Source organism: Diceros bicornis, chromosome 17, assembly GCF_020826845.1.
Source record: "Diceros bicornis minor isolate mBicDic1 chromosome 17, mDicBic1.mat.cur, whole genome shotgun sequence".
Classification (NCBI taxonomy): domain Eukaryota; kingdom Metazoa; phylum Chordata; class Mammalia; order Perissodactyla; family Rhinocerotidae; genus Diceros; species Diceros bicornis.
The window spans coordinates 3,328,409-3,400,497 of NC_080756.1; the positions used below are offsets into that span (position 1 = coordinate 3,328,409).

The 72,089-nt window shown below is 43.6% G+C and overlaps 1 protein-coding gene across 3 annotated transcripts; it reads right to left on the reverse strand.

The window, feature by feature from the left end:
- Positions 1 to 23,110: 23,110 nt before the first annotated feature.
- DYRK2 (dual specificity tyrosine phosphorylation regulated kinase 2) lies at positions 23,111 to 36,898 on the reverse strand. 3 transcript variants are annotated; one of them, XM_058557685.1, is made up of 3 exons: positions 36,579 to 36,898; positions 35,889 to 36,037; positions 23,111 to 28,664 (listed from the first exon to the last, which is right to left on the reverse strand). In XM_058557685.1, the coding sequence occupies exons 1-3, from the start codon at positions 36,625 to 36,627 to the stop codon at positions 27,057 to 27,059; spliced, it is 1,806 nt and encodes a 601-aa protein (XP_058413668.1). In that variant the 5' UTR covers positions 36,628 to 36,898; the 3' UTR covers positions 23,111 to 27,056. The 3 variants fall into 3 exon arrangements, with proteins under 3 accessions (XP_058413668.1, XP_058413669.1, XP_058413670.1); XM_058557686.1 differs by lacking the exon at positions 35,889 to 36,037 and having other exon boundaries at positions 36,579 to 36,646; XM_058557687.1 differs by lacking the exons at positions 35,889 to 36,037; positions 36,579 to 36,898 and adding an exon at positions 32,279 to 35,203.
- Between the last annotated feature and the right edge of the window lie 35,191 nt (positions 36,899 to 72,089).

Consider the following 72,089-nt stretch of genomic DNA (forward strand, 5'->3'; position numbering starts at 1 on the left):
AACAATCAACAGATTGGAAAGGCAAGCTATGGAATGGAAGACAATATTTGCAAACCATATATCTGATAAGGGGTTAATATCCAAAATGTATAAGGAACTCCTACAATTCAATAGTAAAAAAAATAAATAATCTTATTTTAAAACTGGCAAAGGACTTGAACAGACATTTCTCTGAAGAAGATATACAAACGGCCAACAGGTATGTGAAAAGATGTTCAACATCACTAATCATTAGAGAAATGCAAATCAAAACCACAATGAAATATCATCTCACACATGTCACAATGGTCATTATCAAAAAAATGAAAGACAACAAGTGTTGGTTAAGATGTAGAGAAATTGGGACAATTGTACACTGTTGGTGGGACTGCAACATGGTGCAGCCACTGTGGAAAACAGTATGGAGGTTTCTCAAAATATTAAAAATTGAACTACTATATGACCCAACAATCCCACTCTGGGTATATATCCAAAAGAATCGAAACCAGAATCTCATTCCATGTTCTGCATTTCCATGTTCGCTGCACTATTATTCACAATAGCCAAGTTATGGAAACAACCTAAATGTCCATTTACAGATGAATGGATAAAGAAAATGTGATATATACCTGCAATGGAATATTATTCAGCCTTAAAAAAGAAGGAATCCTGCCATATGCAACAACATGGATGCTAGAGGACATTATGATAAGTGAAATAAGCCAGTTACAGAAGAACAAATGCCGCATGATTCTACTTATATTAGGTATCTAAAGTAGTCAGACTCATCGAAGCAGAAAGTAGGATGGTGGTTGCCAGGGGCTTAGGGGAAGGAAAATGCAGAGTTGTTCAGTGGTATGAAGTTTCAGTTTTGCAACGTAAGTTCTAGACATCTGCTGTACAACATTGTGCCTGTAGTTAATAATATTGTATTGCACACTTAAAAATTGTTAAGAGGGTAGATCTCATCTTAAGTGTTCTTACCACAATAATTAAAAAAAACAAGAAAGATATAACCTGAACAGCCGTATACCTATTAAAGAAATTAGATAGTTGATGAAAATCTTCCTACAAAGAAAACTCCAGACTCTGATAGCTTCAGTGGAGAATTCTGTCAAATCTACAGAAACTCTTCCAAAAAAATTAAAGAGGATGGAATATTTCCCAACTCATTCTATGTGGCCAGCATTACCCTGATACCAAAACTAGACAAGAGACATTAAAAGAAAGCTACAGATTAACATCTCTCATTAACGTAGATGCAAAAATTCAAAACAATGTTTTAAGAAATTAAATCCAACAAAACATAAAAAGGGTAATACATAGTGGCTATGAGGAGTTTATCCCAAGAATGCAAGATCGGCTTAACATTCAAAAATCAATGTAATTCATCATATTAGCAAATTGAAAAGCAAAACCATATTATTATATTAGTAGTTTCAGAAAAAGCATTTGACATAATATAACAGCCATTCCTGATGAAAACACTTACTAAACAAGGAATGGAAGGGAATTTCCTCAACCTGATAAAGGGTGTATACAAAATACCACAGCTAATTCTATGTGTAATGGTGAAAGACTGAAAGCTTTCCTTCTAAGGAACAGAAACAAGACAGGGATGTCCACTGTCACCACTTCTACTCAACACCGTACTTGAGGTTCCACCCAGTGCAATCAGACAAGAAAAAGAAATAAAAGTTACCCAGATTGGATAAGAATAAGTAAAACTGTCTTTATATGCCAACAACATGATTATCTATTTGGAAAAACTGATGCAACCTATAAAAAAGCTAGTAGAACTAATAAATGAATTTAGCATTGTTTCAGAATACGTGATCAACATGCAAAAATCAATTTTATCTCTTCTACACTGGCTACAAATAATTGGAAATGTAAGGGGCCAGCCTGGTGGCGCAAGCGGTTAAGTGCGTGCACTCTGCTGCAGTGACCCGGGGTTTGCCGGTTCGGATCCCAGGCGCACACCGACACACTGCTTGGCAAGCCATGCTGTGGTGGCGTCATATAAAGTGGAGGAAGATGGGCAGGGATGTTAGCCCAGGGCCAGTCTTTCTCAGCAAAAAATGAGGAGGATTGGCAGATGTTAGCTCAGGGCCAATCTTCCTCACAGAAATAAAAAATAAAAAAAAAATAATTGGAAATGTAATACCATTTACATTAGGATCAAAAATATGAAATACTTAAGGATAAATCTAACAAATATATGGAAGACCTACTCACTGAAAATTACAAACTGCTGAGAAAAATTAAAGAAGACCTAAGTAAATGGGAGAGATATACCTTGTTTATGGGTCAGAAGACTCCGTATTATTAATAGGTCAATTCTTTCTGAATTGATCTGCAGACCCAAGGCAATCCCAATTAAAATCCCAGGAGAGTATTTGGTAGAAGTTGACAAGCTGATTCTATAATTTACATGGAAATGCAAAGGACCTGTAATAGCCAAGACAACTTGAAAAAGAAGAACAATGTTAGAGGACTAACACTAATGTTTTCAAGTGCTATGGGCTGAATTGTGTTCCCCCTCAATTCATATATTGATGTCCTAATGCCCACTGTGGTGGTATTTGGAGATGGGGCCTTTGGGAGGTAATTAGGTTTAGATGAGGTGATGAGGTACAAACCAGGAAGAGAACTCTGACCAGAACCCGAACGTGTTGCCACCCTGATCTCAGACTTTCGGCCTCCGGAACTGTGAGAAAATAAGTTTCTGTTGTTTAAGCCACCAGTCTATGGCATTATGTTATGGCAGTCCAAGTAGACTAACACATCACAGCTAATCAAGAATCCAGTTATACAGATCAATGGAATAGAATAGACAGTCCATAAATAGAGCCATACATATTTGGACAACTAATATTTGACAGAAATGCAAAGGTAATTAAGTGAAAAAAGGACAATCTTTTCCACAAATAGTGCTGCAACAATTGAATACACATATGCAAAAAAAAAATTAATCTTGTTCCATACATCTCACTATATACTCACCATAAGGATTAACTCAACATTATCACAGACCTAAATGTAAAGCCTAAAACTATAAAACACAGGAGAAAATCTTAGTAACCATGGGTTATGCAAAGATTTTGTAAACACAACACCAAAAGAATGACCCATGAAAGGAAAAAAGGTAAAGATTGGGTTTCATCGAAATTAAAAATGTCTGTTCTTCAGAAGACACAGTGAAGAGAATAAAAAGACAAGCCACAGACTGGGAGAAAATATTTGTAAATCAAATATTTGATAAAGGCTTTGTATCCAGACTATATAAAGAACTCTCAAACCTCAATACAAAGAAAACAACCCAATTTTTAAAAAATGGCCAAAACATTTGAACAGATGTTTGAACATTTGAACAGGTATAGAGACAACAAATAAAAAGTGAGAAGACGCTCAATATCAATAGTCACCAGGGAAATGCAAATTAAAACCATGATATCATATTGCTACACTTCTATTAGAATGGCTATAAACAGACTGTCTCTGCTAAGACAAGGATGGAGGCACTGGAACCCTCCCACACTGCTGGTGGGAAGGTAGAACACTTTGGAAAACAGTTTGGCAATTTCTTAAAAATTTAACCCATCTTATGTCTATCATATGATCGAGTCATTCCACTTCTGTGTATCTCTCGAAGAGAAATGAAATCTCAGGTCCGGACAAAGACTTGTACATGAATGTTCACAGCAGCTCTATTTGTAATAGTCAAAAACTAGGGGAAAATACAACAAATTTCCATCAACAGGTGAATTTGTTCGTTGTCGTTTTTCCACACAAGGAATGAACTACTGATATACACTATCACGTGGATGAACCTACGCTGAGTGGAAGAAATCAGACAAAAGAGTGTATACTATATGATTTCATTTATACAAAGTTGTAAAAAGTGCAAACTGTGTTATTCTCACAGAAAGCAGAAGGCGGTTGCCTGAGACTGGGGGAGTGGGGAGGGACAGGAAGAAGGGGTGATGAAGGGGCACAAGAACACTTCCGGGCACGATGATATGCTCATCATCTCGACCAGTGATAGTTTCAAGGGTGTGCACATATGTTCAAAACTTATCAAATTGTACTCTTTAAATATGTGCCGTTTATTTTATGTCAATTATACCTCAATAAAGTCAAGAAAAACTAAATAAAATTAATACACGCATATGGTAAAAAAAAAAAAAAAACTCACATAGGACAAAATAGAAAGAGAAGTCCCCCTCCCCTCCCACAGAGCCCCACTTGACAGTAATAACTGCTTTTACCTGTATCTTTTTTATTTCTTCTGAGGATTGCCTCCATAACTCTGGACATGGTTATGCCTCTATTTCTCCATTTGTCAACTTTCAATATCTATTGACCTCTCATGTTAAAAATATGAGAAATTAAACTTTCTCAAACTACTACCTCCCCCTTTCTGATCTCTGCCCATTACAATTTTAATTTTTAGTTGTTTTGTTGTTTTCTTTCTTCTTCTTCATCATCATCATCATCATCGTCAACATCATTGTTGAAAACACTTTGTATGTGCCAGGGATTAATTTAAGCACTTTATATATATATGCATTAACTCCTTTAATTTTCAGAATAACTTTGTGAGATATTCTATTTTTATCCCCATTCTTCTGAAGAAAACCAAGTCATCAACAACCAATTTTCTCAAGTTGAAGTGTGGACGAAGAATTCAGACCCAGGTGTTTTGGCTCCAGGATCTGTGCTCTTAACAACTACACTACACTGCCTCAGTGTAAGGTCACTATAAAGAACAAATTTAAATAATATGCTTAAAACCGTATTTTGACCCCTCAAATGTAGATACACTATCTCTTAACTCTCTTTATGTTCGATAAAGAAATCCAAAATCACTAATTTTCTCCACCTCTCCACCCCTCTCTCCAAACCTCTATTCCAGCATACAATTGTTTTTACATTTGTCCTGTAACTACAGTTAATTTTTGATGCATTGTCTATAAATTGATTTTTCAAATTGAAAACTAAAACGTGGTATTCGCAATAATATTTGTGTGGAAATATCGTTCACTACAGAACCAAATAGTGCCAGTAAGCCTATAGAGGAGACGTAACTCTCGTCAATAGACCTTTGCTGCTGGAAGTAGACAGTAACTTTAAAGTTTGGAGAGGGTTGGGATGGCCCCATGTCATAATGACCTGAAATGCCTTTGCCTTGTTATAAGATCACCCAGCTTCTTAATCATTCTCTTTGCTAGAAGAAACCCATACTGTCCTGAAAGAGATTCTTCACAGAGCTTCTGACTTCTGGTTCTACCTGGGATACATGGCTTTCTAGGCCTGCCTCAAAGTTGTCACCCTGGAATTACTCTTCACTACACTCCTGGGTTAGATCCACTGTTTCTTGGAGCCTATGACTTCCTCTTACTTGGATTCTCTTTTGTTTTGCTTGAGTAATTCTTTCAGAAATAGTCTGTGGGTGGTAAATAGTCTGAGTTCTTGTATGTTTGACAATGCCTCCCTCTTGATTGATCGTTTGGCTAGGCAGAGATTTTAGCTTCAGAAACATTTGTCCCTCAACATTTTGCAGACATGCTTCCTGGTTTTTTCCCTAACATCTGGAGTTGCTGATGACCTGTCTACTGGATTCTCCTTTCTTTTTGAGTGACCTATTCTTTTAGCTTTTAGAATCTTCCTCTATTCTCAGTGTCTAAAACATTACAAGAACACATCTGGGGACAGGTTTGTTCATTCATCCTGTTCCGCATTCTCTAGGCCTTGACTATCTGAAGACCCATTTCTTCACATCTAGAAAATTCTCTCTTGTTCTTCTCTGTTTTGGCTATTTTCTCATTCTGAACATTCTTTTGGATGTCAGAACTTTTGGACTGTTCTCTAATCTCTTAATTTTTCTCCCATATTTTCTATCCCTTTAACTTTTTGTTCTACGATCAAAGAGATTTCTTCCATTTTTTTCTTCCACTGAATTTTTAACTTTGACAATTATTTTTTTTATTTTAAGAGCACTTTTTGGTTTTGATTGCTCTTTTTCTCAGCAACCTATTTTCTCTTTACAGATGCCTGTTCTTGAAATTTTCTTTTATGAGGAAACTAAATAGAATTACTTTAAAGATATTTTCTATTTCCTGAATTATCTATTTTCTCCAGGGTCAGTTTATTAATTTCAACCTATGTTTTTGTCTGTATTCTTCCTCAGATTTTTAGATCCTTGGCTATCGATTCATATCATAACTGAGTCAGACTAGCTTGTTTAATACAGATAGGTCTCCTTGCCTAGGTCCCACCTTCTGTCCACATGGGTGGGCCCTTTGATTGGCAGGTTTTGTTTTAGACCCTGAGGGGAAAGAGGAGGAAGTAGGATGCCCTTGTCCCCATCTCTCCCACTTCCCAGCCAAAATGAGGAGAATTAGGTGGGCGTCACCCCTTCTAGGGCTCCTTCTCATGCAAATTATTCTCAATTATTTTACAGATTGTCCTCTGGTTGCAGCCTGAGCATGTGACGCAGGGGAGGGGAATGTGGCGTGACTCACAGTTATCCCACAGTTGACTTCTTTCCAACTTTCCTCTCATGCTCCACGTTTTGAGCCTCTCTGTGGGTCTGCTGCCAGGAAAAATAGCTCCGGCCCCTCTTGCAGCCTTCTCCTGTGAATGTGACTTAATCTGTTAACACAATTCCAAGTATTTTTCATGCTCAAGAAATTTGTCTATATCTCTAGTTCCCAGATGCCCCTTCTCCTGCCCCCAGGACTGTCTTTAACTTATTATTCTCTGTTCCTCTTTACTGACATTTTTATGGGATTTGGGAGCAGAAAAGAGATGTACGGATGTGCTTTATCTGCCATCTTGGACAAGAATTCCCATTGCGTCTTTGGATATCTTTGTGATTTCTTCCTTATTTTGAGGCAAAAGACTATAGCTTCCACTTAGGGCCATTGAACCATGCAAAGGAGGCTTAATTTCTCTTCTACTTGTCAGCTCTCTAAATATTTGAAACTAGTTTTATATCCTCCTACCCTCTCTAGGTCAAATATTTCTAGTCCTACTAACCATGCCTCATTGCATTTTTAGTCTTCCTGTCATTCTGATCATTTTCTTCTGAACTTCCTCCATCTCACAGTGTAGCGCCTAGGGTACTATGGCAGCTATGTCATACTGCTTGAATCCTCCTGGCCACACCACACATCTACCACACCGAATCCACATTGTCCAGCTGCTTCCCTGCCCTAGACACATACCACCAGCAGCTGCTGGAAAGACTCTATACTATAATGAGGTATTTAAAAGCCATAAAATTATGGGAAAATAGCAAGGCAAATTTCCATTCATGAATTTCCAGGTTCTCTAGCACAGCTTCTAACTTGTACACAATTACTTTAACACTTAACTAAAAGTCATTTAAAAACTCCTATTTTTAGTCATTTTGTAAAGAATGATACTATGTGCTGAGGAAGATATTTGGGATAAATTGTTCCTAAATTGATTGAATCATGCAATTGAACTCACTATATATACATTTTTTTCAAGTATTTGAAATGCAACTTGAAAGCTTCCACACATTTCTCACTAGCAAAAATGAATACTTTTCTTTTTTGTTTTTTTTCAGATTTCTTTTTTTGTGAGGAAGATCAGCCCTGAGCTAACATCCATGCTAATCCTCCTCTTTTTGTTGAGGAAGACTGGCTCTGAGCTAACATCTATTGCCAATCCTCCTCCTTTTTTCCCCCAAAGCCCCAGTAGATAGTTGTATGTCATAGTTGCACATCCTTCTAGTTGCTGTATGTGGGACGCGGTCTCAGCATGGCCGGAGAAGCAGTGCGTCGGTGTGCGCCCGGGATCCGCGCCCGGGATCCAAACCCGGGCCACCAGTAGTGGAGAGCAAGAACTTAACTGCTAAGCAACGGGGCCGGCCCTGAATACTTTTCTATGAGCCTCAGATTGTTGTAAAATCACTACTAATTAAGATATTTATAACACTTAAAAATCAATAAAAAGAAGATAAAGACAAGCATTATCCCAATCTAAAACATCACAGCTAGGCTGACACCCCTTTATAGCAGACAGAGTTTCACAATTTAAATAAAATGTTGTCTGACACAATTACATGGTACTGTTCTCAGCTAAGACAAAGATTTTCCTGATATATGTCCCTTTCTTGGAATATCCCCTGCCCCCAGTCCCTTGAAGATCATATTCAAAAACTGTAAAAAAAAAACAGTTTTCTGAGTATATTATTTAGGGACAGATTTATAAATCAGATATATTAAAAGACCAAAACATTTTACAGGAATTTTATAGAAGTTTTCAAAATCTATCTATTTGTTAAAAAGAATTATTTAACAAACTACTATGTGCTAGGCCCTAGTGGTTCAATAATATACTAGAAAGATTTGCAGTCTCTATTTTCATTTAGCCTTCTTGGGTAAAAGATATTCAAACTTGTTAAAGTACCTTTTTTCTACAACTTTGGTTAAGGAAGATAGATCCAGATGCCCGTGAAATGATGCCGTCAGCCTCTAGAAAGCAAGAAGCCGAGCATCTTTGCCATTCTCTGGGCCATTGGGACTGTGTCAGTAACATTTGTGGAATGTTGACTACGAGGAGCAGAGCTGAAAAGTTGGCAGGAAGTTGAGAAGTCATCTCAGGAAAAATTCGTTTCCTATCCCACCACTACCTCCTCTGATCCATCAACAATTGTTTCCTCTGATCAGAGGGAATTTGGAGAGGAGGCATTCGATTCTACAGGTGTTTGGCAGCACCTGGCATACCTGGTATTGGGGTCCCTTTGGCATCCCTACCTTTACATCTGGATCTGCTACAAGCCTCATGAAATGCCCGCTGTGCTCCTGCCCAGGACAGCTATTTTTAGTTCTCCGTACACAGCACGCTCTTTCACACTTCCTGTTCTTTGCCTGAAATGCCCTTGCTCTCCTCGTTCACCTGGAGTCCTCCTGCTCAGGTTTCAAGGCTCGGCACAATCACTGCTTCCTCTGGGAAGCCCTCCCTGACCCCAGGCCGGCTGTCAGCTCAGTGGAGCTGCAGCAACTACTTCGAGAAAAGACAGACCAGGAAATGGATCTCGGTTCTAGCTTTTACCAGACGTGGAGTTACATAAACTCTCTGAACCCTAGTTTCTCCCGTCTATAAAATACAGATACTTGCCTTCCAGGGCTGTTTTGAGGGTTAAATACAATGGTGAAGGTTAAGTCCCCAGAGAGCTTGGCACACAGACAGCACTCAGTAAATGCTGCCTTCCATCCCCTCCTCTCCAGACACACCTGGGAATGGCATGACTTGAGAGTCCCCTGCTTAGATCAACCATGGCCCTTATTATTATTATGAAACTCACTGGGATTACAATAATATAAAGCTCCAAATTAAAAACAGTATTATTAATTGAAGCTTATTAAAGATTTTCCGATTACTTACAAAGATCCTTTGTGGGAAGAATAACTATAAAGTAATTAGAATGATCTTTTGCTTGAAGTGCATGCCTGCGATACTTTCAAATATCCTGATCAAAAGCCTCAGCACCGCGTGTTACAGGCCCATAAATTTTACATGGAGGTCAAGGCTACCTTCTCAGCAAGCATATCTGCTCTTGTACCTATTTTACAAACTCAGAGCTGGGAACAGTATGTCAATAGCAAAGATTTCCAAAAGACAGTAACAGTGTAAGAGCAATAATTATTGTATTGAATAAGAATTTACATTTATTCAAGTCTGTCACCTGCACTTCAAACGCACATTACCCCTCGCGACACCCCCTGTGGTAGGGCCGTGCTGCCGGATGACACGGTTGTCCCAATTTCCAGGGCCGTGTGCAGAAGTCCTCTTCCATCTGGGTAGCAGAGTGATGTTGGAACGTTTTTTTGAGTAGGAGGCACCAAATGAGGAATATGGACTATTCCTAAATAGGCCAAAAAGTCTCATTTTTTGGTCTAGTTTGCACTCCGTTTTGAGAAATTTGGGGGCCAGCCGCGTGGTGTAGTGCTTAAGTGCGTGGGCTCCGCTGCTGGCGGCCCAGGTTTGGATCCCCAACGCACACCGATGCACCACTTGTCAAGCCATGCTGTGGCGGCGTCCCATATAAAGTACAGGAAGATGGGCACAGATGTTAGCTCAGGGCCAGTCTTCCTCAGCAAAAAGAGGAGGATTGGCATGGATGTTAGCTCAGGGCTGGATCTTCCTCACAAAAAAAAGAAATTTGGGAATCACTGATGCCTCACTCACTCACTCAGCAACTGTTTATGAACATAGAGGTTAAAAGCACAGGATCTGGAGAGAGAAGCCTGGGTTCAAACTCTAACTCTCCTATTTACTCGCTACAAGGCCTTGGATGAATTCCTTCCTCTGTCGATGGTTTAGCTTTCCCATCTGTAAAATGGGGTCACAATAGTACCTACCTCATGGGGCTGTAGGGAGCTGTGCCTGGCACATCACTAACATTCCTAATTGTTGGGAACTCTTAGTGAACTTTTATTCCTGAGCCAGGCACTGAGATTCGAGGTGAACAAAGGCGCTCAGTAAATATTTAGTGGATGAATAATGCAAAACCATCACAGAGTGCAGCCATAAATATAGATTTTGGATACCCAGGTGGTTTCCATGGATGGCTGATGTCAGAGAACAAACATTTCAACATTCACATGACTAAGTCTCAGCAACATGCTCATTTGCAGAAACAGAAAGAAATAATGAAATTATCTGTCGAATGTCACAAAAGACGAACCAAGGGGAGGAAGCCCGGTAGCTCTGTGCTCAAATGCTCCTTTTTTAACTTGGCTGTAGTAAGAATTTTTTTACTAAGCTTATAAACCTTGTTTGATTGTTAGGCAAATACACTGACTCTCCAATGAGGTCATGTTTGGAAATACATGTATCAACATTAAACAACTCAAAACCATAAGAAAATCTTAAATAGTTCAGCCAAATTCTGTCTCAAAATTGAAATAAGTGAGATGTAAAAATTAGGGGAAGGCATAATCTCAATTGGCTCACTGTTTTACGATACCCTTTATAAACAATGAGTACAGAGGAATGGCATTTCAGGATAGCAGCACTAAAACTGCGCAGCATAAACCAGTTCTAACCACTGCTAAAGCTTCCAGCTGCTTAAAAATATTGAGGAGAGCAGAACGACAATATTTATGTCTGCCGACAAGCAGGTAATCATCTTAAGTCTCGATTTTAAATACTGATATTTTCTTTTAAAGTTCTTCAAAATGTATGTTCTGTGAAAGGGGGACTTTAAAAAGCATTAATATATAAGGCTACAGGGAGGGAGCTGGTGCTATTAAGGAAAGTGTTGAAAGAGTGAATGCAAGCAACTGATACAAATCAGAAATGGCACAGAGTCCAAAGGACAAAGGGGAATGGAGGAAGACAGTCACCTCCTTCGAAAGGAGAAAAGGAGCAGGTGCCTGCACATGACTAGGACAGCTCTCTTCTTTTATTTTCCCAGAGACGATGAAATATTGGAAACCATGAGTACTTAGAAAGTTGATTAGTATTAAGAAAGGCCTTTTCAGAGGGCAGCATAGATGTGAGGGTTGGTTTCTTTAACAACTAATGACAACAGACTATATACTCCTCCCTTGATATCTGGGGGATTGGTTCAAGGACCCCTGCAATACCGAAATCCCTGGGTACTCAAGTCTAATTTAAAATGGGGTAGTATTTGCATATAACCTACGCATATCCTCCCATATACTTTAAATCATCTCTAGATGACTTATAATACCCAATACAATGTAAATGCTATGTTAATAGTTGTTATACTGTATTGTTTAGGGAATAATGACAGGAAAAACAGCCTATATATGTTCAGTACAGACCCAACCATCATAGGCCTTTCCATCTGCTGTTGGTTGAATCCGTGGATGGGGAACACTCAGATACAGAGGGCCCTGTGGCTACGGAGGGCCAACTGCACTGAGAGAGAGAACAGAAAAGCCAGAAAGAAGGGTGAAGTCATTCTTCAAAATACAGTAATGAGAAGCTGCCTTCAGTAGCTGGGCATCCTGAAACCACAAATGGTCCCTGAAAATCACACACACAAACATACATGTACACACTCTCTCTCTCTCTCTCTCAAAAGTAATGATTGATGAAAAGGAGAGAATTAACTGTTTTTCAAAAGTTCCTTTGCAGGCAGATATTATGTTACCCTAAATTTTGTTCTATTTAAATAGTGAATTACATTTAAATACAGATTCCTTTAATATTTTTGCTTATTATGAGTGTTAGTTTTGGCACAGAAAGTAACATAAATGGGAAATACAGGTCACATGTGCTTTGACTCCATCTGGCCAGCGTCCTCCTGGCGGCAGCTTAGTCGGGTTCTAGAAGACACACTTTGTCACCTTCTTGTTCTCAACATCAATTTTTCTCTCAGGAGGAAATGAATCCCAAATATGTAGGTATATCCAAAATATTATTTTAAAAGTGTTAATAGACAGATATGATGCCTTAACATCCTTATATTGATCTTCTCTCGGTGGTGTAACAAATTACCACAAACTTCGTGGCTTAAAACCACATGAATTTGTTATCTTACAGTTCTGTCGGTTAAAAGTTCACACAGGTCTCACTGGGCTAACATCAAGTGTCGGCAGGACTACATTGCTTTCTGGAGGCTCTAGGGGAGAAGACATTTCTCTGCCTTTTCCAGCTTTTAGAGGCTCCTGCTTTCCTTGGCTCACAGCCCCCTCCCTCTATCTTCAAACCCAGCCACCTTGCATCTCTGTAAACGCATGAACAATAGGTATGTTTGCCTCTGACTCCCTTCTTCTACCTCCTTCTCCCACTTTGAAGGACCCTTGTGATGACAGCAGGCCTACCTGGATAACCCACGATGCTCTCCCCATCTCAAGACCAGTTGATTAACAACCTTAATTCCTTCTGCAACTCTAATCCCTTTGTCATGTGTATTCACCTGCTCTGGCTGCCAGAACAAAATACCACAGGTTGGATGGCTTAAACAACAGAAATTTATTTTCTCACAGTTCTGGAAGTTCAAGGATGGAAGTCCAAGATCAAGGTGCCGCAGGGCTGGTTTCCAGTGAGGCCTCTCTCCTTGGTTTGCAGACGTCACCTTCTCACTGTGTCCTCTCGAGGCGCTTCCCCTGTGTGTGCACACAGAGAGAGAGATCTCTGGTCTCTCTTCATCTTATAAGGACGCCAGTCCTATGTGCTTGGGGACGTACCCTTATGACCTCATTAATCTTAATTACCTCCTTAAAGGCCCCATCTCCAAACACAGTCACACTGAGGGTTAGAGCTTTCCTTACTAAAGGAAAACTGTTTCTCCACTTACAATACTTCTGACACCGAAAGTATGGGGTTTTTCCTCACTGACAACCAATTCTCCAACTCTCCAGACACTACAATTTAACGTGTTCTACGATTTAATGCAATTGTAACATTAACTACTGGAGGGGGCACAGACCACACAGGTGAAGTGCTCAGTCCCACAAGACTGTTCCCACCTCAGACGCCAGTCACAAGTCCCAGGCTGTCACGTGTGCTTCTGCCCAACCAGTCACAAATCGGGGGTTCCCACAACCTTCTCCTCAGGTTCAATAATTGGCTATAAAGGCTCACAGAACTCAGGGAAACACTTTACTTATGTTTACCACTTTATTGTATAAGATATTATAAAACATACAAATGAAAAGCAGATGAAGAGGTACATAGGGCGAGGTCCAGAAGGGTCTCGAGTACAGAAGCTTCTGTTCCTGTCCAGTCAGGATGCACCAAGCTCCCTGCATGTGGATGCATCCACCACCCAGGAGCTCTCTGCCTCCGTAGTTTAGGGATTTTTATGGACGCTTCATCACATGGGCATAATCGATTACTAACTCACTCTCCAGCCCCTCTCCCTTCCCTGGAGGTTAGGAGGTGCAGCTGAAAGTTCAGAAAGTTGTCTTTCCCGCAACCAGCCCCATCTTGACACTATCTGGGGCCCCAGTCATCAGTCATCTCATTAGCACACAAAGACACTCTCGTCACGATGGGGATTCCAGGGTCTTAGAATTCCAAGGCTCTTGTGTCAGGAACTGGGGACTAAGACCAAATATTATAATGAAAGATGTTCCTTTCACCTCTTATCACTGAGGATATTACACGAGTTTTAGGAGATCCGTGCCAGGAACTGGGGACAAAGACCAAGTATATATTTCTTATTAAATCACAATATCACAAGCTTCAACATATGAATTTTAGAGGGGACACAATTAAGTCCATAACGTCATGTAATCTAACACAGTCACAGCTTCTGGGAATTTGGACACGGATATCTTTGGCGGAGCCATTATTCTGCCCGCCACAGCGCTGTACTTTGACTTAACAGACCCAGGACAGTGATACGCTCCTGAGGTCAAATGGGGACAATGGGGAGCCTGGCCACAGATGGGCCAGGAGGAGGGAGGACTGTGGGGCGGTGGTTCTTTGGCCTCTTTTCCCCATAGTGGTTGTAACGGATGCTCGGACCTCTTCCAAACAGAGAACCTGCCTTCCCTCCTGTCTGGCACTGGTTGGGGGGAAGACCAACGCCAGTACTGCCTCAGAGTGAAAGGTGGACATGGCGGTGGTGTCAGGCCCTCCAAACCCTGGGGCTGTGACCGTCACAGCACCGTGGTGACTCACCAGTGCCCAGAGGTTCATCTGGGCAATGCTGAGCAGATCCTGGTGAAGGGCCCATGGGTCAACCACTCTGTACTGGGTTTTAAAATCCACATTTCAAGACAGCATTTTGCATGAAAGAGACAAGAAATAAGCGCAGTGCACAATTTGTTGTAAAGGAATATGCCTCTGAGAAGTCCAGAGAGAAGCTGATCCCAGAGCAGCCAAAGCTCACATCTTCAGGTTCCCCTTTATCATTCACGAAGCTCCTTGGGCTAATCAGCCCCATTATTCACCCTTTGTTCGTCAGGACACACAGGGATGTGGCCACCCTGATAAAAGGCCTTACTATTCTCAAGAGGAAATAATTAGCCCAGGGAGTAAGAGATTTGCAGATTCCAAGCCTAAAAGGAGACAGCAAGTATCCGAAGAAGGAAAACAACCCAGCTGCAGCTTCCTCCTACCTTGTCAACTCTACTCAACTACCTCGTACTGCTGCCAGAGGGTCGTTTATGAGTTTTTATCCAGAATTAGCTACTATTCTGACATCACCCAAAAGATCAAGCAAGGGAAGCGTAAAAGAAAGGAGATCAAGAGGACAAGGAAACATTTTTTTGTCTTCTCTCATCCCATCAAACATACACATACATACAAAAAAGTCTTAGTAAAGAACAAATTAGTTGGCCGTACTGATATAAAAAGCATTTATCCTTTTCATGTAACGTTGGTGCCTAAAGCAAAACAAAACAACAAAAAGACATCTATACATTAACTAAGATCTGGTCTCAGCCATATCCTGAATACGACATCCATGTATCAAGACAAGAATTGAAGCAATGCATGCTGGCTACAGGAAAGTCTGTTCAGTCACCAACCAGCCCCTTCCTATGCCCGGAGCAGACATTGCTAATCAGTCAAAGGATTATTTCCTACTGAACCCAGAGGAAACTTCACAATCCCAAGACACAGTTCCTCGTAGCCACTGTCAAGCACTCAGGGTTGGCATTAGAAATGACAGCTATTTGTCTTCCTGGCATATAACATTTCTAATTTCTCCCTCTCTACCAGGTTCTTCCTCACTTCTGCCCAACATACATAGCCTTATTCTCAACAGCAAATATTTGTGGAGCATCCACCTATGGTGTGCCAAGCACCATTTAAGGCACCAGGAAATAGAGGTGACAAGATCTGGCACGATCTCTATTCAAACGTAAGTTACACTGACTGACGGAGACAGATGAGAAGCCATCATTAAAAAATAAACACGATAATTTCAAATACCGATGAGTGCTTTAAAGGAAATAAAACAGAGTAATGTGATAGAGAGGGCCTGGGGGTTGGGGGGTGGGCATTGGTAGTGTAGTTGGGGAAGTGCTGCCTGAGCAGCCAGAGTCAGATCTAAGTAATAAAGATAAGATGTCAAGAACCACACAAAGGAAGAGGGGAGAGGGTTCCAGCAGAGAGAGCAGGAAGTACAAATGTCCTGAGGCAGGAATGAGATAGAGACATTCAGGGAACACGCAGAAGGTGGCTGTGGCTGGAGCATACTGAGCTGGGGAGAACGGAATCAAATGAGGTTGGAAAGAGATGGGAGCCAGATGGCGGAGGGCTTTGAAGGAACGTCAAGGAAATTGCCCATTTTATCCTTAGTGGGATGAGAGGCCATTGGGAGTTTCAGTAATCTGATTTACTTTTGCCTACTTAGGGAAAATATTCACTTAACTCCACCTTTGCTAATCATCTCTCTCTCCATCTACCCCCATCACTGCCGACCTTTGTGAGCAGATCTGCACCCACCACACCATTCCTCCACACCAGCCCCCTTCTTAGTCCTTTGATGAGACATTCCATTTCCTTCAGTCTCCAGAAACCTCTCTGAAAGGATACTGATGGCCTCTTTGTGCACATCTCTCCTTGACCCTCTCCAAGCACTCCATTTACTTACTCAAAAATTTGTATGGAGGCCCGTTCTGCCCCAAACTCTATGCTAGTCACTGAGTACACCATAGTAAGCAAGACAGTCCCTTGCCCTCATGGCACACAAACACTAATGATCAAACCGGTCCCAACAGTGAAGTTTAAGGTCCACGACATGGGAGCCCACCAAAGGAGCCTTCAGCCAGCCCGAGGAAGGCTGAGAGAGGTGGGGGCGGGGAGGGCAGGCCGAGACCTAAAGACAGCGGGAATGAGCCAGGCCAGGAGGAGGAGGAGATCCCTATGCCAGGGGGTGGAAACTGGAGGTAAAAAAGCCAAGCAAGTGGTTGGAGGGGAAATGGCTCATCGATGGGTCAGTGAGACTGAAAGTGATCTCCTCCCCATTATTGAAGTGCTCTGCTCACTTGGTCCACAGCAGTCTTCTTTTCGTTTATTTCCTTCCCTTCCAAATATTTTTCTTCTTAATAACATATTGGGTTTTAAAAAATGTTATTGAAATGTGAATGCCCATTGTGAAAACTGACGAAAAACATCTAAAGAAAATTCAAATTAAAATCGGCTCCCATCGAATCATGTTGTACGCCTGAAACTAACATGTTATATGTCAATTATATCTCAATGTCAATATGTCAATTATTAAAAAGAAAATCAGCTCCCTGTTAACACACGGTTCTATTTCCTTCTAATGGTTCTTCCTGTGCCATCTCTCTGCCTCTACCCCTTTTGAAAGAGAGAGCATTCAGTTTTGCGTCCTATTTGTTTTGTGGGGGGCAGTTTTTTGCTTACTGTTACACTGAGAACATTTTGTCTATGAAAACGTAAATTTATCAGAATTTATTAAGCAATCCTCTGTTGGTGGATACAAGTGTTTTTCTACAGTTGTGCTACTAGATATAATTATGATTATCCTTGTACATACATCATTGTTTACGTCATGGGTTATTCTGAGATGGATTCTTGGAAGTAGAATTGTCAGGTAACAGCAAATGAGCATTTCCAAAGCTCTCGGTGCAGACTGCCAGATTGCCCTCCAGAAAGATTTTGCTAATTGTACCCCAGCATCAGCGAATGAGTGTTTTGCGCCACCCCACACGCTTGCTAGCATGAAGCATCATAGTTTTATTCCCTGTTGATACTTCACAGGTTAAAATAAACTCATTGCTTTAATTTACATTACGTGGATTCACAATTTTAAATGGGGTTTTTGGGTTGATTTATGTTTCTCATATACATTTTTTAAACATGCCATTTGTCCATTTATTTATTAGTATTTTTCTTACTGATTTAAAAAGTCCTTAATGGATCAATTAAATTGAATCTGTGAACCTTGAGATTTTATAGGCAAACAGTCCTCAAATTTGTTAGCTAAAAACCTTTAAGGCTTGTTTGTAATTTTTATATAGTCACATAAAAACACATTTTTTTCAGCCTATGCTAGTCTAGTTATAAAAATAACACAAACGGTGTCTTCCGAGTCCTGCCGGGCGTGAACCCCACCCCCTCACTTCCTGAGCAGAAGCCGCGGTGTGGACCCTCACTGACCAGCTCAGACCGTCTCTCCCTGGCCCCGCTCAGGGCTCCTCCGTCTCACCATGTCTCACCAGTTCCACTTGGCTCCCCTCCAGTTTCTCTCCACAGGAAACCAGAATGACTGTTTAAAAATCAGCTTTAAACACTTCAATGGCTTCCTGGTGTAATCAGAAGGAACTCCCCCCCTGCACGAGGTCCGTGCGCAGGAGGCCTTCCCCGCGGCTGGCCTGGCCTCCCTGACCCTCTGCCTTGCAGTGTCCTTCCCTTGCTCATGCAATTCCAGGCCTGCAGGGTCTCTCCCGTCCTGGAACTCCTGCTCTGATGGCTCTCCCTGCGCTTCTGAGCCGCCCCCGTCCTTCAGAGCGCCACACCAACGCCACTGTACCGCAGGGGCCTCTGCTAGCCTCCCGGTCTAGTGTTCTGTCTCACAAACTCTGGCTACTTTTCCTTCATGGCACTTCTCACAATTTATAACCGACATTTTTGTGATTATCTGTTTAGGATCTACCTCCCCTACTAAAATGTGATCTCCAGACACCACATCTGTTCTGTTTGCAGTGCACACCCAGGGGAAAGGATTCCACTGCTTTCCTCAAGTCAGTTCCACAGCTTCTAATTAGCAAAAATTCCTCCCAGACACTGAGATTGTCAATGTTAGCTTTTGGTAAAAGCCACCTTGCTCAACCTCAGGTAAAGGAGGGCTTGGGAGAAGTGACATCTGGTCTGAGTTGAGCCCCACAGCATGAGGCAGAAATTGGGAACGGCGTGCACGTGCGCAGTGGCTGTGAGCTGAGAAGAGGGCACCTTTGAGGAGTCCACAAGACGACAAGGCTTCAGTTTCCAAAGGAATTTTCCTCCACTTCCTGAAGCTGCACCTACGCCCAGGTGCTCAGTGACATCAGCTGGCCAGGTGAATGAACGATACATGACGTGCCTCAGTTAGAGCTCTTCTCTTCTCCTAGAATGCTCTTTTTCTCTCTACCACTCTGAATTCCATCACGAGCTGGCTGGAGGCTCACCTCCCTGAAGCTTTTCTTACCCAACAGCAGCACAAATGACTTTACTTACTCTGAACTTTGTCTTATATTGTTCTCAAATTGCTTAATGTTTTCTGTCTAATCTTGTCTTTCCAATTACATAAACAAGTCCTCAAGGGCAGGGATCTCCTTCTCCTTCTTTTATTTTTTTCTTTTGGTATATCAAACGCCCTGAAGGGCAGATGCTGCATTTCTGTGGAAGGAGGGAGGATAGCTGTCTCTGAGGGAGAATTTGGCTTAGCCAACCTCTACAATCCCCCTTCTCCATCCTGTTTTAAATCTAAAATTTCCTGAAAAGGTTTAATTGAATTAATGAGATTTTACTCAAAGGCTTCAAATTTCAGTAAAAGATAAATAGCTTACACATACTTCATACTCTGTAACCAAGGCAATAATTTTCACCCCTTTTTCTGGAACAAATCAGATACTATAATTCCCTTTGATTCAATGTAGCAAACCAGACACTAAAATAGCAACTGCTACTTTTTATCCACAAAGAAACACCACTGTTATTTCTACCTTAATATTTCTGCACCCTCAAGAGTCTTCCAATCCCTCCTCCTCTTTAAATCCCCACCGCCGCTCTCTGGTCTAATCTGCCGTCTCTTGCCAACACTTCCAATTGGTCCTCCTTCATCAATCTCCTCTCACCCTTCTCAGTCCGTTCTACTAAAGACAGCCAGGGAGAGCCAAGCTGCTCATGGCACTTTTCTTCTTAAAATCCTAGGTTACTGCCCTTGCACACAGGATAAAGACCACAATCTTTAACAGCACGTCCAGGCTTGGCATGGTCTGGGGCCCGACTAGCTTCAGGTTATACCAAGTTCCCTTGTTCTTGTGGGCTGCAGCCCCAAAGCTCTTCCTTTAATTGCTCACACACACCTTGCTTCCTCTCGCTCCAGGGTTTCTGTCCACGCTCTCCTTCCTCTGCTTACAAGCTATTTACTTCCTATGGAGCCATTCTTAATCCTTACAGGACAACACAACCTCCCCCCTCCGTTATATAGACACACACTCAGCACTGCCAGCTTTGCCTTCCCAGCACTTAGTCCATTTGCAATTATGTATCTGCTCGTCTGATTACTTGTATAACACCTGGGCTTCCCAATCAGTCTAAAAACCCGGCAAAGACAAGAACTATGCCTGTTTTGTCCACCATTACATATCCTTCGTGCCAAAATAGTACCTGGCATGCAGGCATTTAATAAATATCTGACAAATGAATGCCACCTGCAATAGACATTAATAAGATGGGCGTCTTTTTTTCTTTTTTTTTAATTTAAGCCTACCCAAGCCAAAATACCAATAGACTGAATTCTAAGGAAAGGGGAAAATAAGTTGGGTATTCCTCTTCAGATAAAAGGATAACGAATTAGCCCAAACTTACTCATACACTTATTTCCTGTAAGCCTACAGAAACTGCTTGTACACTAATCACATTCCCCCAAACAACCGAAAGCAATTCAGTAAACTCTCACTTAAATGACCTGGGCCTGCTCATGGGTTTTTGTTTTGCAAATAACACACTTCATTTTTACAAGTGAAGAAATAGTCTAGATATTTTAAACTCCTCACATTTAAGAAGGGAAATTGGGATAAAAAGCAAGGAAAGACACAATATTTTAGTTTGTAAAATTGGTTTATTTACAATTTGGTAGTTTAAAATTGTATTTGGAATTTTAATTTTTGTATATTTCCCTGGCAGGCATTCTATCTTTTCTTAAATACGGAGGCAAAGGATAGGACACCTGAGTAAATTTGAATTTAAGAGATTTACCTGCTGCTACAGTCAGTAAAATTTAACTTTTAATCCCTGAGAATTAAAGAGTCAAAAATATTTTCATACATTCAAATGTAAAAAGCATATTAAGAACAGAAAATAAAGGATAAAATAAAGCTACTATAATCAAACCTCCCCACATGGCAATATAAGTCCCTCCTTCACAATTAACTGAGGGGTGTGCGCACAATGCATTTAGTTATTAGTTATTTACTAAGATGCTCTATCCTCAGTTTTTTTGTAGTTTCTCCCCTTTTAAAAAGTATTCCTAGAAACTGATACGCAATTTATTCAAATAATAGAAATGCCCACTGCTAGCCCAAACCTTCCCCCCTAAATTTTTGTGTATGATATAGAGTTAGGGATTTTCTTTATCTATTGCAACCTGAGGCCCAAACTGTTTTTGCAAAGTCACTTTCGAGCAAGTCGCTTCAGTTTCCTCAAATATCAAGTGAGGATAATTATAGCTCCCAGGGATGTATAAGGCTGAACTGATGTTCCTACAACCACAAGGTCTGTGATGCTCTCTTCGGAAGGAGCGATGCTCTGGAACACACGTTATAATACATCCTGCTGCTCCTGATTTTAAATGACTAGTTAACACTCCTAAAATGTCAGCTTTCTATGGAGGAGTAAACATTACTTCATTGGTTCACTCATTAAACTTCCTTGAGATGCAAAGGAATGGCAATTATGCCCCTCCTCCAAATATATGAAATGCAGCCAGATATTAAGGATGTCACCACAGCAAAACAGTAAGGCAAAGTCAAACCAAACAAACCAAAGCCTTTGCAGTCAGCTGCAATTTTCTTATGTGTGCGCAACATGCTGGCAGTCATCTTTCACGTTGGACAGTGTTAAGATCACTAATGACAAGTATTTATTTGCCTGATGGCCCAAAAGAAATGCACTGTAATTCAAATTTTTAAATCAACAATGAAACAAAGACACCAATACCCTTTCTTCAACTCTCTTAACGCTCTCTCCAAAACAGAAAATAATCCAACTGGTCTCCCTTCCTCTAAGAGACCAATACTAACGCCAGCTAGAAACATCCTCTAGTCCTAGTTGCAGGCAACCTCGAAGTTCCAAGAATATTTATTTGTATAGTTGTTGATTCCAAGAGGGAGAATTTTACAGAAATTCAAACAATATAGCATTAATCAATTTAAGAAAGAGCTTAAAAGGTTTGATAAAAGAGAATGAGAGGAAACTATAATCTGCTCTGAGGAAGTCAGATCTGGACAACCTATTTGAAATTTAAATTGCTGCTGTAGCATCAACTTTCAATTTTATACATAGTGCACATCTCTTAAAAATTTATTTCTAAATATATTGGCTTTCTTGGTTGGTCGGCTGGCTGGTCTCTTTCCACTGGCTAGCGAGAGCAGCAGTAATGGAGGTCTGTGGCACAGTCTATGATAAGACCGGGCTGTGTCTGGGAACTCCCACACCGCTCCCTTGCTTCAGCAAATCCCACTTCTGCCGCAGGAAGCCACACAAGTAATTCTGCTGCTGCTGGCGGCAGGAGGGGTGTAAATAAAAATGTGAGGTAGTTCTTTCCACAAGAGGGAAATATTTGTCTACATAATACCCCAGCAATGTCTGACAAATTACTAGAGTATCTGCTTGCCGTCATCTGTAAGTGAACTCTTTGCTCACATTAACTGAACTTGATGAATCACGAGCTAGTTGCTGTTCACAGGCCTTATTTCCTGATCCAGCCATGACAGGAGGGGACGCTAAAACCCCCCAAAACGTGACCCATCGAGACCACCCAGTCCAAGAACTGCAGAAGTATAAGCATTAAAGAGCATGTGGGGAAGCCAGTGAGAGCACCCAAGAATAATTCACCAGAACCTGTGTGCAGACTGGTGGGGAATAATTCATAGACTCTGCTCCCACAGCTTAACTGTCACCTTGAAGGTAAAGAAAAAAAAAAAAGATTTGAAGTTCTAGCATGATAGAGAGAGAACATGGCAGATGCTTATAAAAGAAAATTAACGTAGAAATACTAAAGGTAAAGGAACAGAATATCCTGAGAAGAGCAAGAGCTGCCTACCCAAACTTTCGTCTTTCTTACCTGAAAATTGCACGTTTATATTGAATGAACAAAAAATCAATTATTGCTGAAAATATTTGCATTCTCTACTCTCTCCAGGCTCCCAGACCAAGAATAATATTAGAAATAGATCAGGAGTAAAATTACAGTTAGAAAAGGGGAGAAAAGTACGGTAGGACATTAAAATTTTATTCTGAAATTATCTCTGGCCACAATAAAATTTAACAAAAATTCACTGAACAGTCTTACTCCTGTCATCAGCTGTACAATACATACAGTATCATAGAACTGGCCACTGGGATCAAAATCCCCTAGAACATGGTTCATGTAAAGTGGCGACAGCAGCATCTCACAGAAGGTTTTACATACATATATACACAGTCCACATTCAACCATTTTCACAGATTTTCAGTACACACAGTTGCAGCATATTACAGTCACGTGTCTAAGTTGTTGCTCGATAAAAACCCAAGCCACTGCCTAGACATAACTGTAGCAGTTGAGCTGAGTATAGTTACAATTAATTCTATATGTCCATAGCAGAGAGATGTACAGGCCCCTAAGAAATAAAGAGTTCACAAATACTTTTTTTTTAAATGCTACCACAGCATTGTGTTGGGCAATATTAAAACCTTTACCAACCAAATCAGTTTTTTTAAAAAGTCTTCTGCTTACCAGAAATATTCTTGATGAAAAAAATTACAAAAATGAATGCTCTCTTTAAAATAATTCACACTTTTAAGATTCCAATATGGCCCAATACTACTGATGCCTAAAGTGTTTCCTCACATTCTGATGGAGTCCCTTCACACGACTCCAAACCACCCAGTAAGTTTAAAAGTGGCTTAAGTGCCTTGCACCCAAATTGTAAAAATCCCTGGCCATCCTTGCTAGAGCCAGGCACATATAAAAGGAATGCACTTTGGTTCATACCAAATGCCCTGGGATTAATCACACTATAAAATTAAATGGTTTGAGGTAAATTTTTACAAATACAGTTGATTTTTGTCTAGTGTAAGCATAACAAAAAAAATATCATTTAAAAAATCAGTCTGATGTTAAGATACAACAAAGACCATCTTTAACCCCTTAAACCGGAGTTCCCTGTGTCACTAACCAACAAATGGTACCTTCTTCAGTGCCTGATGACGATTCACGCCTTACGGTTTCTATTAAGGCCTGTAAGTAACTGGATATTTAAGACAGGTGTATCTTTGCAGAGGTGGGATCCATCCTTACTGTCTAGTATTCGAAGAGTTAAAGAGGCCAAAAAATGCATGTCCTACAACATGGCATTCAGAACAAAAGGCACATTGTTAACACTAAGGGCACAGTTTCTCCTCTACTGTTAACCTACGCTGTCTCGAATCACTGTTGTTGTTCCACTGTTGTAGCAATACACCTAAGTGGCAATGCACACTCTGGTGGTGCAAGAAACAGAGCCAGGTGAGACTGCAACCAAAGACAACACGGCACTGTGCTACTCCTAAGTCTGAAGACAGCCCAGACATCCCTAGACAGCGGTAACCTGTGAGACCAAGGACTGTTGCCAAGCCAACTCCTGGCAGCCTATCAGAGCCCTTCATTCATGTATGTTTGGAAATCAACAAAGATGCGACGTTTTTCTCTTTTTGACATTATAATGAAGCCAGAATTTTCAAAAAGCAGCTCTATCACTAAACACTGAACATGGTGGCTCTTGTGAATAAAGGAAATTTCACTGCACTGGGGAGAGTGGGGGGGACCCCCACAGCACTGCACATTATAGTTTGGCTTCAAAGTTTCCGGTTACATTTGTGAACAAAGATGGTCACAAATGCACTGTTGGCATCTCCCAGTTTTGTGTGGTGGGGGAAAGACATGCAGTATTAGCCAATTTATAAATTTTCACATGTATAACCAATTTATAGGGAAATTCATAGTAATGGCAGGCTCAGGTTTGTATATTTAAACCAAAATGTGCAAATGAGAGTGGACATGGAAGACAAGCATTGCAGGGGTAATACAGCCTTTATGCTTTGTTTATTTTCATGACCTAAAGAAGCTAACCATCAAGAGGCTTGTGGTTTTATACAGCCACCACACCAAGTCTTACAGTTCTTATGCCTTTAAGCCAAGATTTCAATAATAAATACACAATCTTTAAGTTCTATAAGCCACTGATTGGGGGTATCATCACATGAGCATCATTTAAAATCCAACTTACTAACATATTATTGCACTCCACAGATTACACAGAAATGTGTACAATATGCTAAAGAATTTGACTAGGGGAAAGAAGCTATAATTTCTAAATACAGAAGTACAAATTAACTTATCTGTGACACCCTTAAATAGTAAAGCAAATATCAACATCACTATCTTATTAATAAGCTAATCTTATTACTGTTTTTTTGGCAAATATCTGTAATATTTCCTGAGCATTTTTCTCCACCATCAACTGACAAAGCCTCAAGATAAGTAAAGTGTTTTTTGTTCAAAACTAATTTTTTTTTTTTTTTAAGTAAGAGAAACTGTAGGATTAATATTAAAAGAACTTAACCGGAAACTTTCTTGGCCTCACAGGGGACCATGCTTTAAGTATTTGTAAATCAATTTACAGGCAATACAATAATATCTGTGCATATAAAAGAGTATTTATCCTAATTTATACTACCCAAAACCTATTGTCCAAACAGGCAGAAATCTTTCTATATTAAATTGCACATACTAAAAAATTTTTTCCACGTGCCTTGAAATTGATATATATCACTGCTCATACCTTAGCGATAAAATACTGAAATTTTCACTGTGAAAATAATTATTATTCAAAGAAGAAAATATTCTTTTACCTAACTCTCAGTTACTTTTCCAGGTAAAGTGTCATTCCCACAAAGCAATCAGTGCAATCCAAAAGAAAGTAAAGTAAAATAGAGGAATGCAATTTCTGCGGTTCTTCTAATGATGCAAAGAATAAGTCAAACCATTTAACTTGAGGTTGAACTTTTCCTCTTTTAAATGTGTTGCTAAAATCGGCCTTACTGAACAGCCACAAAGACTTCTGTTCATCAAGAGGAATTTCAACCCTCTTCCTCGTTAAAGAAGGAATTGATGCTCTCCCAGGCTAGAGAACCTTCCAAGGGCACCTAAAACGTGTGAACTCACTGTCACCTGCTGAACCTTCTCTGGAACTATGGGAATGCCCACCTTAAGTAGCTAGGCTGCTGTTCTTTTTTTAATTGGAATATGAAACGATGATCATAATCACAGCCGAAATGTCTCTCTTCTGTATTAAGAGTCTGGGATATATATTTGAAGGAAAAAAAAAACGAAATGCAAGCAACAGGTGGTAAAAGAGGAACAGAGAGGAGAAAAGCAGAGAGAAGGGAGGATTCATGGAACACATTTCTAAACTCAGGTGCAAAACCAATTCTGTAATATGAGGCTTCTTTACACAACAGCTCACCAATCATGTTAGAAAATTTAGAGGAGCCCACACATTTCCAATTATCCAGCAGGTCTGCTTGGCTGCCTTTGAGGATGTCAGAATGCGAACTGGTCATTGAAACCTGGGGGGTTTCACTTTGTGTGAGCACGACTTTAAGAAAAAAATCTCCAAGGTGCAGTTTCTCTTAGAGTATCATTTCCATCCTGACCATTCTCCGCCCACCATCACTACGACCCAGATAACTGATGGAAACGCACAGGACACGCTGCACCTTTGCAAGAACCTGGAGCACAGAGAGCAGGGGGCCATCGGGGGCAATCACCTTGGGGAGAATACGAACCAGGAAAACATAGTGAACGTCTCTGACAGCAATCTGTAAGAGTGCGGCAGTCATGAAGCCATCAATGGCCTGCCACTGATGTTTATTACTCTGCCGCACTAAATACGGTGAGGCGGATCGTACTTTTAGAACACAAAAAATTTCAGAAAGTATAAAAACTTAAAGCATTGTCCCCATGTATTTTATAAAAACAAAATGAACAACTTTCTTACATTAAAATAAGTGCTGAAAAGATACAAATGAGTCGAGTTATTGAGCAAATAAAAACAGGTCTGAGCTACTCCTTTTCAACCCAGTAAGGCTCAGCAACGTCGTATCTTTCAGATTACCAGCCTCAGGGACTCAGCTCAGCTCACAAGTTTTGGCAACACTGTCCTCTGCTGAATATTCCCATTGGCATCTGTCATCTGTACCAAGTTCGTCCTCAGTTTGGAGGCTGAGCTGGAAGGTGGAGGTAACTTGGAAATGGAAGTGATAGCACCAGTGCCCTCGGTTACCCTTTTCACAGACGTCTTCTCCCCGGTCGGAGGCTTCGGCAGCCGCCTCCTCAACCAGGGGTGCCGTAAAGCCTGGCCGGGGGTCATGCGAACCCCAGGATCCCACTCTAAACACTGTTTTAAGAAGTCGAGGAAAAGGGGGTCATCACACCCCTTCAGTGCATTCCCCCACTCTCTGCTCTCGGGCGGGCCCCTCAGCTTCCCCCTCCGGGAACGGCCCCCATTGAGGACGATGGAGCCGTCGGAGAGAGTGGTGACAGTGCAGTAGCGAGGGTAACCCTTGGAGCTCACGAAATTTTTGGCTCGTTTGGAGGCATCCAGCAGTTTCTGGGAGGGCATGCCCAACAGTTCAATCATGCAGGCCAGCTGGTCCCCTTCGTCCTCCCCAGGCAAGAGCGGGTAGCCAGTCAGGAGCTCTGCTAAAATGCAGCCCAGGCTCCACATGTCGATGGGCAGGCCGTACCTGGCGCCAAGGATCACCTCCGGAGCCCGGTAAAAGCGGGACTGAATGTACGTGTAGACACGTTGATGCTCGTAACAGCTGGAGCCGAAGTCGATCACCTTAATACCGCTTCTACCCTGCTGCTTTAACAGAATGTTCTCGGGCTTAAGGTCACAGTGGATTATTCTGTTTTTGTGCAAAGCATCCAAGCACTGCAGAATCGAGTGGGCGAACTTGCGGACCAAAGGCAGGCTGAAGCCCTGGAATTTATTCTTCTTGATGAGCTCATAGAGGTTCATGCTCAGCAGCTCGAACGTCATGCAGATGTGGTTGCGGAAGGTGAAATTCTCCAGCATGTGGATGACGTTCATGCTGTTGTCTTTGTCCTGCTTGCGCAGGTGTTCCAGGATGCGGATCTCCTCTGCGGCCTGCCGGTGGAAGCGCTTCTCGTTCCGCACCATCTTCAGGGCCACGTGCTGGTGGACTTTGTGGTCATAGGCCTTGACCACCTGCCCAAAGCTGCCCTTCCCGATGACCTTGAGGACCTCGTACCTGTAAGCCACGTGGTCGTGGGGCACCTGCACGTACGATCCCTGGTCATCATCGTAGCCACCGTTGTTGGGCCCGCCTGTCATGCCCTGGCGCTTCTTTGCGTTTGGACCCAAGAAATAGATTTCAGGGTAGCTGAAAATCTCATGGTGTTCGAAGGCGGTGAGTTTTTGCATGTATTGCTTCATTGCCTGCTCGGGGGTCATGGGGGCGGCTTTCCCCTTCCCCACGCCCTCCATAGACTTCAGAGAGGTGGAGCTCCCCTGCCGTCTGTGGATGCTCTCCAGCTGCCGCTCCGGCACCACCGGCAAGCCCGTTTTGCCCACTGTTGTAAGCCCATTTGGTTGTGTTGTGAGCACTGTCCGCTTGTTACTATTATCCTCAAACAGCTGCTGAACCTGGATCTGCCCGTGGCTGTGGCTGCCAACATGTAGGTGATCATTCATTGTGTGCTTACTGCCGCCGATCTGGAATTCAGAAAGGAAACGTGAAAAGATGGAAGAGGTCTGTCTGCCCAAAGGGGGATGTTACAAGTCAGCCGCCACCCTACCTGTACAACATCCAACTTGGTTTGAATTTACAGTCAGAATCAGGCTCACTAAATGGAGAGAGCTGTGTGCCCAGGAGGGACCTCATGAACACTCTGACGAGGACAGTGGACATGAGGCTGACAGCCTCTGACAAATAGAAGGAAAACGTTAGCAGGCTGGGTAAGGCTATGAAACTTGGAATGCCGGAAAAAGGACCCTGCCACTGCTACACCTAACAGACAAGCACATTGCTGTACATCCTCAGGGTCCTGAGAATAAGTTGCCGGAGCGGGCAGAGAACGTCTTTCCTGTTCATCACTCTACACCTGACACTTAGCACAGGGCCTAGCACATCACCAGTGTTCCACTCAACCCATACTTGATACAAAAGCGAAACAGAAGACAGAAAAAGCATGAATACAGACTCTATACTGGCTCCTCCTCCGCCAGATCATAACACCTTTCACACTTCATTCAGAAGCTTCATTTTCACCATGGGAGCAGGCACCTCGTCTGTCTTGTTCACTTCTCCTTCTCCAAGGTTCAGCTAGCTCTGTCCTGAGAACACTAGGATCTTCGTTTTCAGTCTTCTCCACTACTTGGAAATCTAACTGATTACACCTAGGAAAACGCATGATCTAGTGGTAAAGAAAACTGCACTTTTAGGCCTGTAAGATTCCCACGTAGATATGCACTGTAGCATCTTGGAAACCCCTAACCTATTTTTAAGTTTCTGGGCTTCACTGACTGTGATGACCATTTAAGGCCATTCAGCCCAACAAACCAACCGCCACATGCTCTGGGCCTTCCTTTGGTCAGTGGCTCAGCTCTCCTAAGACATGTATTTCTCTGGGCTGCTGGGAGACGCAGCTTTCCAACAAGGACTACAAAGTAGTGATTTCTATTTCGGGCACACATGCCACCCCTGAACATTCCTGTCTCGACATAACTGACGGTGTAAGCCAAGGGCCCAGCCCTCCTGAGAATCTACTTGGGGTTTCTTTCAAGCTTTATCACTGCACAGAGGGGAGGGTGGGAGAGGGCTAGCAGCCAGGGTCCCCTTCCTGTTAGGAATTCTCGTCAGCCTTAGACACCCACCCACAAGTCTTAAAGCTTCCTGCTAGGTGATTTTCATAAGAAATCTTAGAGATCAATTTGTCATTCACAATCCATCTCATTCACTCAACCAATACTAGCCGAGGTCTAGCCGCGTAAGTGGCAGCGTCCCTGCCCTCTAGGAGCTAACACTCAACTAGCTGAAGTCCTTCGTCGCCAGTATTTTTTCCATTATCTCCTTCTAAATCCTACCTCTTGGGCTTTACACACTAGCAAGAGCAGACGTGCTCTGTGTATGTAACACAGAGACACAGGAAATGGCGTGGGACCATCTGGATCATCAAATGAAATGCCAAGTCCTTCTCACTAACAGACCAAGACCTTCAAGTTTCCCTTAAGTGACACATAGCATGCACAGTGACCATCTGAGGGATGAGCATTCTCTCTGCTTGCGTCTAAAAGTAGAACTGAGTATAGTACTCGGGCTTGTCTGAAGTGTGATTTCACAGACTGAGGGAACTGATTTCTCAGACAGTGTTGGAAGCCTTTTGGTTGAACTCCTTTATTAGACTCACAGATGATACTGCATGCTAAGTGAACATATCTTCTGCCAGGGTAGCTGGACAGGTTATTTTATCCTCATTCTGTGCCCCAAGCTGAGCAGTCCATAAAAACGCATTAGGAAGGTCCTGGGCATATATGAAAGTCGTACAGGCTCGTCATTGCTTTTGTTCCCAAGCCTCAGTCTGCACTCTTCTCCCCACTGTGGTCTTTCAAGCACCAGGGAATAAAAGGATGTGCAATTCAAAATATCCCTCTTCTAGAGCACCATTCTCTTCAGGGCAGGGTGGAGAGGTTTCAGAGGAAAAACCGACATGACCCGCATTCATGCTACAAAAAGCATATGAGGCTTCATTAGGGACAAGGTTAACCTTGGGGCCCTAGGAACGTCTAAAAGACAGCAAAGTAAAACTTCTTGAGCATCAGAAACTCACTTCAATTTTTGCAATTGTAATTTTAATGTTTTGCATAATTTAAAATACAGTCACAGAAGTTTAGTGACTAGAATTAAAGAGAGCTTGCCAATTTACTGGATCGCCTCCTGCCTCTCCAACTGTCTTTCCCTGGTCTCCTCTGCCGAATCAATTACTAGTTCATCTACCTGTGGGTGGGTTCAAGGTTCCCAGGGTTCAAGGCTCAACTCCCCTGGCTTCTCACTCCATAACTCTCCCTGGTTGGTCCCGACCACAGCCCGGGCTTCCACAACCACCATGGCTGACGTCTCTGCGTCTACACCTCTAGCCAGCCCTGCCTAATCCCTGGGCCTGAACTCAAGACCCTCATGTCCAACCACTGTCAGCTGCCTTTCCCACAGGCAACTCACACACAACTCATGATTTTTCTACTAGAACTGTTTCCTCCTCCCATAACCCTCAATTTCTGATAAACAAAAGGCTTCACTTGCACATAGCTGCTCGAGCTGCACACCTGGAAATCCTTCCACGTGCCCTCCCCTTCCCGAGTCATCACTAAGCCTTGTTGTTTCTCTCCATCCCCCTCCCTCTCCACCAACCCTGCCTCACCTCACCCTCCTGCTGTCCTTCACTGGACAACCCAAGCAGCCTCCTCACGTGCTTCTAAGTCTAGAATCCCTCAAACCCCTTCCCCACATAGTACTTCTACAACTACCACTGACAAGCGTCACTGACAGGGCCTTTGCTTGTGCTCAAGGCCCACAACTGCACCCCATTTACAGATAATACAAGGGCGCACAGGCAAGAGCACGAGGTTCTGACGCGGAGAGGATGAATGACTCGATTCCCTCCAATGTCGCCCACGCTCTGACTGTTCTCCCCGAGAGTAACAACGCTGGTTCCCCAAGACCCGGGGAGACCCAGGCTCTTCCACGCTCCTCTGCTTTTGATGAGCTCATGTTCCATAACGGCTAGGAGGCCAGGGATTGTCAGTGAGACACACGGGAAATGAGTCCCAGCTCCACCACTTACTAACTGTGTGAACTTGGGCAATTTATGTAATGTCTCTGTAGCTCTGTGTCCTTATCTGTAAAAAGAAGGTAAGAAAGCTACCTCACTGGCGCTACTAGGAGGATTAAATAAGTGGTTAGACTGTTCTGAGTAAAGGAGAGCTACTATTATTGTCCTTTCCAAATGCTGCTTGGACTTTCCTTCCTAACCACGTCTCCATGGCAAACTCCTACTCACCCTTCAATGTCCAGCTCAACTCTCACCTCCTCTGTGAAGCTTTTCCTTTCCCTTCCACTGTGCTTATAGAGCACTGATACATTGTAACACTTATTTCATTTTACTGTAATTGTTTTAACACCTGATGTACCCACCTGGCTGTGAGCAACTCCAGGGCGGGGTCACCTCTTATCTTTGTGACTCCCTATTAACAAACTCAAACATACAGTAAGCACTCAATAAATATCTGTTGGATGGAAGAACATGTGTCAAGACCCGCTTGTTAACTCTCACCTCTGAGTTATTCTTGAAAACTTTGTATCTTCATAAGAAAACGTGAAGTTAACGCCCAGGGAATTGGGAATCATCCCTGATGACCTAAGTCACAAGATCTTGCCACCAGCAGAGACTTGGAGACAAATGACAGCCGGTTAAGAAGTACCTATAGCAAATACATCAACACAACACCTAAAATCGACAAGTCTAAAACTTCCCAGATGTTAAGGAGATTCATCTGAGAGGCTCTAGGAAAGGACTTAGTCTCAAACACTGCAGAACTCTAAAATCACAACCAAACTCACAACCAAGTGCAATTACCTGATCTATAAAAGTGGGGGGGGGGACCCCTAGAAAAGCCAGAACAGTTCCAGGATACATATGCCAGGACTACATCATCAACTTAAGGATATTAAAAACTCCCACGCAGCCTCTTGAAGTCTGAGATGGGGGCTTCTCCCCATTTGCCACTGTCTACCTAGCACACATGTGCTGTCACATGTGAAAACACACACTGAACGAATGCAATCTGTAGACACCTACAATGCAGGGGTTAAAACAGACAGAACTACAAAAGCCTTCTCTGACCATGAAATATTTTGGTATTAAAAATTATGTAAGAATCGGGGCCGGCCTGGTGGCACAAGCGGTTAAGTGCGTGCGCTCCGCTGCAGCAGCCAGGGGTTCGCTGGTTCGGATCCCGGGCGCACACCAACACACCGCTTGGCAGGCCATGCTGTGGCGGCGTCCCACATAAAGTGGAGGAAGATTGGCACAGATGCTAGCCCAGGGCCAGTCTTCCTCAGCAAAAAAAGAGGAGGATTGGCAGATGTTAGCACAGGGCTGAGCTTCCTCACAAAAAAAGAAAAAAAAAAATATTTAAGAAAAACAGTCTAACCAGTTTGGTAGTTTTAATCTCTTCCAATAAGAAAATGGAAAATAGCAGATATTTCACTGTGCTAACATTTCTGGGCATTTCAAAACTTCTCTGAAGTCATCTTACAAATGCTGTAGTGTTATGGGAATAGAATTGAGTCCAAAAAAACTGGAATTTTAGCTCCTCCTCAAACACATTGATGGTCTGTGTGGCCCTGTGTCAAATGTCTACTTTCTTCCTCAAAACGTTACTAGTTTTTAAATGGGAATATTCCATCTTCTTTAATTCCAATTATTTTATAAAGGTAAAACTGGTAACTGGAGAGTGCTTTAAACATAAAAACAGTTATGAAAGTGATACAATACCAATATTTGGGAATTTTATAAAAAATAAGTATATTAATATCTCCCACACAACATTAAAAGAAAAAAACTAACAGGAATCAAGATAGTTGTTGGGGACACTCTTAGGACAAACAGCGATAAACAAAACGACTAAGTGTACAAAATACCTCCATGGAGACAGAGAACTAAAGGGCAATGGACTAGACAGGGTCCAAAGTTCCTTGTCTTCATAACCATATATGTACCCACCTACTACATCATTTACAAGGGCATGTGGGCAAGCTCCTATGACAAGATCCTTTTCCTCTCCTTAATGCCCCTTTACCCGACTCATTCTAAAAATATTCCTTCACAGGTGTAACTGCTGTGGAATTAAAAACTAAAACCTCATAAAAACCTGAAAGGCAATTGGGAATATGGAACTGTAAAGGTTTTTGCATTTATAACGAAAATAATACATTTTCCTAGAATTAGTAGTGTGGAGCACTAGGTTAAAGCCAGACTCAGGAGGGCCTGGGCTTCAGCTCCAGCCTGGGTCTGAACTGGTCAGAGAACCCTGAGCAAACCAGCTAACCTGTCCAACTGTGTCCTCCTCTGTAAAACGAAGTAGAACCAGGTAAAGCTGTGGTCCTTTTCAACAATCCTGTTCTACGAAATACGCAATGTCGTACAAATAAAATCAAAACTAAACAACAATCAAAACCCAAACTCACACTTTCAAAACCAAGCCTTTAATGATTAACAGCATACTGAAGTTTACAGGTAAGTTAAAACAGGTAAATCAGGCAGACACTACAGCAAAATACACGCATCCATCCTTAGGAATCCTGAGAACCCTCACGTCTTCTCATTTCCACTCCGGGCTATTCCCCCAGCGGACACCTTTCGTCCTCTCTAATCTCATTACATACTTCAATTGTAAAGAGGCTCTGATAAAGCAAAGCCCACTCTTATAAAACTGGAATCCAGATGCAAACCAAGCATTTCTTTCCCAGGTCACACCAAGTCATGTGATTACATCCACACATGGAAAAAAATTAGATGTTATATTTTCCAAATTGTCAGATGAGTCCAAACCAAATAAATCAACCCAAATCCCGAGAACCAATGGCAATCCCTCAACTAAAACATCTCCATGACAGGAACATTCAACCATAACATACGGAGTCAACCACCCTACTGACAGATTCTCTTCTGCCATCAACAGTCCAACACAGACTGGTTAGCTTCTGGGTAGTGCATTCTTAGCCCCTGGGTCTAGATGTCTCAGAAAAAAGAAACAGAGGGAAGGAGAGACAGACAGAGGGAACAGAATAAGGACAAAACGTTTTCCTATGCAACTCATACACATCTGTCCAGATCCAAGAGGAGGTGATCCCCTCTAGCACCCTTTCACAAATTCTCTCTAATAAACAAGTTTCCCCAAACACAGGACCCTCAGAGCTGCCCATCTGTAGGCTACAAATGGCCTTGTCAACAAGCACTCAACTTTCACTTAGCAAACAAAGCCACATCCTAGCAAGCATCCCTCACACAGAACCATCTTAGGCCGTTCCTCTGGAAGATCCAGGTGGAACTAAGACCCCGGCAACCTCCTCCGAGTGCACACCTCCTCTAGGTTGGCAGGCACCATCCAAGGGCGGTCTCTGGGAGCTGAGAAAAGGTACATGCTGAAGTCAAAGCCAGCCTGTCAATCTCTGCAGCGTCCTGTCTCACGCCGGGCTCTCCCTCCCTCTCGGCCCACGGAGGGACCACAGCACCTGTCAGGTGCTCTTCCCTTCCCACTCCCAAAGCAAAGCTGGCCTTTTCCTTCTGAATAATATCCAAGTGCTGAATCCTACAGGGGCAGCTTGTTGTTTTGACTGCTGCTGTGGCTCTTATTTTTGTTAATGTTAATTACAATTTCTGCCATGCTCAAACCTGTGGCACTCATAAAACATGCTTCCACACGCGGGGACAATTGGCGGTGCTCCCTACCGGCTGGAGCCAGGCCTGGGAGGCTCTTTGGGGGATCGATTTTCCGGGCAGGCCGGCCTGGCTGTCCCCTCACACACATCTGTTTCTATAAATACCCACTGCCCGCCGCGGTGGGGGGCGGGGAGGGATGTTTACCCGGCCGGGAAAGGAGCTCTGGGAAGCAAGGACGAAGAGAGAGGGAAGAGCGAAGGAGAGCGGCAGGAGGAAGTCCGGGGAAGAGCAGCGCAGGGTGGGCGGGCTCCGGAGGGGAAGTGAGGGGCCCACGCCACGAGTCCTCCTTTGTGGCTGCAGCTTGGGGCTCGCCCAAGTTCGAGGGCGGCGTCCCGGAGAGGCCACTGGCCGGGGGCGTGGAGACGCTCGCCCCGCGACCTCGCGGCCCCGCGCCCGAGGCCCCCCGCCCGGGCCCCGGCCGCCCCGGGCTGGCTCTCACCGTGTGCGCTGCGGCGGCAGCGTTGCTGGCCCGGAGAGGCGGCAGGGCGATGGGGGAAGGCGGGCCGGTCCCCACTCCGCTGCGGGGGGCCCCCGCGCCGAGCCCCGGGGAAGCCTGGAGCTGACGCACGGCGCTGTCCCCTCCTCGGCCTGGGAACCACGCGGGGAGGAGACAAAAGAGGGTCAGCGGGGAGAAAGTCACCCAGACCGCGCCGCCCCGCCCCACCCCTGCGGGCCGCGAACCCCGCTCTCCCCGGGGAGACGGGGACCCCGAGAGCCGGCGTCCGGGGAGGGAAGGGGCGCGGGCGCGGGTCCCCAGCGCGCAGCGCGCGCCCGGCTCCGGCGGCTGCAAAGTTAAGTCGGGCCGGGCGCGAGCTCACGGCCAGCGGGGGCGCCGGGCGGCGGGGGCGGCCCACGTTGGCGGCGGCCGCAGGCCCGGAGCGGGCTGGCCTGCCGAGCGGGCGCCCCCGCCTCGCCGGCCCCGTGGGGGGAGGCCCAGGCCGGCCCCGCCCGGCGGCTCGGGGGCTCCCCTCGGAGGAGCCTCGGGGCCCGCGCGCAACAATGCGCGGAGCGGGCGAGGGCGCGCCGCCCCCGGCTCCCGCCGCCCGCAGACTTTGTCCCAGGCCCCGGGGCGGCGGGCGCCGCGCCCCCAGGGCTGCCGGGCGGGGGCCGGGCGGGCGGCCCTCCTTACCGGTCGGGTAGGCGGCGGGAGCGGCGGCCGAGGGTTTCCTGGTTAACATGGCCGCTGGGGAGGACGATGCATCTCAGGGCTGCCGTCGCCGCCGCCCGTCCTGCCGCTACTTCTCGCCGCCGCCGCCTGGTCGCCTGGTCGCCGGCCCGCGTCAGCTACGGCCAGACACACACGGCCCGCTGCATCCCCTCGGCCCGGGCCCGCCGCAGCGAGCCCCCCGCTCTCCTCCTCGCCGCCGCCGCCGTCCTCCTCGTCCCCGGGCGGCTGCAGCAGCCCCCGGCCCGTGCACATGCCTCGCCCTCCCCCGCGCCGCTGGCCTCCCCGGTCCTCACTCAGGGCGCGGGGAGCGGGCTGCGCCGCCGGCACCGACGCACTCCGGAGCCTCCGCGCGCGCCCCCGCGCACCCCCGCCCCGACGCCCGCGCCGCGCGCTCCCGGAGGGCGGCCCCGCCCCCGCGCCCCGCCGCCGCGCGCGCACACCCCACCCCCGCCCCCGAGGCCCTGCCCCCCAGTCGTCGGCACAGCCCGCCCTCCGCTCCCCGGAACGCCCCGCAGCCGCCCTCGGCTCCCGCCCAACGCCGGTCTCCCCTCCCCTCCCCCCCGGCCCCTGCGGCCCCCCTCCCGCTCCCACAGCGCAGCCTGGCCCTGCCCCCCCCTCCGAAATCGCTGCGGAGACCCCTCCCCTCCATGCGCGCCCCCAAACGCAAATGCCTTTCCAGCTTTCCGAACCTAATGGCCGCTCGCAAACAATACTGCCCATCTCCGCGGGCCAAGTGGCTTCACCACCCCCCTCCCCAATTTCTCAGGTAAAGAACTTCGTGGTGCGAGGGTCACCTCGGTCGGTCAAGCCCGGGGGAGGGCTGCAGCTTAGCTGGTGACCCCGAACGTGGGCGAAGGAGGGGCTGCCCTCCCGCCTCCACCGCCACCGCACTCGCCCGCCCCGGTCTACTGACACCAAGTGACCGCTCTCCAGGCGCTAGGACAAGGGGAGGCACAGGCGCGTGCGGGCGGCTGCTGGGGAAGCAGTTGGCTGCGGGTTGCTAGGCAAAAATAAACATCGGAGACACCTCCCATTTCCTACAACTCGGAGCTTTCCCCCGCGCGGCCGCTGGGAGAGACACACCTTCCTTCCAGCTCGCTGCCGAGAGGGAGCGGCACCTTTCACTCCTCTCCTTCCCACACTCGTCTCTCTCCCTTTCCCTCCCAGGACACGTGGAGAATCTCTCTGCCCTTTTAATTTGCCAGCGACGGCCTCTCTTTCCCTCGCAGACTGAAAAACTGCCTGCCCATCTCACACCCGCGCCCCATCGTGTGTGGCACACGCCTTTGTCCAAAGGTCACAGGTTTTGTCACTTCAACAGTTAGGAGGGGGGAAAAAGCCCGGCAGTCCCGGATGACCGGCCGAAAGCTCTGCCCTGCACTTGCGTCCCGAGAGTGCCCGGTTTGTGAAGTTCTCCTGGGGACTTGGGTGCCTTATGTCTGCCTCGTGTGTCTGCGGAGCCCTGGCTGGACCAAGTGTGCAGGCCTGAACTAGCGCAGACTGGGATCAGGAGGTCACCTCCTGCGGAGTCCCACCGCCCCTACTGTTTGCAAATTGCCATAGCAACCCCAGTTCTCCCTCAGCTTTGCACGAACGAACGCCAAAAGCGAAGTGTTTCAAAGTTGTAGTGTGACCCTCTCAGAGTCTCCAGGGCTCCTACAGGGGCATTAAGGATGGGGGGCCCCGGCGGAGGAAACAGGTGGCAAAGAGTAGAATTTTGTCTAGTAATATGTCCCTCTACAAAAGTCCTGTTGGTGCCTTCTAATAAAGTAGAACCAGCGTGAAATAATGCAATAATATGCCTTTAGGGGAAGGATGCCCTGATCTGGTCCCAGCAAGAGATATTCCCTTTGCTTGTCGGCAGACTGTCACACACAAATTCACTTGGGGAAACGTATTTTGTGTTCAGAATTAACTAAAAGAAAGGAGACTACTTCCTAGCAGAGATGAAGCTAGACCCCTTCCCTGACTCCCAGTCTAATTTCATTACGCTGTTACACCACCTTGGCTTCTTAAGAAATCTCTACCTCTTTTCCTTCCTTCCCTTTCAAAACAATTATTTTCATACTGTTTTCCTTTTTTTAATGACTGTTTCTTAAAACTGATGGTCAAGTGAAAAATGTGAAGCAAAAAATTCAATTTTAATATAACTTGACTTTTCACTTAAATTATTCTTACAATACTTCAATAGAAGCCAAATATGCTATTGCTTTTTCATGAATAAGAAAAATGCTAACTACTGGAAGTCATAGTTTGTGAAATCCAAATTAGTCATATTAATTTCCACATTAAACCTGACAAAAAGAAGAACTAGCATTTTTTTTAGAAGAGGACACAAAGAATCATTGACTTTAAGAAAGGAAAATACATGTTTAGAAAATTTTCCTATATTGTTTTATGACATAAGTATAATTTCAATTTTATATTTTTTTGTTTCTTACCTTAAGGAAAATTTGCAATTAGCTTAATCTTTAGCTACTTTAATTATAAATGGTACACCTTTCAAAACTGTGTTCTTACTGACCTTTAAATTAGTATTTACAATTGCTTGGGTTTCTCTCATTCTGTGATATACTGATGACCTCAACCTGAACTAGTGTCAGATAGAGAGATGTACAAATGCCCTCCCTGAGCTTTTGAGGAGAAAGAATCAGGTAAATTCTAGGAGTTATTACCCTCAAACTTTATTGCTTTAATGCATCATTATTAATTATACTGTACATGTATCTCTTTATAAAACCCTTTCACAAATATTGCCGTGTTTAATCTTCACAACTCCTAACCAGACCAGAGTTGTTTTGATGGTAAATAGGAGTCTCCTCAGGGGCTCTGTTCAGTTAGGAAGAGTCTGCTCTTTGCTCTTGCCCATTGTATAAGCTCCATCTGTTCTACGTGTTTATAAAATCCAGATCCAAATAACAAGCAGATAGGCAGGATGTAACAGGGTTACAGAGAAAGAAACTTTGGGGAACTCAGCATGGAGCCTTGTGGAAGGAAGGTGATTTTTCACTGGAAAAGTACTGATGACAGAGAATATTGGAAATGAATGAGAAAATACCTGGTTTCAAAACACATTCATTTATTTAAACCCTTTATCCCAGAAATATTTATAAAGAGTTTAGTATGCATAAGGCCTAGGGGATATGATGAATCATCAGATGAGGTGGGCTAGGTTTCAATCTGTCAATCTACTAGAACCTCATTCTTTTATTTGATTAAGTGATAAACAGTGAGCACCTAACATATTTTTGACACTGTTAGTACTGGAGCTACGTGGTTTAATAAACAATCCCCAGCTCTGGTCCTTGTTATTAAGAAGTTCACAGTCCAGTTGGGGAGACAAGACGTTGACTGATGTGATGGGGTGGAAACTGAGGCATCTAGGAGGCACGATGGTGGCACACAGGAAGGAAAGCTAAGCTCCATTTACGTGGTGACTGGCGTCAAAGGGTCTGTGGTTTTAAAGATGCTTGGGAGTTTGCCAGGCGGACAAGCCAGGCGAGGACATTCCAGGAAGGAGAAGTAGGATGTGCAGGGGCGCCAAACTATAAGAAAGCACAGTGCCTTCTGGGAGAAGTGTGAGCAATTTACAATAGAGGAATCTTGAAGTGGCAGGGAGAGGGGTGGTAAGGTTGCTAGATTAAGATGGATGATAGATTAACAATTATCCAAAACTTTACCAGCTGTGGAAATGTGAAAACAAGGTACTGGTCTTTTAAAGCGACTTGGTAAATTATGAAGGAATTGATTCATTTGGGGTAATGTAGACCTATGGGTAATGTGGGCCTGGCTGCCTTCAGGAGAACACCATTAACTGACGGCACCTTCCATATGTCCATCGCCAAGGTCCAGAACCACTCTAACCAAAACAATGCCCTCTGGTAGCTAGGAAGGGACGAGTGGGAAAGAGGAGCCTGTTCCATGGGTTTTGTGGGGACTGCACTTGGTGCTGTTGCTGGTTTGCTTTAGCACAGACTCCGTAAACACTTACTGAGGGGACGGAGTTTATTTCAGCCAAGGATGGGGTAAGGGCAAACATCCACATTCAAACTGTCAGGACTTCCCATAAACAATGAAAAGGGACCCAGCCTCACTAATTGATTGACTGTTTTATGGATACATAATCAATTAACAAGCTGCTACTATGTGTCAGGCACTGATCTCATTATTTGAAACAAAGCAGATCAGGTCCTCGCTCCGTGGATCTTGTACTCCAGTGCAAGGAGAATGACAAGTAACGAACAATATCTGTATCACACGCCAGGTGGTGATGAGTACTATAGGAAATGAAGTGAGGTAAGAGGGCAGGGAGAGATGGGAGGTGGCACTATTTTACGTAGGGTCATCGGTGAAGGCCTCCCTAAGGAGGTGACATTTTAGCAGACTTGAAAGAAATGAAAAGCCTATGGAAGTCTCCCTGCAGAAGGCCCGGCAGAGGCAAGCGGAAAGATCTTTGGGGCACAGCAAGAGGGCAGGTGGCTGGAGCAGTGAAGTGGGCAAGAGGGAAAGTCAGGGAGATGAGGTCGGAGAGACAGCCGGGATCGGGCCACAGTATGGAATTTGGATTTTGCTTTGAGCAAGATGGGAAACCAAGGGTTAGGTTAGATGCTTGAAAAGATACCAAACCAAGGGTTGGAGGTTACAACTGACTCTCTTTTTTACAGTCTCAGTGTATATGCGTTTTTACACCTTTTCTAATTCCCACTGAACTAAGCACCATGGAAAGTAAGAACCAAACACCAGCCATGGTCTATCCTCAGGGGCTTCAGTCTGGCTTAGAGAAAACCCACACTCCGGAAAACGTTTCAACCTCGCAGAAAGAGCATGTGCTGCCTATTTTCCTGGTGCCCTGAGAACCACTCTTTTCCACCCTGGTGTGTGCCACAGGAGGCTTTACCGACGGCATCAATGGGCTCCCTTGCCCAGTAGCTTCCAACTGGATTTCGCCAATGGAAGGTCCTGGCAAGAGAGCCAAGAACTCGAGGACAGTGAGGTCCAGCTATTTATCTCCCTGGCTCCCTTCATGCCAGCTTGCCACAGATCAGCCATGTCCCTTGACTGAAGACCTCAGCTCCCATCAGGCAGCCCTTTTCTACAGCCACAGCTGCTCCCTTGGAGTTCTGGACGCCGTCCAGTCCCCTGCCTCTTCAAGCCTGCAGGCTGACCCCCCTTCAGCTCCCCACACTCTTGTATGTGGTCCTTCAATTAAACTCTGATTGTGCCGTGTTTTTCTGCCAGATCCTGACTGATAGAGAAGACAGATTCTACAGAAGTCCTACCTAGTGTAGGTTATGGACTCTAACCGCCATGTAACTCTGGAGGGCGAGGAGAAGCTGTGTTTGTTGGAGGAGTCAGAGTGAGATTCCTGGAGAAGGGAGAACTTGGTCTGGGCCTCAGAAAACGGGCAGACTTCTCTGAAGCAGAAGAGAAATCACCAGGCCCTTGAGGGGTGTGAGTGAAGGCAGAGAGTGGATAAACGCCGCAGAAGCAGCGGCAGCCCCAGGACAGAGACAGGGACCGAGGAGGACAGGGAACAAGACGGCGGGAGCCGAGTGGGGTGCATCGGTCAGGGAGAGGAGCAGCGAAAGCCGGAGAGAGAAGCTTCCCCTTGGTGTGGGGGGAAATGAGGGACCCCCCCGGAGACTTCTGAGCAGTGAGCTGACCCCAGGAAAGTGCTAAGCAGGGAATGTAGATCAATCTGGCTGCAGTGTGTTAGAGAGACCAGGGCGGGGAGGGGGAGAGACGGAAAAGACCGTTTGGAGGTGGTCTCCAGAAGCAGCTGGGGGCGGTGCCGCAGGGGGGCGCGGGCAGATACTGTTCATTTTGATGCTCTCCAGAGAGAGGCCTTTGAAACGAGGAGAGGCCGGAAGTCCTGGAGGCCAGATGTGTTCTTAGCTATTCTTGGGTTTCAGAAGCGTACACAACTCTTAAAGCTGCTTGTCTAGTCATTTTGCAATAAAGCTCATTAAAACGATCAGCTACGGTGAGACAGAATTAAGAGAGAACAGGTCAGGGAAACTTGGACTCCAGAAAGATTCCCCCATCGTGTCCTTTCCCCGTGGTCTATAGACAGGATTTATCAGCCACTCAGGGAGAAAATGAGGAACAGTGCTCTGTCCGGGAGCCCAGTTTTATTAACTGATGTTTCCTCTACCATGAGGATTGCAGCACTGGCTTCTGGCTGATGTTGTGTACAGGATATTTAAATTCACACTAAGGGGTTCATGTCATTAATAGAAAATGGCATAGTGGTTAAGTTCGTGCGCTCCACTTCAGCTGCCCAGGTTCTTGGGTTTGGATCCTGGGTTCAGATCCTGGGCGTGGACATACACACCACTCTGTGGTGGCGTCCCGCATACAAAATAGAGGAAGATGGGCACAGATGTTAGCTCAAGGCCAATCTTCCTCACCACAAAAAAAAAAAAAAAGCAAAATTCTGAAGACGCCCCCCTCCTTTCCTGTCATTATCTTGCTTTTAAAGAGGTATTATATGGAGATGAAGGAGAGGGACACTCAGGCACACCACAGGATCTAGAATGATCCATGCCACAGTTCACTAGGTGGCCCTGGGCACTGAGGTCCCATACACGTTGGAGGTATGAGCCGTCCCTGCATCTTTGGACACTCTTGCTCCAGGCCTCCATAGACCAAGTCTGGGGATGCAACTTTCCGTCTCCCTCGGATGTAGGTCTGATATAGGGAGAGCTCAAAAGAGTGTGGCTCAGTAAGGCTCAGAAAAACCCAAAGATGCTAAACTGACTCTGGTTCTGAGGGCTTCCGAGACCTGAACTAGACGAAAAGAATGAAGCAGGTGGTCTAAGGCTAAGGGACCCTCCCAAAGAGTAATGGTGCCGTTGGTAACTCCTTGGCTTCCTGAGTACCCTCAAAATATAGCTAATAATTATATAAGGCACTTGTATGTCCAGGCAGTACTCTAAGAACTTTAACCATGTGAACTAAGGTAATTCTCACAACCATCTGCAAGGTAGGTACTATTATTACTTCCATTTTAGAGTGAGGAAACTAAGGCACAGAGAGGTTAACTAGCTTGCCCAAGGTCACACAGCTAAGAAATGAGAAGGCAAGCAGTCTGGCTGAGGAGTCTGTGTGGTTGCTGATTCCAGCACTGTAGAGGTTTGACCAGGTCACCACCATGATCGCCTCAGTCCCATTAGTACCGTGAATAACGTTTCAGGTCACAAAATGAACTTTTCAGAGAAGCCGCTCATGTTTATTTGGTCATTCAGCTCTCTGCTTATTCCCAGGAACCTATTACCCAGAGCCTGGGTAATTTTGTCTTCAATTAGCTTGGCAAAAGCAAGAGAAATCATTTCTGGGGATAGAATAATTTGGGAAATATTGTTAAATAGTCCTAGACAATTTTTAACACTTTTATATTCCCAAATATCTTTGATTGAAGAGAAGCTCCTTTATCATTATAGACAACACATTCTGCTTGTTAGTCATCTCTCATGAGATGATTTTGGACAGAACCGTTGTTCACAGAGCAGCGTTCTCTAATGAAGAAAATCTAAACGCCCGTAAGCAAACACTTGCATGAGCACATGTGCGGGTGAATGGCCCTTGATCGGCATCTCCAGCGATAAAAATTAGTCAAGAAATAATGAACTTCTGGTAGGCAGATAATAACTAACATAAAGAAGAGATTAAGAGGGAGTTTGTTAAGTTTGGAGAAAGAAAAAATAGTTTTCTCCTGACCAGGAAGGGACAAAAAATATTAGTTGGCAGGCTAGAGAGAACAGTGCTTTAAAAGAACAGCACAAGAGAAATAAATCGTAGTGGAGGCGCTGGTAAGAAAGGGGAAGAAAATGGGTGTGGGGAGAGAGCAAGAGTCAGACCGGAGGAGGGGGAGAAAGTACATAGAAATTTCTATGAGAAAGAAGAGGAATGTGTTGAAACATGTGAGGTGAGGCTAGGCAGATCAAGGTGAGTAACAGAACATGGAAGTGAGACGAGGAAAATAGAATCAGATGCCTTCCTTACAACACACAGAGTTATGCCTGGAGCTCACTGGGGGCTCACCTGGGGGTCATCTGGGCCTCACCTAGAGCTCACCAGGGGCTCACCTGGAGCTCACCGGGGGCTCACCTGGGGCTCACTGGGCCTCACCTGGAGCTCACGGGGGGTTTGCCTGATCTAAGTGTTCTTCCTACTTCTTTGTCCGCCCCTTTCCATTCAGAACTCATTGTATCCTCCCTCTCACTGGGTGTGTTCCATTCTGGTCACCCGTTTTCCCTTCTCTCTCTTCTCACACCATGTTCTATTGTCCTTTCCTCTTGCCTAGTCCACAGCAAGTGAGGAACCTGCCAAACGTTTCATACGACGCATGCCTTAGAGAAGAGGATTCCTCAATTGCCTTATCCTTGAGCTGTGTGTCAAGCTCCATGCTGAGTGCTGTGCCTGAACCGTCTCCTGGAATCTCACACAACCCAATGCGGCAGGTATGTTGTTATCCTGATTTTAGAGACGAGGACACGGAGGCTCCGAATGGTTAATGACTTGTTAGTAGTGGGCAGAGAATGGATTTGGATTTGGGGAAATCCGATGCCAAAGCTCACTCTTACCCATCCAGAATGGACTGCATATTGCTGTGGGGCGCGGACGATGTCCACACAGTGCCATCTGACCTAACAATGACACTTGCAGCTCCTGTGGTGGTACTTCTACACGTCTCCCACTGTCCGGGGAGTGGGAAGGAAGAGGAATCTCCTCCACAAAAGTCCTGCCATCAGCATGCTCCACCCAAGGGGCATCCAGGGCCTCTTCCTCATTTGCTGTCTGTCTGTTTCCATGGTGCTGTGTCCCAGCTCGGCCTTTAGTTCGCCTTCCCTTATGTGCCTATCTCTGTTGAACAGAATTGCTTCCTCTAACTACTGAGCTATTAAGATAGCATCTGGGAAAAAATGAAGCAAGACCTGGGAATTTATGCAAAGAAACGTTCTATCAAGTATGTGAACTGGTATAGAATTACTCATTTTTGATGTGATTCAGTCAAGTACCATCGTATTTGTGAATGGGAATGTCCACTAAGGATCTAAATTGGTAGAAAAAGATTATCCAACACCAAGAAGTTACTGTCTATTTCAGATCTTTGAAACAAACAAAAAAGTGTCTACAACAAGATATTCAGTGAATTTTTCCTCCTTGAGAAATGGAAAATCAACATAATCTTTTGATGAGAGCACCCCTTTGTCTAAAGCTGTTGCAGCTTGAGGACACAGTTAGATCCCATGAGATGAGTAAGTATCCATAACCCACAGGTATTTAACAAGAATGAAATAACACGATGACCCTCTAGGAGGAAATCCTATTCTCTAACCTGATAAAGCAACGGGAAAGAGAAAGACACCTCTCCCCCCGTTTTTAGTAAAGGGAGTTTCACACGGAGGTAACTGGGAGCAAAGAGTGTCTAAAAGGGACCGGTTAGGAAGAGTAAGTCACGGGGAGACTAACATGCTAAAATCCTACAGGGTCCTACAAAGTGTCAAAGAAACCACTGAGCAGACACATGGCTAGCTGGCTCTTGCCCCGGAGCCCACAGCAGAGTGAGAACTTCCTCATTTGTGAGAAGGGCCAGGCTTTCAACAGCAGCTTCCGACCTCAGGCTTACCCCTTCTGACCTGATGTCAGCAAATCTCCCCAGTTTGCACAGAAAGATCTGCTGAATTTATGGGTAAGTGACCAAGATGCATCTGTCAGCTTCCCCTTGAGTCAAGCTCTTCCAGCCTCCCTCTTTCCTCCATAGCTCTCCACGCATCTTTTCCCTCGTTATTAAAAGTTTTCCCGAAAGGATTTGATTATCTGTAAAATGGGAGTGTGGGTGTGGGTGAAGTTAAGTAAAATGGTCATTTCTTTCTCTGAATTCTAAGTCACTTTGTAGTTTCATCTCAAGCAATAGATGATTTTATTTTAATCCCCTAAAAAAACCTGAGGACATTTTGACTTGTCACTGGTGAGACCATGTGAAAGGTGACTTGAGGACTGTCTACACTCTTGCTGTCCTGGGGATTGGAGGCAGCACCAGGCAGAGCTGACTGATGCCCTCACACCTCCAGGCTACTCCTTTCCAGAGTTCTGGAGCTCTGCCATTACTTCGTGATCTTGCTTTCCCAGCTCTCTGCCCCTGTTGGGGGGAAAAAAGTCACTCTCGCGCCTAAGGTGTTAGCTGATAAGAGTTTTAGCTATTTCCCAGCTCTGGGGATATCTGCTCTCTCAATTATTTTAGGAAAAAAACAAAGACCTCCCCCCCAACCTAAATCTGTCTCTATGAGTAGAGAGGAAGCCACCATAGGGTGAGAGTCTCTTTGGAAAGTTCCCTGGAAGATGGAACTCTTCCCAGACCCCTTTCAGATCCCCGCACCTGGGCAAGGGTCCAGCGTCCTGCATAGGCTATACTAGCTTGGAGGTTATCACAGGATCTGAACGAATTCGTTTAAGCATTCCCCCAAATCTATTCAATCATCCAGTATTCTTGCTTTTCAATGAAGATTTCTATATAGAATGATGGAGAAAATGAGTTTCTAGAAATGACTATGAAGACTAGCCTCAATCATAATGAAAATCTCTCCTTCCGCTTACTCGTTCCGGTCAGAACCAGTCCTTTCCCATCACCCTATATACTTTCTGCAGCCGAACATCCTTAAAAAAAATACTCCAGGAGAATCTTGCAAAATGTTTTGGAAGCAGCAGGCATGACTCTGCCTTATTCAACATCATGCTATGCGTAATGCAGACTTAGCTTTAATTTGAGAAGATTTATGCAAAAGTAGTAACAAAAGTCAACAATTTCATTTTTAAAAATCCTGAAAGGTTAGGGTTTTTTTAATTGTATTATTACTTTGTTTTTAGTCTTTGCATTTGAATATTAGGACTTCATATTGACACAAAAACTTCAGGTCACGTACAAAAAAGAATGGTTTCTGACGTGTAGAGAAGTGATCGTCATAACTACGATGGAATTTAATGGCTCAGTTGAGTCAATAGTTAATGCTATTTGTGTGTAAATGGTGATGTTAGAAGTTGCAAGGTGGGGGCCTAAAAACCAAAAGCAGCTCACAGATATGTCGGTTGGGCTTCACAGTGCTGTTGGAACATGTGAACTAACTGCCAACGCTTAAAAATCAGGAGATTTCACATAAATATCTAGATTTCTGGCTTTTCTGGAAATGAGGCAAGATCTGGCTGCACTGCCCTCCTGCACAGCGGCGAAGGCCCCCCACTCCGCTTCGGAGGAAACCTCAGCCCTGCTGAGCACCGCAGTCCCCACTACTTCCTGTTATTGTGCATGTGTGCGTGTGTATGTGTGTGCACGCGTGTGTGTGCGTGCCTGTGAGCCCCAGGCTGGCTTTACCGGGTGACATTACCTGCCTCTCTCCAGCAGGCATTTGGATTTTTAACCTCTGAGTTCGCATTTCCTGAAATTTCCTCATTGCTTTTCCCTGTGGCTCCAGATGTATCCCTGTGCTTCCTCCTTTTCGTTTCTTAGGCTCCATTCCTGGTGCTACTGCCATGCCTGACAGAGGTCAAATGCAATTTGGGTATTCCTGCTGAGGCCCTGCAGACGAGTTTTGTGCAACAGTACATAGCTGGAGCAAGATACATTGTTTTCCCCTGTGCTTGAAAATCAAACCAATTTATACTTAGCACCAAAGAGTGTAGAGCTGCTGAGACCACTGCCTGTGGAGACCCAGCCTCGGGGAAGCCTGCATGGTTTGTGCTTTGGTGACCTGTCGCAGCTGCTGTAGACAGAGGAGCTCGATCTGGGCTCTCTTTCTACTCACCATAAGCAAACAAGTTATTTTCTTACTGTTAGTAGTTTACTTTCTCTGAAAGCAGTCTTGAGGTTCTGAACTTCTTATAGAAGTTCATAAACATGTTTAGAGCAAGGAGCAATTCAAATATGTCTCAGCACGATAGAAGCACTTAGCCGTGAAGAATATATCCAGGACACGGAAGAATCATAAAGCAAACTGCTTGCTCAGCTTCGCTGCTTAGATGTTTAATGAATGGGTCTCGCGAACGTCACATGGCTAGTGTTGCATGTCTGATTCCGTCTCTCCAAACTTGTCTATTCCGCCACGTTCCTCGTCTGAGCAAAGGGCAACTCCAGCCTTTGGTTGCTCAGGCTAAAACCTTGGAGCCATTCTTGATTTCTCTCTTGCTCTTACCCCTCACAGCCCATCCGTCTGCAAATGCTGTTGGTTATACATGCAAAAATGTCCGGAATCCACCCACTTCTCACTACGGCCGATAATGTCAGCACAAGCAGAGACACCATGGTCTCTCATCTGAGTTACAGTCATACCTCTTACCTGTCTCCCTTGCCCCATTTAGCCTATTCTCAACACACTGGCCATGCTGGTCTCTTGAAAAGGCAAGTGCGATTCTCGTCTCTCCTCTTCTCAAATCTCCCCAAGTTTCCCAGGAGCCAGAGGAAAAGCCCAAGTCCTGAGAGTAGAGAGCTCCTGTAAGACGTGCGTGCTTTCCCCTCGTGTCCCCAGGTCTCTGAACTTCGGTCGTGTCCACTCTGCCTCGCTCGCTTTGCTCCAGCCCCACGGGCCCGTTGCTGTTCCTCAAGCACGGCGCGAATGCCCTGCCCCAGCTTCTGCGTCTCTTGGGTCCTTCACCTGGAACGCTCCTCCCCCAGAAAGCCTTCATCTCCTTGATATCTTGGTTAAATGTTGCCTTCTCGGTGAGGCCTTCCCTGAACACTCTGTTTCAAGAGTTTTCTCTTTGTCACATTTTGTGTTTTTTTCCACTTGTTTTCTCTTCACCTCCCTCTACAACGTGTACAGCCCACAGTGGATACACCCCATAACGGATATAGCCCACAATGGATACAGCCCACAGTGGATACACCCCATAATGGATACACCCCAAAATGCTACACCCCATAATGGATACACCCCACAATGAATACACTCACAGTGTATGCTTTATGAGGGCAGGGACTTCGTCTTTCTTTTTTCCACCACTGTTTTTCAGTACCTAGAACAGTGCCCAAGACATAATAGTTACTCAATAAATATTTGATGAATGAATTAGGTAGACATGCCATCAATTTAAACTTTTCTATATTCAGCATTAAAGTCTGCAAAGAAGAATGCATGCTTCCAATCGTGAACATATTTGTATGATCTTTTTTTTGTGTGTGAGGAAGATCAGCCCTGTGCTAACATCTGCCCATCCTCCTCTTTCTGCTGAGGAAGACAGGCCCTGGGCTAACATCCATGCCCGTCTTCCTCCACTTTATATGGGATACTGCCACAGCATGGCTTGCCAAGTGGTGCGTCGGTGCGTGCCTGGGATCCGAACCGGCAAACCCCGGGCCGCCACAGTGGAGCGCACTCACTTAACCGCTTGCACCACAGGGCCGGCCCCTGTATGATCTTTAAAAGGATAGAAGCCAAAATAAAAAGATTTATTTCTTACATATTCTCGACCTGACCAGCGATTCCTGGTCTGTCAGAGCTAATCCCTACCACTGAATTCCACACATGTGCAACCTTAATATCTGAATAAAGGAAAATTCACCATCTCAAGTTAAGTCATGTTAAGGGGTAAAGGATTCGATTTTGTTATTATGGTGACTCTGTTTGGTCTTGTCTACTTCATGGAGGCTTCCCAGGCCTCTGAGGTAAGGCCGCTGGGAGGCATGTTTAGGCTGTGGGGCTGTGGGGCGTGTGTCTGGGTCTGAGTGCCAATCTGTTAAATCAGTGGCATCATTGACCACTGCATTTGTTTTGTTAAATTAATCAAACAAGGAGGCCGTTCGACTGAGGCGTTTTAGTAGTTTACACACGTAAGCAAACCCAAACCTAAGCCTGTAATTCCCTCAAGGTTAAGAAATCAAAACCTGAAGACAACTAATCACAAACAGCCAACAGGCTTTTCCAAACAAGGTCAACGCTGAGCTGCAGCCAATCGCATAACTCCCTTGCTTTGCTTCCGAATCTCCTCCACAAAAGTCTTTCCTCCAGCTCCTAGAGGTGGCGAGCTCCTAGCCGTGGCAGATTTGGCACGGCCTGATTCAAATCAATTTCTGCTCCAATAAACTCTTAAAATTTTTAATATGCCTCAGTTTTCTTTTAACAGTTCTAACACCACAACGTGCGTTAAGATGTTATAAGTCTTAGGCCTTTATTACTTAAGTGCAGCATGCTTCTCCTGAACTTGAAAAGATATAACTGCAGGAAAAAAGACAAAAACAAAACACAACAGAAAACCTGCTACTTCAGTAGAAACAATTGCAAAACAAACAAAACGGACACCGTGTTGACCATCTTACAGTTTCTGTTAGCTGTGGATCTGTTAGGGTCAATTTCAACACGGGTGTCATCAGTGTTCATTGTATATGCCTTCAAATAAGGTAAGATGGGATGTGATCAGTTGTCCAATGCGATGATTAATTCTGGAGCTGGTATTCACCTATTTCAGGGAACTTTTTAATGCTGACTTTTCTTCAAAGCACGATGAGACAGTGTAAAGCTGGGTAGGTGATAAGGGCTGATGTTTACAAAGCCCTCTCCCTGCTCAGGTACTGTTCCAAGGGCATTGTGTGTATTTCCTGACTACAGTGCTTCGAGGTGGAGACTGCTGTACAGGAGGGAAAGTTTTCCTCGACCGTCTTAGGGCCCTGGTTGGATCAGAAACTTTAACTGACAAAGACAGATTAACAGGAGAAAAGCATACACATTTTATTAAATTTTTACATATACACGGGAGGCTTCACAAGAGAATCAAGACCCGAAAAGTGACCAGAGCAGGAAGTTTTTGTACCTTTTAGACAAAGAAACAATAAATTTGTGAAGAATTGACAAGACAAAGGGGTTTGGGCTAGAGGTGAAGGAGTGACGAGGAAGATAAGGGCTAGTTGAACGAGGTTTGTTTGTACAGATTTCTTGGCCCCAAATTCCCCATCTCTGGTGATAAGAGTGTCTTTCCTCCTCCAGGTCCAGGAAGGGCACCTCGAACAGGGGAGTTTTATGACCTGTTTCAGGGAAGAAGGGGGGAGGGGGAGTCAGAGTGACCTTTCTACTTCTGCCATTTGTTTTAAATTCCTTCAGTTTAAGATACTTAATATGCCAAGGTGCCATGTTCTGGGGTGATGTGTCCTGAACCCCATCACTGCTATTATCTCCATTTTACAGATGAGGAAACTAAGGCAAAAAAAGCTTCAATAGCTGGCCCACGGTCACAAGTCTAGTTAGTTGCAGGGCCTGATTTGGGCCCAGGTAGTCTGGCTCCAGACTCCACGTTTTAACCGTTGCTTTAAAAAAAGAAAATAATACTATGATATAAGAAGAAATATGTTTGGTCTTTGTCCCCACTTTCTGGCACAGAGCTCCTAAAATCCTTGGAATTTCCTGAGAGATAGGAGTGTCTTTTGTTACTCATAGGAGCCCCTTTGGAGCACACCTGAGCTCATGCTAATGAAGCAGCTTAGCAACACCTCAGAAAGGGGCCCGTCACCAGCAAGACCAAGAGATTACAGGGTGGAACTTTCAGCCCCTCTGAACTTTAAGACTGAGCTCTTAACCCTGTGGGATCTGACACTGTCTCCAGGTAGGCAGTGTCAGAATGGAGTTAAATTTGTAGGACACCCAGTAAGTGTCTTCTGAGAACTGAAGAATTACTTAGTGGCATTGGAAAACATTCCAGAAATACGAAAACAGAACTCAATAAGTTGTTTATAAAGTCTTATTTAAGGGTAGTAAAAAAGTTCTGCGGGAGGTACACGACAAACTCTCTTGCAGAATCAATAGCACTGTTTTGATTTTGACAACCTTTGAACACATCAATCCAATCAAGAATGTAAAAATCTAACATCAAGCAACAAAAACTCTTATGGAAATGTCTTTCATCTCCCCACAATCCTTAACTCTCTGATATGAAATCCCAGAAGTGACCGGACATCGTTCAACATCAGAATAATGGTCTAAGGGCACAGCAGGATCTTCAGCCCCAGACATTTTTTTTACTGAGGCCAGTACCAGGGCCCTCAGAACACCACTGGACATACGGAGCGTGGAGCATGGGGTCGCTCTTTAGACCTCAGCTCCACCCATGGCAGTGTGTATGTGACACCAGTGACAGGATGGTTATCCTTCCAGGCAGAAAAGCCTAGGCACCTGGAAAGAACATAGCTTCGCCTCTTTGTAAATTCTGGTCACATGAACCAAGCCTGCTTTCAGAATACATATCAACTTGCTCCCGCTGCACATTTCTGAAGCAGCGACAGAGTCTCCCGGCATTGTAAGTTGTCAACGTCTTCCTTCTCCTTCTCAGTCAGCTTCTTGAACATTTTTTTGGTTGTTTTTAATTTCAAGAACTAAAGAAAATCGAATTTCTTTAAATTATTTAATTTAATTTAGAAAAATTAATTTTAAAAAGAAAAATAATTAAATTTCAAAAGGTTTTTATATCTTTTCAATATAAACGTATTATAATTAACTTTGGAAAAACAAAACTCTTTCAATACCCCTTATTTAAGCTTAAAACATAGTTTACCAATATAGTCAGAAATTTTTTTTCCTAGACATACCATTTTAATTTTCTACAAAGCCCAAAGGAAGAGCGTTTTGATGATAGTAAGGACTCATGAAATGCTTGTTTAACACACCTTGAGTATCAGAGGACATAGTGATCTTTCTAAGATGTGAATCTGGCCGTGTTGTTCTATGTTTCATGTTTCCGTGGCTCCTGACTGCTCTAGGATAAAGTCCAAATTCCTCAGCATAGAATTCAGGGTGAGCAGGAGCCGCATCAGGACAGACCTTTGACCGTGCTCCCTCCCCGTCTGGACTGCCTCTGAGCACTCTCCCGTGCCCCTCCTCCAGCTCTGCCTGCCTCACAACTCAGCTGGATGCTCTCAGTCTCTCCTGACACCAACCCCCACCCCCTCCCCCATTAGACATGCCTCTAATCTATACCTTCATTGAAGATAGAGATTGTATTTTCTTTCTCGTGTCTGCGGCGTCTAGCACAGTGCTGATACATGGTCTATGACAGAAAAACGTCTGTCCAATCAATGAATAAACAATATGATTCACATTATCCAAAAGGTGACATAAGACTAAATTAGGCCACATACTTGTGATGGATCTTCTAGATCCCCAGTCAAGTGCCATCTATGGCACACTCTCCATCTGTGTTATCCTTTAAAAATGTTTTTAATTCATCTCACAAGTGTTATTTGAATGTCTACTATCTGCCGGGTACTGTTCTATGTGCTTGGGGTACACATCAGTAAATGTGTAAATGTAAAAGACCCACCCTTCTGGGTCTTTATTCTAACTTGGAGACAGATGATAAACATAATAGGTAACTATACACAACGTTAGGTGATAATTGTTATGGAGGAAAAATGGAGCAGGGTAAGGAGGACCAGACATGTGGGAGGGCAGGGTGCAGGCTGCAATTTTAAATAAGGAAGTTAGGTAGGCTTCATTGAGACGGTGGCATTGAGCGTGTATTAGAAAGAGCAAGCAAGTGTTGGCCCCATAGATATGGAGGGGAAGAACCCAGGCAGAGAACAGCAGCCCAAAGGCCAGATCCCAGGGAAGAGTTTGCTCAGCTCATTCCAGGAACAGCCCAGAGGCCAGAGTGGCTGATGCCAAGTGAATTAAGGGGGTCGAGGGGCAGGGGCGGGCAGAGAAGAGGCGGCAGAGGTACGTGCCCAAGAGGGGTGCAGGGCCGAAGTTCGACTCCAAGTGAAATGGCAGAGGACTGACATGATTTGGCTTACATTTTGAATCCATAAGCGCTATTTAGGGAATAAGCTCTATTTTAGTAAACAGGAAAATGATCTTTCTTAATTGGTAGTTTCCGCTTTTATATCCCTTGAACATTTTCTTGTGCAGCCAATCTGGGCCAAAGGAAGAGTCTCATCCTACATGTCTGAATCTTATCCAGAATTTCTCAGCCCAGTTGTCCGGCAGACAGGAACATTGTGACCCTTGGCTAGCATTTTCCCAAAATCCACAGCCAGGTTGATTTTTAGGATACTGTCTTAAGGTGGAACACAGAAAAAATGTAATTTTAATTCTGATTTTAAAATATTATTTCGAAATAAGTAGTGGTAAGAGTTCCTAAAATAAGGGGCACAAGATTCATTATGCAGTACAAGAATTTATAATTGTAGCTACATAATCGTCCTGCAAAATGTTACAGCATCATTAAACCAACGCTCCACGTGGACCTTTGGAACAACTCCAGCATTAGAGAAATCATCACTTCCGGATTCTTGTCAGTTCTACCATATCAAAAGAGAATGTATACATTTATTGGAACTTGCCCTGGAAATGTTTTGACATCAGCCAAAAAGCAAAGCCACATAAAGGTTATTTCAAAAGTAAACTAGAGAAAATATTTTATATGAGAGGAGTATAAATGGCTAATAAATCTGACAAAGATATTTAACTGCACTGGTAACCAAAGAAATGTAAAGCAATCATGAGATATTTAAAATTAATTTCGGGGCCGGCCCAGTGGCGTGAGGGGTTAGGTGTGCATGCTTCGCTGCTTGCGGCCCGGGGTTCGCCGGTTCGGATCCCGGGCACGCACCGATGCACCGCTTGGCAAGCCATGCTGCGGTGGGGTCCCATATAAAGTGGAGGAAGACGGGCACGGATGTTAGCCCAGGGCCAGTCTTCCTCAGCAAAAAGAGGAGGATTGGCATTGGATGTTAGTTCAGGGCTGATCCTCCTCACAAAAAAAAAAAAAAATTAATTTCAAGGAGAAAAATAGAAAGGGGTAAAGGAAAAAGAGAGACTCTTCAGAATATTTGGGTGAGAATATAGGAATTTAGTGAAACGTATCTCAGACTGCTCGGGAGTGAGACCTGAGACATCGTCAGGCTGCCGATGGGCAGAAAGCAGTGTGCTGCGGGGGCTGCACACCTGAAGACCTGCCACGTCTTCCGGCCTTGTGGTTTACTCCTGGCAAAGTTTGCTTAGGAAATGATGCCAAAAAAAAGCGTAATTGCAGCATTATTTTAGAGAGAAATTATATATCTTCCAATAAAAAGAGGGTTAAATAATGTATTTTAAAACCATATTAAGAAATGTTTTACAACTTTAAATATTTTATGAAAAATTAATGATATGGGAAAATACTTATAATGATAAGTTTGATGCAAAATGAAACAAGATTCAGACACGAGGTCTCAGCATACACAAATGTATGATAGAAATAAAAACCGGGTGGAAATACTAAACTGTTAACAGTGGTTATCTTTGAATGGTGATATCATAGGGGGTTTTATTTTTTCCTATATTTTCGTACGTAGCATTTATAATAAATAACCATGTATAATATTTCTAATGCTTTTCTGTTTTAAGAATTATGTATTTCATTATATAAATCTATTAATATTTTCTGTATGTAAACTTTCAAGATTATTTTTAAGTGAAATAAAAATATAGTCAGGGAATACCTAAGCAGTAAAAAAAAAAAGTGAAATATTTTGATCTAGTCAATGTTACAAAGTGGATACAGGAATATAGTATAGATCAGAACACCTTAATTGAAGACAATTATGAATTTTCTAGATGCCAAACCAGTGCCATTAGCTGCTATCAATTTAAGCAAAATAAGTTAGTCTCTTTGGTGCTAACTGTAGGGTATTTACCGAATTATTAATGAAACTGGCTTTATAGAGATCCTTAAGATGGTCCAAGCCTTAAAAGTGCTGTCATTGAGGAACAGATATACAGGATAAATATTTCATGGAAAAATCAACAAGGAAAAGGAAAGTTTGTGTAAGAATCTAAACTCCGAATACCTCAAGCATCCTTACTGGGAAGTGTGGAAGGGAACCGCTGCTCATTTTCAACTGTTGATGAACTTGTGCAAAGTCCTCCGTATGGCATCGCAGGTGGCAGAACATCGCTGTTTTCCAGTCTGGAGTCCCACTCTTCTGGTAATTTTGTCCAATGATACCCACCCTTGATGTCCAGCTTGATATAAATAAGAAATAGCAGCCTCTCTTTTTCTGAAGGAGGCTTTTCAGCCTTTCAAAGGCAACCAGTTTCATTTTGTTACTAGTACCAACGGGTTTGATTCTTTTAAGATCATGTGTGTTTTTTTTTTCCAATTAAGTCTTTTCTCTAGAAACTTCGGAAAATCAGCGTGAGTAGAGCCCCATTTCGTGGTGAAACAGTTGTGTTCAATGAGGTCAAAGCATCCCACGAGGTCTTCCTTCTGTTGGGAGTTCTCCTTGCACAGTTGGTGTATTCTCACACCTTGGCAGGCCGAATCATCCCAAGCCTTCCTCAAAAGCCAGTTAAGTACATCGGTGTTCAAATCGCTGTTCAGACAGAGCGTATTTTCCCTCCAGATTCAAAGCCTGGATATTATAGTGGTGGGAATTCTGAACGGTCTCCTGAAACAAAGCTGTGTTAACACTTCTGGGACTCAAGCTTTGCTCTCTGGAAAGGCAATTTCCTAGAATTGCCTACCTAGTCCACCCGGGTGAGCAGTTCCTTCCTGCAAAGATTGTTTCTCATCCCGCTCCACCCTTTGGTGCTTTTAAGTGTTTTGTTCACACATCCCTCTCCCAGTAGTTGGAACACCTGACACAAATGTGCTGTTCTATTTCCCAGTCTTCGGTTTGGTTGGGCAGGGCACTAGGTTTTCTTACCAATGGTCACCCAGACCTTCAGCCTCCTTCATTCAAGCAATTAAGGCCGTGGTATGAGCCCCAGCAGACCCCAGGAGACACTGCATTTCAGAGCCCTCATAAGCCATAAAAAGACATAATGTTATCACAAGTGTAATACTCAAGAGTGGGTGGAAAAGGCAGGTGTACCATTTTTCTGTTGAATTAAATTCCTTAGTCAGCCAGGAAATCACTTACCTTTCTAGATTTCTTCTAAGAGTCAGTCCATAATGAACTTGTTGGAATGAGCCAACCTCCCCGGGAGTGAGTTTGGAAGCGGATCCTTCAGTCCTAGCTGATGCCACGATTGCAGCTGCTCAGTTACACGCTTACGTTCTAAACTGCCTTTTAGAATCGCCAGGTCTACATCCAAGGGCGCAACTTCATGTCGCAGTGGCCACCTTGATCTACGCAGAGCAGCTTGCCATGGGAAACCATTATGGAAAGATTCCAGAAAAACTTACCTCTCCATTAGCCACAGGGAAGACATGAAGAAGATTTGAGATTTAAATGTGAAACGTTCAGGACTGGAGGAGCTAGCCTCAATATTACGTCTAAATTTCATCAATGAGTGCTTTGTGCCAGGAAAATGTCTACCATGTGGCTGATCTTCTGGCAACCTGTCCCTTTGGGTTATCTCCTCTGTTTTTGTCCATTTTTTGTTTGATGAGGAATCGAGATACTCAGAGTAATCATTTTACTCAGCCTACTGAGATGAATGGTTTTGATTTCTATCCACAGGTGTTTGCTTGTGTTTATCTGATGTTCCCTCCAGTTAATCTGGAGATACTGTCATTTTCATATTGTTTATATATAAGTGGCGCACACACTTCGGGGATCTTAATACCAACAATGTAAGCTTTTTTTTCAATCTTGTAATTTATGGCAGTTTTATAGAAATCTGACCATAAGAGCTGAATAAGGAACTGCAGTGGTGTGTACGACATAAAGAAGATATTTAGGGGGAGGAGCTGGACTTGAGAGAAATTATGAGATAAGCCGAGGGTTTCTTCTGAGGATGGACGATCTGCCTCCCGCTTCTTACGCCCCTTCTCCAGGGGGCCTGTGATCAACTGTCACCCCAAATAAACCGGACTAGCTAATCCATCTGAAAGCTCTTGGAGTTAGGTGAAATAAGTTATTACTATTGTCTGTTTAATATAGTGAGGAAACCGATGCCTAGCTCAGAGTCACACAACTCGGTGGTGGCAAACACAGGACTTGAAAGCGGGTTTTCTGGTTTAAAATTCAGTACTTTTCCAGATGCCTAAGCTCACATTGGTTTTATTTTTGTCTATAAAATGATCTGTATTTAAGGAATAATTGGCTTTTGCATCTTTGTAAAATTGAATATGTTTATGGCTACTATTAATACCACCTACATCGAGGCTCTAACAGCTTCTTGTTCAGTTCAGGGTCTCGGTGAAGGTAGAAGGTCCCCAGACACCACACTGCGTATGCAGTCCTTTCCTTCTGAGCTTAGCTGCGTGAGCTAGCACCCAGGGGTCACGACCTGGGACTCCAGGACAAAAATCTCATTACACTGTTACTTCACTGGAAGGCTAAGCAAAAACTAAGGGCTTTTTCTAAAAGTGTGAAGAACTTTTTCAGTGAACATATAATTTCTGTTTTAATATCGGCAATAAGTTACTAACCTCTTCTCTGTTATTAACTTCCTAGCTGCCTTACAATCCCACCTTGTGAACCCACAGAGCATCTCTGCCCTTTTCTAGTACCTTGGAATACCCTAGTCCCTGCTGAGAAAGAAATGTATGTAATTAACTGACTATTCAGACTATGGTCTTAAGGATTAATATGCCATTCCTTCCTTGGATATGTTTTAGTTTTAAAAAATATAGAAATGTCCCTTAATTACCCCAAGGGGGGCTCTTCTTTGCTTTGTGTACAGATAATCTTTTCAATAATAATTTGAATGGCTTCAGGGAATGAGATAAGAACCTCTCCTTTTTTCCCCGTGCTTGAATTGTTGACCCAAAATCAACAAACTAAAACTGTGAAAGCATCATGAGGAAGCCAAGGTGTTAGAGGTCAGACAAATCTAGATTCAAATCCTTAGCCATGTACTAGCTGAGTCTCCTTAGGCACATCACACCTGACCCTCAGTTTTTTCCTTTGAAAACAGAGGTAGCTCCTTAGCAGGGTGGTTGTAGGATTAAATGAGCTGATACAGGTGAACCGTCAACCCAACCACATTGTGTTCCACCAACGACTGCTCCTACCTCTACATCTGAAGTGTGCTCAGCACAGTACCACTCTTTCTCCTCTTCAGATAAAAGCTGTGGTCTCTTGCATTTGTTTCTTAAAACCAGGGAAATTTCTAGGAATTGGCAGCAGTTAGGAATACAGGGAATGATTTAAAAGCTCCCCTGAGAAGTCAGAGAAAGCAGTTTCACGGTAGAGATATTCTTCTTCTGCATCCTCAAAACTTTATTTACTATTCAAAAGATTCCACAAGTTAAAACAGAGAAAGAGATTAATTAGATCCAATCCCCACTCTCCTCTTCCAAGATCTAAATTAAAAGTTACCACAAAATACCTGTGAGTTGCACAAGCTGCCCAAATTTGAAATTTACAACCCCCTTGACTTTGTGTTTCAGGAAATTTGATTTTGAGATCTAATTTTAGAATAACAAATAGTCCTGCACAGAGAGTCCCAGATGTTCCTCCTTCCCAAGAAGTTGTAATTTCAGAGCTTCTCTATGAAAATCTAAATATATAATCTTTTATTTCTTTTCTTTTTGATAAATCATTTAATGTATAAATTCTGCGAGGATCAACATTGGAATCATCATATGCAGAACCATCATTTAATTCTCCAATAAGGTGAAATTTACTATAAGTACTCTATAAGGTCTCAACGATTTTTACAAAGGCCAAAATGATATAAAACATGTATGGACATAGACACTTTTTTGTTTTAAACTAGTCTCAAACAAAGCTGTTCTCCTTATCTGAACTCTTCACAGAGCCCACACTACTAGTCTAGGGCCAGTCACCACCTGAACGATCAACCACTCAACGTTTGGCGCTGTGCTCCACTCAGAAAACAGTGTCCAGGCCCATCTCTGGGCACGGTTAGCCCTATTTTTTCATCTTTTCATCACTTCCAATTCAAGAATGAGATCTTACTACATGGTTTCAGCATCATCTTTCCTTTACTTTGGGATTATAAAAAAAATCCAGGTTGAATAGAATGTGACAACATATGCCTCAAAGTCACTCAAACATCCATTTGTTTTCTCTAGCAGAACTCCTGACTTTCAGATGCTTAGAAACTTGCAGATTTCTTGGTAGGACTTTTATGCGGTTTTCTCCAGCCTTCTCGTAGGACTTACATTCTGTGCCATGGATGTAAGATCTCCGCTATGTTGTTCTCTGGTGTTGCGCACTCTTTTCATAAGTAGCCCTCTTGCCTCTGTGACAAGATTTAAACCCCTGAAAGAGGAATCCACCGTGTCTTAAACTGTCCTTCAACCCCCCGCTCTGCCGAACACTGAGTTCATGATCAATCATTGTGAGACGAATCAGAGCGAATCCCTGATGTTTGGAGATGTCCTCTCCAAATAGCTCCCTCTGGTTGGTTAACTAAGAGACTCAATTTAAACAAACATGTTTTTTAAAACTTTATTATTATGGAAAATTTAGAGAGATGTATAAAGAACTCCTTGGATCCATCACCAGCTTCAACAATTATCAACTCATGGACGCACTTGCTTCAGACAAGTAGTGTTTTTGTGATTAATAGATTACTTTTCGAGCAGTTTTCGGTTTACAGACAAATTAAGTGGAAAGTACAAAGTCTCCATATACTCCCCCCCTCCCTCCGGTTTCCCCGATTATTAAGATCTTGCATTAATGCGGTACGTTTGTTACAATTGATAGGCCAATATTGATACATAATTATCAACTGAAGTCCATGCTTCACAGTAGGGTTCACTCTTTGGGTTGTACATTCTATGGTTTTAACAAATATATAAAGACATGTATCTATCATTTCCGCATCCTACAGAGTAGTTTTATCAAATAGTTTTTAATATTAAGAACATGGCTCTAACTAACTCCTAATTACCTCAGGGAGAAATTATATTCACACTATTGAAGATGTTTCTATTCAAATTCAGTTCACATTTGATGCCTATTATGATGATTTCACATACACTGTGTCATTCAATTCATAGCGATCTCCTTTAGTCAGCATTTTTATCCCCAGTTACTAGATAAAGATATTGAAGCTCTGAAAGGTTAAATAGCTTTCCAAAGATCGAATAGCTAGCAAGGGGCAGGGCAAGGATTTCAACCAGATTAAGTGGGATTAATTCACACTGCAAAATTTATGACTTGGTAAATGACAGAAATGCTGAAATTAGTCCTTTCTACCATTTGTGGATCAATTAAGGATGTAATTGGAAGCAGACTCAGATGGCAGAAGCCTTCCCAGGAGCAAGATCTCTTATCCTATGGTCGAGGAGTGATAAGCTGGAGGTGGCACTGGGGACAGCTGGGTGCCCTGACCCACCTCCCCTGGGGTATGTGTTGTGTGGTAATGAACAACTGCTAGAGATGTGTTGGACCCAGGGAGAGAGACAGGTTTCCACCAGGCTGTGGCGCTGGAGGTAGGAAGTGTGTTCCCTGTGGGATAGAGGTTCCGTATGGTACAGAGGAAAAATTGACATGGGAGAAAGGAGCAGAGGGAGGTTGTGCAGGGCAAGGAAGCACGAGGCACCACGGGGCTGAGCACAGAAGCTAGAGGGCTTATATCTCAGCTAGTGATTAAGGGAAGAAGAATGCGAGGCATGATGGGTTTGGCTGACCACAAGGGTTTCAAGAGGATCCCCCTTTTCAGCCTTCGGTAAGTGTTGGAGTTGGCACCCCCGCTCTGTGAGGGAAAGTCTCAGTCAGCAACCTGCTCTCCAGTTGCTCAGAACCACGCTGCCTGAGAGGGAGTCTGATGCCCAGCACAGGGCACACAGGGTGGTTCTGCGCAGTCCTGGCGGGTGGTGGCCTGGGGCTGAGCATGGCCTGGGTTGATGTGCAGGTAGGATATCCCCTCGAGTACTGGGCTGTGAGCTTGGTTTTGATGGGGCGATTACCGGAGAACATAAAGCTTATGAGCAGGACAATGACAGTGAAATAGCTTTTGAGAAGTTTCCTGCCCTTCCCAAGGGGAGTGTAGGGCCAGTTCTATGAAAAATTGTGTCCTCGGGGAAGTACACTCTCCAGTTCCAAGCTAACCTCTTTCTTCCACTTCGGTGGCTCCTGTCTACTCTCACCCATGACTCCACCAACCATGCTTTGTGGCCCCCCCCTAAAGTTTCTCCTCTGGGCATATTTTCATACAAACTTTTTGCCTCTCTGTACTCCATAAGTGTGCCTGTTTTATGTCTAATCCTAGACTAATAGGCCCTGCTACTCTTCTAATCATGGCATATGCATGTTATAAACCTATTCCCACTACTCATCCTGTGATTAAATGCCCCCTTAATACCTCCACCAAGTAGTCATGTCCTCTGTGCTTGAACACATTCAGGGACAGAAAACTCACTACCTTAAAATGTAGTCTAGCTTAGGATAGGTCTGAGTGATAGAAAGTTCTTCTTATTGAGTTAAAATCATTATAAATCCTTCCTCTTCTACAGGCCATTCCTTCAAATACCCGCCCCTCTGTTTATCTTACTAGTGCAGCTGCCGAATCCTATGTCCCTCAGACATTAAATGCCGATGGAGAAGGATGAGTTCCCAGATAATAAATCTGCCTCTTAGCTTTTTTAAACTGCATTATACACTTACTCCATGCCAGCCTCTGTGCTAATCGTGAAGATTAATTTAATTTGATTAATCCTCTCAACAATGCTAGGAAGGAAGTATTGTTTTCTTTCTGCAGATGAATAAACATCAACTTAGAGAAAAGCATGGTTTACCTTAGGGTCATGCTGCCTTTTATGGGCAGAGCCAGAAGCTAAGCCCAGGTCCGTTGACATCAAAGACCATTCTCTTGCCACTACATGACTGAGAGTGACCTTCTCCAGACAGTGACCTGTCCAATGGAGCAATCAAATGTTGGAAGTCCAGACAAAATTTCAAGTCTGGAGGCTGAGGGACAGTTTGAAGGTTTTTTTTTTCCTTTCCAAAAAGCATAATATATAGATAGACTATTATCTTTGTTACTCTCAAGGCCAAGATTAGAGTGACAAGATAGCATCTTAGTTATGGTAAGAGACACTAGCTGCTGTGACAGCAAACTCTACAATCTCTACAAGGCTTAACACAGAGGTGTCTTACACCAAGTCTAATGCAGGTGCTCCTCTTTGGCAAGTGGCCTTCCACGTGGCCTGTTATGGGTTGAAAAAATTCATATGTTGAAGTCCTAAGCCCCAGTACCTCAGAACATAACCTTATTTGGAAATAGGGCTGTTGCAAACGTGGTTAGTTAAGATGAATGGGGTGGGCCTCTAATCCAATAGGACTGATGTCTTTATAAAATTGGGCACAGACACACATACAAGGAGAATGCCAAGTGAACATGAAGACGTCCATCTACAAGCTGAGAGAGTCATAGAACAGATCCTTCCCTCACAGTCCTAGGGAGGTATTAACGCTGCCAACACCTTGATCATAGTCTTCTAGCCTCTAGAACTGTGAGACTATACATTTCTGTTGTTTAAGCCTCCTAGTTTGTGGTACTTCTTTACGGCAGTCCTAGGAAACTAACACACGGCCCTATAGGGCCATTTTTCCATCTTGTGGCTGTGTCATCTTCTAGAGCCTCATTGTTCTTTACTGGAGACTCAGCATTTGGCCAGTGGAGGGAGGAGCAGAGCGTGTGGAGGGTCACTTAGGAATTCTATGGGGCAGGCACAGTAGGGACACACATGTCTTCTACCTGCATTTCATTGGCAAGAAGTGAGTCACGTGGTCAAATCTACCTGCAAGAGAGGCTGGGAGATGAGGCTAGCTGTGTGTCCATGGCTGGAATAAACAGGTACCAATAAGCACACAGCAGTCTTTACCACAGATAACTTAGAGTAGAAAGACACGGGAGGAAAGGGGCCACTTCTAGGAGGTTGGACAGGAATTCTCCATCATTCCCTCCCTCTCCCATCTCTTCACCAAGCATTTATTGTGTGCCTACTGTCTGCCAGCATTGAACTTGATACCAGGGATAGAACAGGAAACAGAAGGGATGGATTTTCTGCCTTCCAAGAGCTTGTGCTGTGATAACCTATGAAAAAAAGTTCAGGTTGTCTTCAGGAGCTTTTGAAATGTAGTCCTAACCTAGTGTGGATGGTCAGAGAAGGCTGCTTAGAGGGTGAGACATTTAAGCAGAAATAAGAATGAGCTACTGCTCTGCAATCCCTTCTCTGCAATTCCAAAATCCAGCAAGCTCTGAAAACAAGTCTTCTTGGAAGACTATTTGGTAATAAACTTGACTTGATCTTGACACATTTGGTGGAAAAGCCTGATCTGAATGGACGTGGAGGTTACGTGTAATCTTTATCTATCGTACTTGGTGTGAATATTTACAGATCTTGCTGAGGAAATGTTGATATGTTTGATTGTCAAAATGGATGGAGGAATAGTATTGCTAGGATGCTATGGAATTGAAACAAAGGGGTGAATTTTAATGAGAACGAAAGATGCCACAAATCGTCTTCAGAATACATTCCAGTCACCCAGGTTTATGGACGTCTTTAACATTCATTCACAGAGCAGTTCTAATAATTGAACAATTTCATGTCTCTGACATCAAAGGGGGATCCTCAACAGTTCACCCAATACCCAGAGCTGCCGATGCAGGTGGTGAGCAATGCTGAGAGCAACATTGAGAGCAGTGCCTTCAGTGACCATCGGGCTGGGCCTCTGAGCCACCTGAACACAGAGAGAGTGGGCTACGGATCTAGGGTTTCTGCTATCTGGGGACTTGGAGACAAAGTGATTATCAGGGCCATTGTGACAGAAAATTGTCTTCTCAATGACCATCGCATGGGGGAAATAATAGCAGAGTTAACGTTTCCAGAGATGTTTTGCTTGCTTACATTTCCATAGATAATACCTGGAATTCACAATAAAAGAAAACATTAGTCCCAGTTACTCATTTTCAAGACTCGTAAAGACACACGAGCAATGAGGAGGTCAGAGCCACCTTGTTCTTCAAATCAAGAAATCTGGGAAGTGATTGATATAAAGCAGGGTTGTCCAACAGAGCTCTCTTTGTGATAATGGAAATGTGCTATAATCTGTGCTCTCCAGTGTGGTAGCCACAAACTCCATGTGGCTGTTTAGCACTTGAAATGTAGGTAGCGTGATGGTGGAACTGAATTTTTAATTTTATTTAACTTTAAATTTAAAATTAAATGGCCACATGTGGCTAGTGTCTACAATATTGGAACGCTCAGGTGTAATGAGTTACATTTTTTCAGGCAATAATTACACCATGATTGGAACACAGAGCTAGGAATTCTGTTTCCTTGTAAATCAAACACACACACCAACTGTGGCACATTTTTGAAGGCACATTGACACTAAGTTTCATTTCTATAACTTTGTTTCCCCTAGAAGAGTGTTCTAACCTGGAGCATATTGGAACCTAAGGAAAGACTCTCTTTGCTCTAAATTCTCTGCTCTCAATTACTGACCTCTACACCTTTAGTCTTTTTTGTCCTCTTAGCCAAGCAGAAAGAGAAAAAAAAAAAAAACAATTTTGGAGCAACATAAGCACATTGGTATGTAGAAATCTCGTGTTTGACGTTTCTTTGGCTAAAACGTAGTCCCTCCACTTCTCTTGGTGGGATTCACTCGCTTCAGGATTTGACCTTCTCCCTGGTGAGCAGTACCAGTGTTCTCTTTAAGGGCAGGGACACATGTATTTATCCTTGTGTGGCAGTGTCTGGTACTTAGTAGGCATTCCATAAATGTATGTTGGATGAACTGCTCATCACAGTCATACAGTGCTTAGGTTTACTTGTTAAATACGAGGTACCACAGTTCTCCAGATACTTTGAAAACTCCTCCTGATGCAACCTAATTTAAGCCAGAGAGTAAGGTCAACTTTACAGAGACATAGCTTAAAATTTTACGCTGAATGGAGTAAAATGAAGCTTATAGAGATGTAAAGTGGTTTCTCTACAGGTGTGGAAGGATGACATTGGATCTCCCCCTCTAAAGATATTTAAGGACAGTGTCAATGACAACCTCTCCCAAATGATTTACACTTTAACTTAGAAAGAACGGAGAGACAGAGGAGAGTCTCAGAGTCTTTTCCAGCCCTGAGTTCTTAGGTGTGAAAACTGAATGAATTTAGCCTTATAAATCCCTTGTAACTTTTCCGCATTAAAAGATCAAATTCTAAAGGATTTTTCAAACAAATATTCAATAATTGGACCACTGTGAATTTTTTTTTTATTTGAGAGTATTGCACTGAAAATCTATAATATATTTTTTACATTAGCCATAGTAGTTCTAACTTGTCAATTAAAATCCACATCCCTGGAATAAGTACCTAAATAAACAAAAATCACACAACTGTAAATAACCTTACAGAAATATTTGTGCCAAATGGCAGATATAATAGTAATGGCAGGAGAACAGAGAATTGTGGTTCATCTTCTTTATTATGTAAATGTTTAGAGTGGTGGACTTCTTTTTCCTCGGTTAGTATAGATTTAATGGTAACCATTTGCAGAGGTGTGTTTAGAAGTACTATTGTATTGCTGCTGCTAACATCCTCTGGATTACCCCAAAGACCATATGGCTTTCTCCAACTGGGGTCAAGAGTCTAGCTGTATTTTTCCACTTTTGTTCTTCACTATCAAATTTGTATTTTCAGAAAGGAGGAGGGTACTGGGAGAGGCTGCTGGCATTCCTGGAACGTCTGTCATACAATCCTTGAATGTGCAATTATCTAGCCCTGGTTTGTTGTAGTGTCATTTAATGGACATTAGGACCTCATGACTTTTTCTGTAGGCCCTTCTTGGCAAGTCTAATATCATCTGTTCACACTTTCAGGGAACATGAGTACATATTTCCCTACAGGAGGACAAGGTCTTTGCATACACTGTGCAAAGTAACAGAGTTTCAGCAAGAGATAAATGGCATCATGTAATGGATTATTTTTTAAATAGTTAATTATCGTTAGCCAAAAACAGTCATAAGTGATAGAGGTAATAACAAGGTTTATTATCTGATATGATAGAAGGAGAAAGGAGGGTTTTGTGAAATAGCCTAAGCCATCTTGGCCATTTACAATTTACCACTGTTGGTGGCCTCCATCAGAAGAGGGTGAGAACTATATGTCGCCTCCCTCACAACGTTCCTACTGGCATTTCAGACCAGATTCTGGTTCCAGTAAGCTTGGTAAAGTCATGGCTGTCTGCCTTTCTGGGTGTTCTGACAAGCACCTTGCACAAAAGTAGCTTCCCTAGACACAGATGCGACACATATTCTCCTGGCAGCCAGGTGGATCGGCCAACAGAATCCTCCATTAAGTGGGAAATAGGACGGATTGGAGTTCTAGACCTGGAGCACTCCATCAAAGGTGTTCAGCTACAGGGCTACTCCGATTCCCAGATCCTATTCAAGTAACAGGGGGAGTTTTCTATATAAATCTTTCCATGTAACCATTTATCATAAACACAACTTACTTCACCAATAAAAAAATAATTTCTAATATCCCTTAAGCTATATAATCAACCCTCCGGGGGTATATTTAGATAGTAATATTTGAAGTGGACTGGACTGTAGACACCTAATTAAGATCCTTTCCATTTTAACTAACCACCCTTGGAGCAAGAATTTCTGATTGGGACATTTCAGATCTTATTTAACTACCTCTGGAAAGTATAACTGTAAACACAATTTGGATACAGAGCTATTTCCAGTAAATCATAGGCAATATGAAAGAATGGTTGAAGGAGTGAAGATTGGCTGAGCAATCAACATCTTTCAAAGATCTGGCTTGGAGATTTGGGAAATTGTATTCTGTTATCCCCCTAATTGTCTTTTAGGGCCATCTTCACCACTGTTCTCTCTCATCTGCCTTCACCCCACATCATCCCTGTAGAGCAATATTCATGACAGTAAGAGCAGAGCCTCTGAAATCAGGCTGCCTGGGTTTGAAGCCCGGCTCTGCCATTTGCTCTGTCGTGGTTTGTCTTCCCTATGCCTTCATTGCCTCACCTGAAAAATGAGGACAATAATATGCCTCTGCTATTAGGTCATTTTGAAGATATGAAGTAACCAAAATAAAAGTCTTGGCACTGTGCCTCATACCTAACAAAGATCCAATGAACATTTAAGGAAAACCGAATGCATGCCTACAAAGATGGGATTGTCTTACGCAGAAGAATATAAGATAAAAGTCACAATTCCTGGTCTCAAGGAGCTCACAACCCAGTGGGAGAGAAAGACAAGGAAACAGTCAGTAACAATGTGGTTGACAGTGATCAGTTCTATGCAAAATGTAGTACCTGGAGTAAACTGCCAGGCCAATTATCAACCATACATATTAACACATCAAAGCCACCAGAAATTCCCAATATCGAAGAGGAGGTTTAAGATACCTTATCATTAATGGTGAGATACAGAGTAAATTTCAGCATAGAAAATATTTTAAAACAATTGATATATTGGAAAACAATGCTTTATTTTAAATGTTCCACATTAAAAATTTGTCTCTGTTGGATGCTGAAAACATTTTCCAGGGCCCTTTTCCAGTTTGAAATGAGACTAATGTAAACAGTCCAACAATTAACTACATACAGTTGGCTTTTCTGAACTAAAATACAGTCATTGAGCCCAAATCTATAACTACAAAGCACTTTACCGGCCATGAAAGCAAGGCTGAATCATATTAGAGACCATATGGATTTCAGAATGAGCAGAAAGTTTCATCTTTTTTGGATTCCTTTGCTTATTCCTTATTTTAACAGGTCTTCTACCTTTTCACAGCAAAACTCAGTGTTGCCATTTTCCTCGCCAACCATAGATATGAAGTGAGATTTCAATGTGTGAATACGATCCATTTCACTAGAAAAGACAAAATAGCCAATTTAATAAATCCTAGACAAGAGCTAGAGTTTGTTTTTGAGTATAAATGGCAGATTGAGGATTACTAACCTGCTGATCTGCAGATGCCTTAAATGTCTGTGAATAGTCAAGCCCCTGGTAGATTTGACACATTTTTTTATATTTTGTCATGGCAAGATAATTTACACATAGCCTTCATATTTGGGGAACAGGGTGTGTTGCACTAAATATTCAGGGTACAAGTATAGGAATATTTTTCTTATACACCTTCTTCTATTCAAAGTGTGAAAAACCGAAAATAGTAACAAAAACTCAACCAAGTGCTCACCATTTTGTTTCCTAAATGTTCATTTTAACATAATTCGGGTTAGTTTTGTTTTATTTTGTTTTACATAATGCATGGATAAGTTTAAAACCTAGAGAAAGAAGACTAATTTTGAACACAGAAGAAATGTGTATTTTTTCATCTTACAAGATTCTTTATAGTATAATAATTCAAGTCTATATATTCTTTTTTAATCAGATATTTAAGAACATTACCAGAATGCAAGTGAGTTCGATAGGAAAATCTTTTTCTATTGAAAAAGGTTGGGAGTGGGGGTGGGATTCAAATGTGGGATGAAGGAAGGTGAAGAGATGTCAAAATAAAGAGTTTAATACAGCCCCGTGGCTTAGCGGTTAAGAGCGCGCGCTCCGCTGCTGGTGGCCCAGGTTCGGATCCCGGGCGTGCACCGACGCACTGCTTCTCCGGCCATGCTGAGGCCGCGTCCCACATACAGCAACTAGAAGGATGTGCAGCTATGACATACAACTATCTACTGGGGCTTTGGGGGGAAAATAAATAAATAAATAAAATTATAAAAAGAAGTTTAAAAAAAAAAACCACACACAATCTCCTCTCCATCTGAAAACGTGGTAGAACCTGGAAGCGTTACTGTGTTCATGAAGGTGAGAAAAAATTTAATTCTAGTTCAAATCGTTTAAAACCGGAAAACATAATTGATTTTCATTTTTAAAAACTTTATTAGGTGCATTAATATGGTCCGTTAATAACCAGATTTTATACCTGCCTGTTCACCGGGACATCAACCTGACTGCCTTTGCTCTCATCAGCTAGTTCATCTTCACAGACACTCACAAATTGAGAATAAAATTATAACTCTGTTCTTTTGCAGAGTTAAATCTTATGTGTTTCTCCCATTTGTTTTACCTGTGAAGGTAGCTTGAGACAGGAATTAAGAGAACATTGCCAAAAAGATCAAATACAGAAACGAGTTTGTAATTTCCAGTCTCATTTAATTTTATATTCAACAGCATGCTAACCATTTGGGAAAGAAATTCTTCATCAATTCCTTCGAAAAGTGACAGACCATGATTCCTTTCTGAACCACCATCCACTTAGCCACAAGTCTCCCCAGGAGCATCTCCTTACAAGTAACATGCCCACATTATTACAGGCATGCACGGTAGTCCCTCAAACTTGTCCGCTGCAAGGATATATACATTTATGTTACATTCTAAATCAAATCTTAAAATAGTCTTGAGCATCCACAATGCCAGATAAGCAGGAAGTTCAGTCTCCGACTCTTGAGACTATGCCTTCTCTTTTAATGTCTAAGAACCCCAATGGCATACACAGTCTAATGGAGAGAAAGTCTGACTTTCCTATCCAAGCAGACCTCAGCCATTTACTGCAACAATTCTCACCAATGCATGATGTCACTAAAGAAAAGTCGTCCCTTGGGGCCGGCCCAGTGGCACAAGCAGTTAAGTGCACGCTCTCTGCTGTGGTGGCCCCGGGGTTCACCGGTTCGGATCCCGGGCGTGTACCGACGCACTGCTTGTCAAGCCATGCTGTGGCAGCGTCCAATATAAAGCAGAGGAAGATGGGCATGGATGTTAGCCCAGGGCCAGTCTTCCTCAGCAAAAAAAAAAGGACTATTTGCAGATGTTAGCTCAGGGCTGATCTTCCTCACAAAAAAAAAGAAAAGAAAAGAAAAGAAAAGTCATCCCCTAAAATCTAAAGGCCAAGGAGGAAATTTCTGGCCCAGATCCCTGGGGGTGGATGGGAGTGGGAGACATGCCTTTGAGGAAGCTGGTTCTACTATTTTGGATCTTTGAATGAGGTTATGTCCCTTGCTAGGAACCAAGCTTAGGCAAGGAGCCCCCTCACTTGAGTTCCCAGGTCCACAGTTTAATTTTAATTAGTCTCCAAAACACCAGTTGTCCCAGGAGTGATGGGTCACAAGAGGCCCCATAGCCCACCATTTGAGAACCCCCAACCAGCATCCCTTTCATCTTCTTAGGGATTTGAATACCAAGCATGAGGCCAGGAAGCTTCTCACTTTCAGATGCTCACCCCCAGTAGGCTTTATTGCCTCTTAGGGCCCCACACACTCACAGTAGTAAAGGGCTCCTTCCCCTCCTTGATATTAAGTCTTGACTACTGCCAGAGGGTCTGCGTTCTCCACTGTCATTTTGGGGACGAAGCCAAGTTCCTGACAACAGCGATTTGCTTTTTCAAGGATGACCCAGGAGCCAAAAACAAAACAAACAACAAAAATAAAAGCACAAGTTAAATGTTCAGGGGGGACATCCCCTTACATCTAGGTTCAACGACATATGATCATTCCCTCCCAGTAATAGCTCGTAAGTCCATCTTCCCTGTGGTAGACGTAGTAGTCTGCTCAGGCTGCAAAATACCACAGGCTGGGCAGCTTCAACACGGAAATTTCTTTTTTCACAGTTCT

Coding starts and splice junctions, on each gene's coding strand:
- DYRK2 (XM_058557685.1), bottom strand. CDS start 36,627: ATGTTAACCAGGAAACCCTCGGCCGCCGCTCCCGCCGCCTACCCGACC. Junction 36,038..36,578: donor TCCCGCCGCCTACCCGACCG/GTAAGGAGGGCC, acceptor CGTGGTTCCCAG/GCCGAGGAGGGGACAGCGCC. Junction 28,665..35,888: donor CTGCCGCCGCAGCGCACACG/GTGAGAGCCAGC, acceptor TCTGAATTCCAG/ATCGGCGGCAGTAAGCACAC.